The sequence below is a fragment of the Rhinoderma darwinii genome, chromosome 11 (genome assembly GCF_050947455.1).
Source record: "Rhinoderma darwinii isolate aRhiDar2 chromosome 11, aRhiDar2.hap1, whole genome shotgun sequence".
NCBI classification, from domain to species: domain Eukaryota; kingdom Metazoa; phylum Chordata; class Amphibia; order Anura; family Rhinodermatidae; genus Rhinoderma; species Rhinoderma darwinii.
The window spans coordinates 23,199,001-23,271,089 of NC_134697.1; the positions used below are offsets into that span (position 1 = coordinate 23,199,001).

Genomic DNA, 72,089 nt, shown 5'->3' on the forward strand with positions numbered 1-72,089 from the left:
TTTGTATTTAAAAAAATATATATGTCAGCCCTTCAGTAAAAATGTTAAAGTGATGTAGGATGTTTTGTGAGGTCTGTAGCAGAAGGTGAAGTATGATCTTTTTTTCAACATTGGTACAAATTTTTTAAACCAATCTCCACATAGAACTTAAAACATATAGGCGTGACTGCAGCTAAAGTGAAGGTTCAATGACATGAGAGAAGATGTTCTGGGTAAGAGTCTGTAAAACTGGCCATACACATTAAATAAAAATTATCCAAACCCGCCGATTATGACTGGGTGGGCCGACAATCAAAGGCTCTGTTCACATCTGGGTCAGAGGCTCCAGTAGGGGCCTCCGTCGCAGATTCAACCGAAATTACCGGAAACAATAGCGGAAGATTTGTATCTGGTAAAACCACGGACATGCCGATTAAAAACCGACGGATTGGTTCCATTGGCCACTGGTGGTGTCCTTATGCTTCCAATATTCCCTTGTTCTGCTTCTCTAACGGAACAGAACAATCGAATAACCCGACGCAAGTGTGAACCCAGCCTTAGGTATATGGGGGCCTCCTAACAATCCTCAGATGATGGGGGAAAGGAGGATTTCAATATGCCTGATCCTTTGTTCCTAGTAGAGATAAACCACTGCCAGATTGCAGTGCTGGGGTCCTGGGTTCAATTCCAACCAAGGACAACATCTGCATAGAGTTTGTATGTTCTTCCCCGTATTTGCATGGGTTCTATATTTAGACGTTTTTCGCGCATCACGCACCCATTGAAGTCAATGGGTGCGTGAAAATCACGCATGCCCCATGGAAGCACTTCCGTGGGACAAGCGTTATTCGCGCAACAACAGTAAAAGAATAAATGTAAACAGAAAAGCACCACGTGCTTTTCTGTTTACAAACATCCAAACGGAGTGTCATAATGATGGCGGCTGCGCGATAAGCACGCAGCCGCACATCCATATAAACAGGACACACGGAGCTGTCACGCGCGCAAAACGCCCTGAGAGAAATAGCTGTCAGTCAAACTAGATACCTCATGCGTCTGGCTAATTTTAGGTTGGGACCCCCACAATGTGTCCTTTCAGGTTATAGCTCAGAGATCTAAAATTAACTTACTAACTATTGTTTCAGTAGAGAATCCTAAAATAACTATAGAGGCAAGCTAAATTTTTGCCCTTTTTTTAAAACGGTTCATGATTTGCTGGCTATAGAATACAAGAGAAACAATTTGCGCTCTCAAACAGGGCATATGAATTCTAATAACCGATGAATCAGACAAAAATGTGCTCACCCCTACTATAAAAGTAAAATATACAGTATGTATACTTATTTCTTTATTTTGCCCTTTATTGCTGCTGAAACTTGTAGCAGCTGTTTTTAACCAAGTGCAAACCTAACGCGTTTCTGTCCGGTGCACAGCACATAAGAAGCCGCACTTCACATCCACTTCATCTTCTTATGTTTTCTTCTTATTCTTTTCAGACCATTGGGTTTAAATGTGAACTCTGCACAGAACGCTGATCCAGAACAGCCCCTGCTCTGTGTGAAGTAATGTGTTAGGTGGCAATTACAACCAGAGAGCAGAGCTCAGAAAAACTGCAGGTACTGATACGTCTCTAAGTGATTCAGGGCACTAGTCCAAAGTGTCCTGGACCAAGTGGCTCCAGCTGTAGACAGATGGAGAAGGCCTGGGCTCCGTCACCCTCAACTCTGCCCAGACAAGGGTCTATATATTAGTATAAAGAGTGCAGAGAAAGCAAGAAATGGTAGCCGTGTGGGAAGGTGAAAATTGACATGAGCACGAAGTACTGACAGTGCTTTTGATTGATGAAAGGATATTGTTAACAAGCCTTTAAAGTTTCTCATTAATGTAACTTTTTTTTAACTTTTTCGCATGGACAAAAAAAAAGCAACCAAAAAAAGCCAACCTTCTGGACAGTAATTAAGATTGATCCCCTACATGATATATAAATATCAGCGTTTGTTAACCGTTTCAGTCCCATACCACTTCTCTCACACAATACAAAACCTAAATCATTCCGGCCAGAGTTGGTTTCATAAATACGTTTGCATCTCCGAAAGGCTGAAAAAATAAAATAAAATTGAGAGGAAGGGGTTATAAAATACATCTGGTCCTAGTAATATGTTCTTTCACAGAATTTCACTCGATTAAAGTTCAACTGCCTTGGGATGGCTTCCCAGTGTGGTCAAAAAGCGATTGTGTTAATATACTGCAAGTACATTAACCCCCGTGGTGCTAGTGGAGCGTGCAAGACATTAAAGTAACAGCACCGTACTCCATAACTTATCACTCTACAACACTTTCTGCCATTTTTGTGACTTTTTTTCATCGATGGCTACTTGGAAGGAGTAACCTGCTTTGCAATAAGCAAGACTATCATTTAGAAATATGCCCTCAGAATCCTTTATTATTTATTTCACGGGCTCCGGGCTGCGGAATTTGTGTTTTATTGATTGAAAAAGTCCAGATAAAAAATAAGAAAGGTCTATGTTTTATGGTAAAGAGATTCTCAAGGATTTAGTAAATAACAGAACACGTCTACTTTCTAATCTCTAGTTTTTCCTAATGTACCGGGCCTCATTTATTAAAACTGTCTGACAAAAAAATTACCTTGTTGCCCAGAGCACCTCACCAATCATAGTGCAGCTGTCATTTTTTTTTTTTTTTAAAGTGCTGTGGTTAAAGGGGTTATCGAAAATAATATTATTGGCAGCCTATCCTGCCGATGGCTGTGCTTGGTACTGCAGCTCATGCCTTATTCAGACGGCCGTGTTCAGTCCGTGATATACGGACTTTTTGGTTCGGCTGTATTTCCCGGACTGACCGCAGGCAGGAAGACAGGCATGAAATGTAGACTCAGGACTGAAGTGTAGTCAGATAGAACCGGGCATCAGAGCCAGTAATGAGGAATCGGTGAAAAGCTTCAAGTTCCAGGTAAGGTCTCCAATATCCGGCTGGATGCTAGTTGTATCCCGCTCTCTAACCAGCGCTGGATTAAGGTTGCTGTAGGCCTCTTAGCAGAAGATTTTCCCGACTCCAGTGACCGAATCCCACCTGACCTTCACAGCCATGCACAGGTGTGGCGGACGCGTACGGAAGTTATGGAAACCGCTAAGCCAGTGACCTGAAAAGAGAACGCCACACTCATGGGTGGCCACATCTCTGCTAGATAGGATCAACGAAAGGCCATCACGGAGGGTGGCTGGTGGAGGTCCCATGCTTCATGTCCTCTTTATAATCTGATCCTTTCTTTAATTTATTTCATGAATTCTTCAAAGACACTTGAGTTCTCGACCCATGTAAGTTATTACATGTAAACAAAGCCACATGACCGGTTCCAAGTGTATAACGCGAGATCAGCATAAAGCGAGTCAGCTGTACCGGATCACACAGTCCTGTAGCGAGGAGGGAGGGTCGCGCTTGCTCTTTTGTACTGCAGAAGCCTCTCCGTATCACTGTAGCTGCCTGAGTATATTGAGATGAACAATTTGAAATAAGGGATCTTGCTAGATAGGGTGGCAGAGGCAGCCATGCATGTCAGGAGAACTTCACACTGTCGTCTGTGTCAAAGATGCACAAGGCCAGTTTTTATAGATTAATTCCTAGAAATCTTTATCCCTGACAGCGCCCTTGTTTTAGTATTGATCACTTGCACTGTACCTCAGCTCTGGTTTTCATAGCAGTGCGGTTTTTATGTTACAAGTTAAGATTCATTAGAGGCTGTAGATCAAGAATAAACAATTACATTGTAGCTATGTGCAGAGGACTTGTCTTTTTGACAGGGTTAGGGGGAGACATGTCATAGTTTATAGTATATGGCATGTATCTGCTCTGTAATGTTGGGTTTACACAAGATGTTTTTCGTTAGAAAATGTTCTGTTTCTTTAAGAAAACAAATGGCACCAAAAGAAATTATAAAACTAAAAACAAATAAAACTAAATAAATATTTAGGATTTTAGAGAAAGATATGCAAATCCCATTCACTCAATGTGATTTTTCTACAGCTTTAGAGCATGCTGTGATTTGTTATCTTACCTAGCGGTGCATTGTTTTCAGCAATTCCTAATTTTTTACTTCAGTGGGGAAAACCTCAAGGTAAAAAAATTTTTTTTTTTTTTACGTGGCACAGTAGATTTGTTTTTTTAAAGATACAGATTTGGGACCAATTGTATTTCTACATTACAATACCCAGAAAATTGCACCAAAAACTGAATATCAAGTATGATTTTTGCTGTGTATTTTTTTAAGAACTGCACCACAGCTCTGGTTTTCCCATGTCTTACATTGCAGTGGTTGTAGGAGATTAGGAAAAAAAACATCTGCTTCTTTTTTTCCCCAGAAACAGCACCACTCCTGTCCAATGGCTGTGTGTGGTATTGCAGCTCATCCGCTTTCAAGTCATAAGGGCTGAGATGCAATACCAGACATGGTAATATACCGTATGGATATGTGTGTATGTATGTATATATATATATATATATATATATATATATATATATACATATATATATATATATACACTACCGTTCAAAAGTTTAGGGTCACTTAGAAATCTCCTTATTTTTTAAAGAAAAGCACAGGTTTTTTTCAATGAAGATAACATTAAATTAATCAGAAATACACTCTATACATTGTTAATGTGCTAAATGACTATTCTAGCTGCAAACGTCTGTTTTTTAATGCATTATCTACATAGGTGTATAGAGGCCCATTTCCAGCAACCATCACTCCAGTGTTCTAATGGTACATTGTGTTTGCTAACTGTGTTAAAGGGAATGTGTTGCTAGCAAAAAATGTATATTTTTTTTTTTGTTAAACAATTAGTGTGTGGGTGATTAAACATTGTTCTAATTTATTTTTTTTTTTTCACGAGTCAGGAAATATTATAAATTAGATTCTAATTTATAATATTTCCCAGTGCTGGTCACTAGATGGAGCAATTCCCAAAATTGCAGCATTGCATGTGGTAAAGCAACCACATTGCTTTATGCTGCAAAATTGGGAAAAACTCACTCGCTCTAGTGAGCTCTCAGAATCCCCCCCTCCTTTATCCTGGCTAGTTTCGGGAGAAACGAGGGGATTGAACAGTCAAACCTCCTACACTGTGTGTCGCCATTTTTTGAGCTAACACACAGTGTAGAAGGTTTACATACAGTAGTAAACACACACTGAAACACGAACATACATAGAAATCACTTACCTGCTCCAGTCGCCGCCGCTCCCTCCGGTCCGTCCGCTCCGTCTGCTGCCGCTGCTCCATGTGCACAAGTTCGGAAGCCGCGACCGGAAGTAGTAATCTTACTGTCCGGCCGCGACTTCCGGTCCACAGGAAAATGGCGCCGGACGGCGCACAGTTCAACTTTGACTGTGTGGGAGCGGCGCATGCGCCATTCCCACACAGACGGCGTACACCATAGTGGATGGAACGGGCCCCATTCGCATTCACTATGGGACTGGAGCTGCCGTATTCCATGTCTGTATGTGTCGTTAATCGACACATACAGAAATGGAGTAAAAAATGGCAGCCCCCATAGGGAAGAAAAAGTGTAAAAATAAAAAAATGCAAAACACAAACACACAAATAAATATAAAAGTTTTTAATAAAAGACTAAAATCAAACTGATGTTACATTTTTTTTTTCGGGACACTATTCCTTTAAAAGGCTAATGGATGATTAGAAAACACTTGAAAACCCTTGTGCAATTATGTTAGCACCGCTGTAAACAGTTTTGCTGTTTAGAGGAGCTATAAAACAGACCTTCCTTTGAGCTAGTTGAGAATCTGGAGCATTACATTTGTGGGTTCGATTAAACTCAAAATGGCTAGAAAAAGAGAGCTTTCATGTGAAACTCGACAGTCTATTCTTGTTCTTAGAAATGTAGGCTATTCTATGCGAGAAATTGCCAAGAAACTGAAGATTTCCTACAACGGTGTGTACTACTCCCTTCAGAGGACAGCACAAACAGGCTCTAACCAGAGTAGAAAGAGAAGTGGGAGGCCTCGCTGCACAACTGAGCAACAAGACAAGTACATTAGAGTCTCTAGTTTGAGAAATAGACGCCTCACAGGTCCTCAACTGGCAGCTTCATTAAATAGTACCCGCAAAACGCCAGTGTCAACATCTACAGTGAAAAGGCGACTCCGGGATGCTGGCCTTCAGGGCAGAGTGGCAAAGAAAAATCCATATCTGAGACTGGCTAATAAGAGGAAAAGATTAATATGGGCAAAAGCACACAGACATTGAACAGAGGAAGATTGGAAAAAAGTGTTATGGACAGACGAATCGACGTTTGAGGTGTTTGGATCACACAGAAGAACATTTGTGAGACGCAGAACAACTGAAAAGATGCTGGAAGAGTGCCTGACGCCATTTGTCAAGCATGGTGGAGGTAATGTGATGGTCTGGGGTTGCTTTGGTGCTGGTAAAGTGGGAGATTTGTACAAGGTAAAAGGGATTTTGAATAAGGAAGGCTATCACTCCATTTTGCAACGCCATGCCATACCCTGTGGACAGCGCTTGATTGGAGCCAATTTCATCCTACAACAGGACAATGACCCAAAGCACACCTCCAAATGATGCACAAACTATTTAGGGAAGAAGCCGGCAGCTGGTATTCTATCTGTAATGGAGTGGCCAACGCAGTCACCAGATCTCAACCCCATAGAGCTGTTGTGGGAGCAGCTTGACCGTATGGTACGCAAGAAGTGCCCATCAAGCCAATCCAACTTGTGGGAGGGGCTTCTGGAAGCATGGGGTGAAATTTCTCCCGATTACCTGAGCAAATTAACAGCTAGAATGCCAAAGGTCTGCAATGCTGTAATTGCTGCAAATGGAGCATTCTTTGACGAAAGCAAAGTTTGAAGGAGAAAATTATTATTTCAAATAAAAATCATTATTTCTAACCTTGTTAATGTCTTGACTATATTTTCTAGTCATTTTGCAACTCATTTGATGAATATAAGTGTGAGTTTTCATGGAAAACACAAAATTGTCTGGGTGACCCCAAACTTTTGAACGGTAGTGCATATATATAATTTTTTTGAGTCTTTACATGAGTTGATGTTAATAGTGCCTGGAAATGATATTCAGTTTTTAGTAATTTTTCTATTCCACATTATTACAAATGGCAGCCATAATAACCCTATAACATAAACAGCAGGGCTCTCGTTTTACACAGCGCCGCTCAGGATAAAATGCCTAATAACATAAAACAGAAATATAATTATGTAGCTTGCATGCAGAATTAATGCCACCTTCTGAAGCTTCATGTAATAGGTTACAATAGAGTACAATGTCTGACTTAGGCCTCCTTCACACATTTCTTTTTAGAGGCCTTTTTGTTAATTTGTTTCATTTTGTACAAGTTATTTTAAGGCGTTTTTGAAGTTCTACTGAGAAGCCTATAAAGAAAAATGTCTAAAAAAAAATGCCATACCTAGAGCATGCTGCGTTTATAAAGAAAAAACTAACGCCACTCTTATGTACTATGCACCTCCGCACTCGCAATACTTTTGTCCATATAGTGTATGTCTTTGGCTCTTTCCCTCACATACTACACTTAATGCCTTGTATATAAAAACACCCACTCAGATCCACTTATCGTAAAAATTAGCTGCACATATGGTCATTCCAGAATGGGGCAGGGAAAGGAGAAAATGTCATTACTGGCCTTTTTAACACTGTGAGCACCGTGATCAGTACCGACCGCATTACTGACAAGGGGAGGGGGCTTCCTTTGCCCTGTGCCCATCAGCATGGCGATCATCTCACGATTTATTACAACAAACTGGCTAACAAAGGCCCCCAGGGTTGTCCAGTATCCGTGCCTGTTATGCTTCATCTATGCCCTAAAAGATGCCTGTGCATTAAACATACATAAAAAATAAAAAAAAAAATAGGATTTGCTTTTTCATGCATTCTACCATTATAAAACATTCATAACCATTAAATACTAACAAATACTTTACGTACACAAAAATGTGTGAGCATTTTTTTTAATATATGACTTCAAATGGTCAGGTAGCCTTAAAGGGGATTTCTTGAACTTTAAGGGTATGTTCAACAGGGCCCCAGGGAATTCCAAATTTTGGTGCAGATTTTCAGCCGGAATGTCCGCTGTAGAAAACTCAATGTAAAAATAAAAGTTTAATACTTACCCGTAGCCATGGTGACGTGTCTCTCTGCCGTCCTGCAGCGGTCACATGGGATGAAGCATTATCCCAGGAGACTGGCCTGGACGAGGAAGCACAGAATTCTGGGTAAGTATAAGATTATTATTTTTTGTGGTGTGGCATCCACTTCATTGTTTACCCAGGAACAGTGCCACACATATGGTTGAGGCTGTGCCTGGTAGTGCTTCCAAGTAAATGGGACTGAGCTACAGTGGCGGGCATAGCCTAAACCATGCGTACAGTGCAGTGTCTGAATAAACAATGATGGCCCCTTTAGGGTAAGGCCACATGGTGCGTCATTGACGCGGTTTTGTTGCGTTTGAAAACCACATGTGGTCAACTGCATTCGTTAGTTGTCTCTGTAATGCTGCTGTTCTGTTGCGTTTTTAAAGGAATTAATTGATGGACATAGTTTTCACCCGTGTTGAAGTTTTTTAGGTGCTTCCTGTATATACTTCATTACAAGGCATTGCAGAAATGTTAGCAAAAACGCAAGCAGTTCAGCAACAACATTGGCAGCGCGGTCATTAACTGCATGCCGTCAGACATTATGAAGATGCAGTTAACTGCACAAAAAACACATTGTAATATAATAGCAGCCGTCTGTCCATAACACAAATGTCACCATTGGCTTCTATTGAAAAATGACTTGCTGCAATTTAAAAACGCAACATAAACGCACCGTGTGGCCTTACCCTTATTCAGCTGATCAGCAAAGCATCAGACCCCCATCGATAATGGCTTATACTAAGCATCACTATTAAAGCTTCAGATACCACTTAAAAAAAATATATAGTAATGTCTGACTGACGGAATAGATGGAGGCAAAAAATAAATAAAAATCCCTTACTACTTAAAGGGGTTGTCCGAGATTTAATGACTTTGTGTTAATGCTTGTCATTTATAAATGTAAATACATTTGTAATATACTTACATTTTCCAAAGTGGCCCCGTTTCCAGATCCTGCCGTGGGGACTTGACTGGTGACGTCACTCTCTGCACTGGCTCTGCCACTGTGTTGATCTTCAATTATTTTGAGGGTATACGACACGTCACTTATGACGTGGTGTATATCGGCTTGTTCTGCTTCACAGCCCGTAACGCGCATGCGCTGTCGCTGCTGTTCTCGCAGTCCCTGCTGTTCTCGAGATAACAGCAGGGGCCGCGCATGCGCATTACAACAGAACAAGCCGATACACACCACGTCACAAGTGACGTGTCGTATACCCGGAAAAGAATTCAAGATCAACAAAGCAGCAGAGCCAGTGCAGAGAGTGACGTCACCCGTCAAGTTCCCCACGACAGGATCTGGAAACGGGGCCACTTTGGAAAATGTAAGTATATTACAAATATATTTACATTTATAAATGACAAGCATTAACACAAAGTCATTAAATCTCGGACAACCCCTTTAAGTTCAAAACTAGCACAGCCATTAGGGGGTTAAAAAAAAATACAGCTGTGCAAACAGAATAATTGGGCGGAATTTCTCTTTAAATCTGTCCATGTTTAGATCTAAAATAGTAAACCTACAAAAGACCTCTAAAAAGGGGGAAAAACAGGGAGTCCCCAACGACTATAGAGACAACCTAGAAGCACTGAAGCACAGGGGATAAAACACCCCAATAAATGGTATTATACATATAGCAGCCACGTATTGTAAAAGAATATATATATCTTTATTTATAAATAACAATACATGGTATCACATGAAATATAATAAACATACAAACAAACACATGGAGAGCAGCAGCACGGTAAACCGATAAGTATACCAAAGGGTTAGCAGACCTGACCCAACTCAGAGTCTAACGTCCAATATCAGATAGCACCAAAAATAAAAGATAAAGAGATAATTGAATATGTGTTGCACAAGTAAATATACCAAAAAACGCTACAGAGACTGCATAATGTGTATAGGACACTAATCTAAAAATCACTAAAGATAACCTAATGCTGGAAAAGTTAACACATACCTAAGGACATGGTGGAAGAGGAGGACAACTGAGATGGGACACCGGAACAAAGACGCCTCGACGCGCGTTTCGCCACGGACCGGCTTCGTCATTAGGTTATCTTTAGATGTTGCCGTTACTGCCATCACTTTGCCTGGTTAACTCTATAGGCTTTCTTACATATTTTTAGATTAGTGTCCTATACACATTATGCAGTCTCTGTAGCGTTTTTTGGTATATTTACTTGTGCAACACATATTCAATTATCTCTTTATCTTTTATTTTTGGTGCTATCTGATATTGGACGTTAGACTCTGAGTTGGGTCAGGTCTGCTAACCCTTTGGTATACTCATCGGTTTACCGTGCTGCTGCTCTCCATGTGTTTGTTTGTATGTTTATTATATTTCATGTGATACCATGTATTGTTATTTATAAATAAAGATATATATATTCTTTTACAATACGTGGCTGCTATATGTATAATACCATTTATTGGGGTGTTTTGTCCCCTGTGCTTCAGTGCTTCTAGGTTGTCTCATGTTTAGATCTAAAAGCCATTGTTTCCAACAACTGAGCTGATGAAGACGTAAACCCATGCAAATCATTGGAGAACACACGGCATGTGTGCTTTAATCTGCGGCATAAGTGATTGTTATAAGAATGGTTACACATTGGATTGGTCGTAAGAAGAGAAAAGCATTATTTATGGGCTTGAAGATTTTCAAAATGTTTTGCCCATTTAATGCTCAACAAAGATAAGTAAAAATATTCTTCAGACGTTCTTATCCTCTAACACATGCTCACAAGCAGCGGAAAACATCGGACTTTGCACACAGTTGTATATTACTTTATTTCCATAGATTAGTGGACCAAAAAAAATCAATCTAGCTTGTATCAATGAATATGGTCTTGTGAAGCATGGGAAGTGCCATTCATTTCATTAACTTTTTTCCTTATTCTCTCTTCCCCTTCAATCACTGATCTCCCTCTGTGTGTTTAAATAAGTATAGCATATTTAAGCTGGCACTTGCTCTCGGATGTTGTAAGACAAAGAGCACATAAAATAGATCCCCGCTGTTCTGTTCTACAAGAAGTTGAGGGACCCTTCGGCATTGAAGACATTAATGTGCTATATAGGAGAAAACAATACCTTGTTATATAGATCTATGTGTCTGTACTTACTCTCAGAAATGCAAACAATGCTGCTTACATTTATTTTTTCGAACATTTCACTTCACTTTTAAAAGTAAGAAAAAAAATAACGTAATTGAGTTGATATAATTTCTTTCTTTAAGACATCAGGCACAAATACTCAAAGGTGAACGTTTGCACCAAGGTAGCTCTATCCACTACAACTTGTTGACTTTTCAGATAACACATAATTGCACCTTCAGATAACTTGAATCTACTGGGACCCACGCCTATCCCTAGAACGGGGCACCCTAAACCCGTTCTTCCGATCTGTGATGCGGCTAACGCGTGTGATTTTCGACCATGAAGAAAAAAATAGCGTAGCTCGCTGAGCTATGCTGTTTCCGTAACTCCCATAGTAGGGAATAGCAGTTACGTAAGCAGCGTAGCATTCGAGCTACGCTGTTTCCCTAACTACCGTTCAGTTGTATGGGACTTACAGAAACAGCGTAGCTCAGCGAGATATGCTGTTTTTGTAACTCAAGACCATATAACCTTTTTTATGGTCGGAATTCACCTCATTCAGCCGCAACACAGAGCAGTAGAACGGAGTTTAGGGGGCCCCGTCCTAGAGATAGGTGCAGGTCCCAGATTTGGGACCTGCATCTATCTGACATTTATGACATATAATGTGGAGATGTCATAAATGTACCTGCTGGGAAAACCCTTTTAACCATTTATAGGATCATCAATAACTTCAAGAAGAGAGGTTCGATTGCTGTGAAGAAAGCTTCAGGGTGCCCAAGAAAGTCCAGCAAGTGCCAGGACTGTCTCCTAAAGAGGATTAAGCTACGGGATCGGTTCTACACCAGTGCAGAGTTTGCTCAGGAATGGCAGCAGGCAGGTGTCAGTGCATCTGCACGCACAGTGAGGTGAAGGCTGGCCTGGTGTTAAGGAGGGCAGCAAAGAAGCCACTTCTCTCCAAGAAAAACATTGAGGACAGTCCTCTGCAGGAAGTACCAGGATTGGACTGTAGAGGACTGGGGTAAAGTTATTTTCTCTGATGAAGCCCCCTTCAGACTGTTTGGGACATTTGGAAGAATGATTGTCCAGAGAAGAAAGGGTGGGCACTACCATGAGTTCTGCATCATGCCCACTCTAAAGCATCCTAAAAACAATTAATGTGTGGGGTTGCTTTTCATCCAAGGGAGTGGGCTCAAAACCTTGCCTAAGAACACTACCATGAATAAAGAATGGTATCTAAGCATCCTCCAAGAGCAACTTCTCCCAACCATCCAGGAGCAACTTCTCCCAAACATCCAGCAGCAACTTCTCCCAACCACCTAGGAGCAACTTCTCCCAACCATCCAGGAGCAACTTCTCCCAAACATCCAGCAGCAACTTCTCCCAACCATCCAGGAGCAATTTGGTGATGAACAATGCTATTTCCAGCATGAACACAGAAATTGTGATAGACTCCAAGCACTGATTAGGTAAGAATTGGTCATCAGTCAGGATTTGGCCCAGAAGCGGACATCCAGCATGGCAGAGTCTTGAAAAAGAAGGGTCAACACTGTAAATATTGAGTGTTTGCATAAACTTGATGTATTTGTCAATAAAAGTTTGAAAACTTATGAAATGTCTATAATTGTACTTCAGTAACCATAGAAACATCCTACTAAAAGATCTAAAAACCCTGAAGCAGGAAACTTTGTGAAAACCAAAATCTGTGTCAGTCGCAAAACTGTTCTCAGATGTGTTATCTATGGTGACCCGGCTCTAACAAGTGGTACAGAAAGTTGGTTTAGATGTAATCCGTTAAAGAGTTTTTCCACCTTCTGACAACTGACGACCTATCCACCGGATAAGTCATCGGTATATAATCAGTGCGGGTCCGGCAAACTGGACCCCACACCGTTAAACTGCTCCAGTGGCCTGCGGGCATCGGATGTTATGGCACATAATGCGATCTACGGAGCCAGAAGCCTCCATACATTGCATAGCAGCCGTGCTGTAGAAGCTCGGCCGCTATTCCGTGTCCGGAGCCAACTGCTTCCGGCATGTAAGTTCAGTGCACGGAGGCACCGGACCAGCTGATCTGTGGGGGGTCGAACCCCATAGGTCATGTACTGACCGGTGGATAGGTCATAAGTTGTCAGAAGGTGGAAAACCCCTTTAATGAACTACTCGGTTTCTCTAGATGTTACTGACACCTTTCTCTTGTATAATATTTGTGCAATATCAGTAGTAAGAATAAGAAGTATAAACGACTGTACAGTTTGGAGAAGAAGGGTTAATAAATGAAGGTGATGGGGGGACGGACAAGACCATATGCACTTTAAATGAGCTTTACTGCTCGGAGTTGGGCCTAAAATGATAATCTTGCCTCCTGTTGTTTGGCTTTCCTTCCATGTAAAAATAATAAAAAATGTTATTGCTTTATATTTGCTCTGTCAAGATCGTCTTTAAAAAGAAACAAATAAGTATTACGTCTTTGTAATTTCATTTATTTTTCTACTTGATTTATATTGAGGTTCCTACACCCCTTAAAGAAGCGCTCCTGTGGAGACATGATGTCTCCGTCTGCCATTCTTTAACAAGAAATATACGTTTTTTTAAAAAGCCCGTCAGTCCTGCGAATATCTTTCTCAGCTGCCGGCGATAAAGCGTTTTACTAATAAGGTGCTAGTGGCATTTACTTTTGTGTCTGAACACATAAGCTGCAGGACGACGGCTCCACCAGATCACATTTTTCACCTCATAAAAAAAAGCATGGACTTTTAACAGAAGTCACTTTTGACCACATCGTCTCACGAGAGCGCTAGGGCTTGGCGCTAAAGTGCTGAGTTCAGGAACACTACGGTGTTAGCCCATATACCTGGGTTTGGTGCATGCAACTTGTAGATGGCGGTCTCCTTACTTATACGAGTGAGCTGCTTGTGCTTAAAGATGACAACGTTTTCCTGACAATTTTGGCAAGCGGCTGGTGCTCAACAACGCAATGCATTTCTCTTTAAAATGAACACCTCGCCTTGTGAACCTGCACTGGTGAAGGGCTTTCTAGGAGGAGATCCTGGGAATAGAACCTGCATGTTCCTGACTCATCTAATTCATCAGCAAAGCACTTTACCAGTGTACTACCTGTGTTGGCAAGAGCCAGCTGCAAATTCTTCCAAAGATGACATGTTCTTATTCCTGCTGGTAGTGACTTTTAAATTTGGTCTTATGGAGACAATAAGAGGGATAAGAGACCAAACCAAGCACAATCCATGTGGTGTGGTGAGGTGATTAAGTGGTGTCTAAACAGTGAGTGTCTTCTGTGTTCAAATCCTGGTGTGTGGGCTTGTCTAAAAGGGAAATCTGCTGGGTGGTGTTTATAGTGGTGCGGAGGCAGCGCAGTGTCATTGTTGCTGCATAAGAAAGTTACTTATACAGCTGTCTCTTTTAAGGCAGGTGTGAGCGCGTGCGTAGATTATTGCAGATTTCAGCAATATACTCATCATTCAAACAAGTATCATAATCCATCACTCAATAGGTGATACTTTGGGAAAGGGGGGAGCTGCCCAAGGTCACCAGGAGGAGAACATGGGGGTTAGAACCCACATTGTACAAAAAACGATTCTTGCATACAACTCAGATCACAAAAGCTCCATGGGAACATATTTTTCACCTCTTAAAAAAAAAAAAATAAAGAAGGTGAACGGGCTTTCATGAAGAGAAACTTTAGATCAGATTGTGGCATGACCATGCAGTGGCTTGGGGCTTAAGTGCTTAGGCCTGGTTTGCTTTGGATTTTGCCCACATTCCTAGGTTCTAAGCTTTTGTGGTAGGTGGCGTTCTCCTTACTCATACGAGTTTTCCGCTTGTGCTTAAGTGTGACAATAATTTTGGCAAGCAGCTGACGCTCAACAGGGCACTGCATTTCTATTTTATAAGGATGCCTCGCCTTGTGAACCTGCACTGGTGAAAGGCCTTCAAGGAGGAGATCCCAGGGATAGAACCCACATACTCCTCACTCCTAATTTATTAGCAGAGAACTTTACCAGTGCATTACTTCTGGTGTTGAGAGCCAGCTGCAAATTCTTCCAAAGATGACATGTTTTTATTCATGCTGGAAGTGATGATTACATTTAGTCTTATGGGAACAATAATAAGAAAGTGCAGACTTCAACCTGAGCTGGTTGTCTGGTGCTTAAGTGGCACCCTAAACAGTGAGTTTCTTCTGTGCAGATCCTGGTGTGTGACCTTGTCTAAAAGGGAACTCTGCTGGTTGGTGTTTATAGTGGTGTGGAGGCAGTGCAGTGAGATTGCTACTTATATGAAGAAAGTTACTTATGCCGCTGCCTCTATTGAGACAGCTGCATTTATATAGTAGATTTCAGCAATATACTCATCACTCAAACAGATATCATAATCCATCAATCCATAGATGGTACTTTGGGAAAGGGGGAGCAGCCCAAGGTCACCAGGAGGACAACATGGGGATTAGAAGCCACATTGTACAGAAGTGATTCCTGCGCTCAACTTGGATCATGCAAGCTGTGAGCTAGCTGCACAGCAGCCTTACAAGGATGCATTTTTCGCCTTTTTAAAAAAAGGGTAATTGGACCTTCAACAAGTAAAACTTTAGATCACATTGGGGGAGGGCAGCAGTGTGGTGGCATGAGGCTTAAGTGCCTAGGCCTGGTTTGCTATGGAGTTAGCCCATGTCCCTAGGTTCAAAGCATCCTGTGTGCTGCTTGTGTGGTAGATGGTGGTCTCCTCACTTATATGAGTTTGTTGCTTGTGTTTGGTGAAGTTTTTCCAACAATTTTGGCAAGCAGCTGATGCTCACCAGGGCAAAGCATTTTTCCTTTAAAAGGATGCCTTGCCTTGTGAACCTGCACTGGTGAAAAACTTTCAAAACTGAGACACAAGGAGGAGAACCTGGGGATAGAACCAACACAGCCCTGACACTTATAGTTTATCAGCAGAGAACGTTACCAGTGCACTACTGCTGCTGCCAGGCGGCGGCGGCGGCGGCGGCGGCGGCCGCAGCAGCCGCAGCAGCAGCAGCAGCAGCAGCAGCAGCAGCAGCAGCAGCAGCAGCAGCAGCAGCAGCAGCAGCAGCAGCAGCAGCAGCAGCAGCAGCAGCAGCAGCAAACTCTTCCAAAGATTACATGTTCTTATTGCTGCCGGAAGTAATGAATACATTTGGTCTTATGGGGGACAATAAGAAAGCTAAGATGCCAACATGAGCTGGTGGTGTGGTGATTAAGTGGTGTCTAAATAATGAGTGTCTTCTGTGCAGTCCTTGGTTCAAATCCTGATGTGTGGGTTGTCCAAAATGGTATCTTTGCTGGGGAAGTGTAGTGAGATAGTTGCAGTGTAAAGAAAGTTACTTATGCAGCTGTCTCTTTTGAGACAGCTGTTTTTATATAGCAGATTTCAGCAATATACTCTTCACTCAAACAGGTATCATAATCCATCACTCCATAGATGGCACTTTGGGAAAGGGGGAGCAGCACAAGTTCATCAGGAGGACAATATGGGGATTAGAACCCACATTGTACAGAAGTGATGCCTGCACTCAACTCAGATCACGCAAGCTGTGAGCTAGCTGCACAGCAGCTTTACAAGGAGACATTTTTCGCCTCTTTTAAAAAATGGTAATCGGACCTTCAACAAGAAAAACTTTAGATCACATTAGGGAGGGGGGTGGCAGTATGACAGTGTGGTGGCTTGGGGCTTAAGTGCCTAGGCTTGGTTTGCTATGGATTTAGTCCATGTTCCTAGGTTCAAAGTGTTCTGCATGCTGGTTGTGTGGTAGATGGTGGTCTCTTTGCTTGTGCTTGCTGATGTTTTTCCAACAATTTTGGCTAGCGGTTGTTGCGCAAGAGGGCAATACATTTCTCCTTTAAAAGGATACCTTGCCTTGTGAACCTGCACTGGTGAAAGACTTTCAAAACCAAGACACAAGGAGGAGATACTGGGGATAGAACCAACACGTCCCTGACACTTATAGTTTATCAGCAGAGAACTTTACCAGTGCACTACCTCTGCTGTCGAGCGCCAGCTGCAAACTCTTCCAAAGATGACATGTTCTTATTGCTGCTGGAAGTAATGAATACATTTGGTCTTATGGGGACAATAAGAAAGCTAAGATGCCAATGTGAGCTGGTGGTGTGGTGGTTAAAGTGGTGTCTAAACAGTGAGTGTCTTCTGTGCAGTCCTTAGTTAAAATTCTGATGTATGGGTTGTCCAAAATGGTACTTTGCTGGCTGGTGTGTAGGAAGTGCAGTGAGATTGTTGCTGCATAAGATAGTTAATTATGTAAAGAAAGTTACTTATGCAGCTGTCTCTTTTGAGACAGCTGTGTTTATATAGTAGATTATTGCAGATTTCAGCAATATACTCTTCACTCAAACAGGTATCATAATCCATCAATGGCACTTTGGGAAAGGGGGAGCAGCCCAAAGTCACCAGGAGGACAACATGGGGATTAGAACCCACATTGTACAGAAGTGATCCCTGCACTCAACTTGGATCACACAAGCTGTGAGCTAGCCGTACGGCAGCTTTACATGGACACATTTTTCGCCTCTTTTAAAAAAGTGTAATCAGACCTTCAACAAGAAAAACTTTAGATCACATTGGTGAGGGAGAAGGGGGGGGGGCTTAAGTGCCTAGGCCTGGTTTGCTAGGGAGTTAGCCCATGTTCTTAGGTTCAAAGCATCCTGCATGCTGCTTGTGTGGTAGATGGTGGTCTCTTCGCTTATAGGAGTTTGTGGCTTGTGCTTGCTGATGTTTTTCCAACAATTTTGGCTAGCGGTTGTTGCGCAACAGGGCAATACATTTCTCATATAAAAGGATGCCTCGCCTTGTGAACCTGCACTGGTGAAAGACTTTCAAAATTGAGACACAACGGGGAGATCCTGGGGATAGAACCAACACATCCCTGACACTTATAGTTTGTCAGCAGAGAACGTTACCAGTGTGCTATCTCTGCTGTCGAGAGCCAACTGCAAACTCTTCCAAAGATGACATGTTCTTATTCCTGCTGGAAGTAATGATTACATTTGGTCTTATGGGGACGCTAAGAAAGCCAACGTGCCAACATGTGGTGATTAAGTGGTGTCTAAACAGTGAGTGTCTTCAGTGCAGTTCTTGGTTCAAATCCTGATGTGTGGGTTGTCTAAAATGGTACTTTGCTGGGTGGTGTTTATAGCGGTGTGGAGGCAGCGCAGTGAGATTGTTGCTGCGTAGGGCTGTTAATCATGTAAAGAAATTTTATTATGCAGCTGTCTCTTTTGAGACAGCTATATTTATATAGTAGATTATTACAGATTTCAGCAATATACTCATTACTCAAACAGGTATCATAATCCATCCTTCCGTAGGTGGCACTTTGGGAAAGGGGGAGCTGCCCAAGTTCACCAGGAGGACAACGTGGGTGTTAGAACCCACATCGTACAGAAGTGATTCCTATGCTCAAAACAGATAGAGATAGCTGCACGGCAGCTTTACAAGGACACATTTTTCACCTCTTTTAAAAACGGGTAATCGGATCTTCAACAAGATAAAAGTTTGGATCACATTGGGACATGAAAGCACGGTGGCTTGAGGGTTAACTGCTTTTAAGGCTGGAGATCTTTGAGATAGAACTCACATGGTCCTCACACCTCAAATTTATTAGCAGAGATCTTTACCAGTGCACTACCTCTGCTATCAACTGTTGGCAACAAATTCTTCCAAAAATGACATGTTCTTATTCCTGCTGGAAGTGACGTTTACATTTGGTCTTATGGGGACAATAAAAAAGCTCAGAGCCTGAGCTGGTGGTCTGGTGCTTAAGCAGTGTCTTCTGTGTGGACACTGGTTCAAATCCTGATGTGGCCTTGTCTGAGAGGAGACCTCACGTGGTGAAGTAAGGAGGTTCGCCCAGCTTCTGCCAGATCACGCTGTGACGTCACTCACAGGTCCTGCATCGTGTCAGACGAGCGAGGACACCGGCACCAGAGGCTACAGTTGATTCTGCAGCAGCATCAGCGTTTGCAGGTAAGTAGCTAAATCGACTTACCTGCTAACGCCGATGCTGCTGCAGAATCAACTGAAGCCTCTGGTGCCAGTGTCCTCGCTCGTCTGACACGATGCAGGACCTGTGAGTGACGTCACAGCGTGATCTCTCGAGAACACGCTGTGTCTGCACTGCCAGAAGCTGGGCGTTCTGAAGAGAAGTGGATGATACTTCTCATCAGAGCGCCCAGCTAGTAAAAGTATTAAAAATGCCCCGATGTACGCACCTAATACACGCCCACTTGGACTTTTACTTTTAAACACACCCACTTGGACTTTTGCAAGCCTTATTTGCATAACTACAAAAATGGTCATAACTTGGCCAAAAATGCTCGTTTTTTAAAAATAAAAACGTTACTGTAATCTACATTGCAGCGCCTATCTGCTGCAATAGCAGATAGGGGTTGCAAAATCTGGTGACAGAGCCTCTTTAAAGAGAGAGACTGCACCTTCTGATAACTTGGATTTAGTGACTAGTATATTCTAAACTTAAAGTGAAAGACTGCACCTTCTGATAGCTTGGATTTAGTGACTAGTGCATGCCAACCTTAAATCGAGAGATTGCACCTTCTGACAACTTGAATTTAGGGACTAGTACATTCCAAGCCTAAAGAGGGAGACTGCACCTTCTGAAACTTGGATTTAGTGACTAGTGCATTCCAACCTTATAAGGTCCTGATGACAGATGTATATTTAGCTCATGATGTGATATAGATGTAGGGGTAAAAAAAATAGGATTTAGAATACTTTTGCCTTATAACTTCAAGGTGTTCTGGCAATAGACATTGATGTCATATTGATTTGATATTTCATCGATGTGGGCAGTGTTACAGTGCTGGCACAACATTAGGTCGGGAGTAGGGCTTTTTTTGGAATAAAACCGAAGGGGCCACTGCACATTACTGAGCATAGCAACCCCGTTATTCTTGGCTTCTATTAGGGACCCAGCAGTCAGACTCCCAGTTATGGGACAATGATGTCCATTAACATTTTTTACACTGTTTATCATTGGAAAACTTTAGCAGGGAAGTAAAAAGTCCCTTGCAATATAAATGTAGCAAAAAAATACTTATCTGGACATCCCCAATCCAGCCCTGTCTCCTAGCCACTCTTTAAATCTGCCTGGCAGCTGAGACTAAAGGTGCTGGGTGTGTATATAAATATGTACTACCAACAATTCTACTGAATGTGGAGGTCCAGTGATGTCACCCGTCAGCGCAGCTTCTTTTGCTAAGTAGCGACCAAAACATATTCAGCAAGCAGTGCAGCTATAATATTATACATTAGGGAATCAAAAAGACTTTCCATGTATAATTACAATGTGGGACTTTTTCTTTTTTTATTTAGGATTTCATTTTCCTTTCGTTTCTCTTTGCCTTTCAGTTTTGCAGTAATTTCATCAGGGAATGTTTTCCAGCACATTGAATACAGCATTTTCCCGAAAGCATAGAGTTGTCTACACATTGTATATCAAATCTAGAATCGAGCAGAAAACTGTCAATGGAAAGAAGATTTTAGAAAATAATTTTTGGAAAATTCTCAATATTTTACAAAAAGAAGAAAAACATTTACAGTGAGCAGCTCTGCTCCTGCCAGGAGCAAAAACTTTCAATAGAAATTATTTGGGAAATTCTATAGAACGGAAGCAATTGGTTGAATGAAGGACAAGCGTGATCCAGGTTGAATATATTTTGGCTCTATTTAGTTGGAAACTGTGGTCCAACCTTTGATACAGCTACATTCTAATGATTCGCAGATTGCATAACTATGTCCGGCCTGTATCTGAATAACTAGAGACCATGAACTTCGAAGTCATTCACATGAAATTCAATCTCTGGAAATGCCAACGTGCATGAAATCCTATTCATAACTTTTTCTTCTACTGCAAATGTATTTCAACATATCAATTCAGAAGCGTGAGGTCTTTTTTATATCTAGGTCATGAGACAGTTTTACATTTTCTTTGTCTGCCTTTCCACTTACATTCCTAGTCTTGGTTAATGTCAGTGGCTTTTTTTTCTAAACGACGTTCCTAAGATCAGTACTTCGCTAGCTGATAGAACTATCTTTGAACGGCTGAAGGAATGGGAAAGGTCTACAGTAATTGAGAGCTGAAACATTTTCTAAAGGTGTCGACGTCTAGAAGTCCTACTATTTTCACTGTTCTTATATATGAAAAAAGTTTAAATTGACTGAAACGTGGCCTAATGTTGCTCTAAGCAAAGAACTGAAGGTTTAACTTGGTTGCCATTTAGGTATCATAAATGGTCATCACAAAAATAGATCTAAAACTAAGATTCTTTTTCCCATATTCTTGTAATTTTTGCATTTCTAGAAAAAAAATTATTTGTCTAAAAATATAATTTCTCCTACATACTCACTCGCTTTTTACTTTTATGAGACTAAGGCCTCATGCACAAGAGTGTATTATGGCTCTGCACTACTTTTGGAGCCATAATACACCACCCATTAACTTTTATGTGGCTTTACCGTACCTCTGTATGCTTCCAATATCATAGGGAGACACGCAGAGGTTTTTTTCTGTTGGCTGTATGAATCTGGCTGTATGACTCCACCATCGGGTCTCATATGATGGAGATATTCTCCCATAGAAACATTGCTTCAAGGAGAGAATAGCTCTGTAATATGGCTCCTTATGGAGGCACATAGCGTTTTCAGCCACAGGGACTATGTGTAACTCCATAAGTTCTACCCAGATTGATTGCCTGGTGTTTTCAAGAAGACCAGGATGAATGATCAGAATAGCGGTATTCTAGATCTTGGGTAATTCGTAGTATTATGCGACCTGGAAAAAAAATTCTCAAAAATCTTGTGATCTGACCAGTTGGAATGCGTAATTTTCCACCATATTGTATAGGACTTCAGTCACTTTAGACTAGGGTTGCTCAATCTTTTTCTACAAGGGTTTTACCAGCCAGACCATGGTGTTATCAGAATGATCTTAAAATGTGTTTTCCGAACACAGTAGAATATTAAAATAAGCAGAAACAAAGTCACTTGTGTTACTTGACCAGAGATTAGTGCATCCATAGAAATGCCTGTGCAACGTATGATCACTTTGCCAAAACTGCCTCCCCAACTGGATCTCACCAGCTCACTGTTTGAGAAGCACTGTTTTAGACTACAAATCCTAGATCTGGTAAATCTTCATTATTCTGGAGGCAGATGGTCAAGATTTGATGTTGATTTGGGATCCAGCAAAAGTAGCTCTCTTTCAATATTACCAGGAAAGTCCATGTTCAGGGTTCAAATTCATGCTTAACACCTAAAGTATGTATTGGCAGACTAATAAGCCATGTGAAAGTAACTTTTCCCTTTAGTATCATGAGTAGGTAAAAAATCCTTCATTACAAGGACTTGTAAAAAAAAATATTAAAAAATAGATCCATCAACAAATCCGGTTCATCTCAATGGGTTCAAATCTCATTTTTATTTTGTTGGGATGTGATTTGGATCCTGTAAAAAGAGAAAAGAATGTTTTATTCTCTTTTTTTTTTTTTTACATCAGATTTAAAGGAACAACAAAAGCAGATTGAACAACTGATGCAAAAAGAAACAAAACATTTATCAGTCTGTTTTACATATTTTTATATTAGTTATCCAATGCATTTGGGTTCATTCTAAATGTACCCATAAATGCACTTTTCAAATGGTTCTATATATTTGGGGGTGATATATTAATTATCTGATTGGCTGCAAGACTATCCAAATCCTTTTTAAAAATATTGTACTCGAAAAAACAAATTGAAAACAAAAAGGTGTTCAGACCTTATTCAGACACATCCTGGAAACAGTAACAACACCATTCTCTACTGGAGAGGCCTCAGGAGGGATATTTCTTGGAGAAATGTTAACTTTATTACGTATATGATATCCATATGGAATTACCCTTAAATATAGAAGAATGTACATTCACCTGGCGCACTATACCCAAGCTGCACATAATACTTGGAGCTGAGCTTTTCTTGCCGAGTTACAGACCAGTATCCCGATACCTGACATTATGATCTGGTAATTGTAGAACAAAGAACTAATTTAATCAATTCCAAGCTGCAGACCTGTAGCAGAAAACCTTGTTAAATGAAATCTGTGCTGATTGAACTTACGTTCCAGTCTACTTTTTTTTTTTTATGGCACAAGCCACTTAATAGACTTAGTCTTATGTAGTTGTTTGTAGTCTGCAAACACTGTTAAGTATAGTTCAACAGAAAATACCCTTATTTTTTCACACAGTGCTGTAAAGCACTACAGCAAATGTTGGCGCTACATAAAAAAAAAAGGTTATTATTATCTGTACAGTGATATAGTCCACATTATGTTGTGTGAGAACTTCCTTTAGGTTTTAAGCTACATCATGTTTACTCTATAAGGTATGCATAGGTTGAAGTCACATCCGGGCAGTGGTGCCAAATAGCACCACTTCCAAATAGGTGGACCATTGTCAATGCCGGGTTATAGTTTAGCACAGATGTTGCATTGAAGCCCATGAGCTCTAAAAAGGCACCAGACCCTTAACAAACTTTGCATAAATCAATACTATAAGCGCATATAACAAACTTTGTTATATATCACAGAGAAAATTGCCTCTTTCTCCACTTATCATGCTCCTTTTCTTCCCCATCTCCCGCCTAACTGTTCACTTACTCGGAATTTACTGCTTTCTTCGTCTTGTCTTGGAGAAGATGGACTATCACTGAGGGATCAGGCTACAGCTGCCTATAGAAATGTATGGAGAGGGGAGGAATAAGCACAAGCAGAGTGAGAGAGGCAGAGAAATACACTGCTACAGCTTCTAGTAAGTGTTATATCTCACACTAGTGCTCAGTGACGGACTGGAATTCCTCCGGCACACCAGAGGAAATGAATCTGAGGGCCCACCGTCCATCTATATAGAACATGTACATGTCCACTTTTAACCCGTTAGTGACCGCCAATACGCCTTTTAACGGCGGCCACTAACGGGCTTTATTTTGATGCATATGCCTTTTTACGGCACTGCATCAGGATAAGTATACAGAGCAGGGAGCCGTCAAATCTCCCTGCTCTCAGCTGCTAGACGTAGCTGAGGGCTGGGGGCGTCCCTGCTCTGCCGTGTGAGATCGATATAAGTATCGATCTCACATGTTTAACCCCTCAGATGCGGTGCGCAATAGCGAGCACCGCATCTGAATGGTTTTGGAGAGAGGGACGGAGCTCCCTCTCTCTCCCACCGACACCCGGCGATAAGAGCGCCGAGTGTCTGTGTCTTCTATGGCAGCCAGGGGCCTAATAAAGGCCACCAGGTCTGCCTGTCATGAATGCCTGCCTCATGAATGCCTCTGGCATGATCAGCAGATGCCTGTCCGTTTTAAACGGACAGGCAGTAATACACTGCAATACAAAAGTATTGCAGTGTATTATAAATGTAATCGGACAATCGCATAGTGAAGTCCCCTAGTGGGACTAGTAAAAAAGTAAAAAAAAAGTTTAATAAAGTTAATTTTTAAAAAAAAATTGAAAAAAAATGAAAAACCCAGCTTTTCCCCTTACAAAATGCTTTACTATTAAAAAACCAAAATAAATTAAAAAAAGATACGTATATTTGGTATCGCCGCGTCCGTAACGACCCCGACTACAAATCTATTACATTATTTAACCCGCACGGTGAACGCCGTAAAAAATGTAATAAAAAACTATGGAAAAATTGCTGTTTTCTGTGAATCCTGACTTAAAATTTTTTAATAAAAAGTGATCAAAAAGTCGCATCTACTCCAAAATGGTACCAATAAAAACGACAAGTCTTCCCGCAAAAAAAAAAGCCCTCATACAACTGCATCGGCGGAACAATAAAAACGTTACGGCCATTCAAACATGTAGACACAAAAACAAATAATTTTGAAAAAAAAGTGTTTTTCCTGTGTAAAAGTAGTAAAACATACAAAAACTATACAAATTTGGTATCATTGCAATCGTAACAACCCGCTGAATAAAGTTATTGTGTTATTTATATCACACGGTAAACGGCGTAGATTTAAGACGCGAAAAAGCGTGGCAAACTTTTCAGGTTTTTTTCTATTCCCCCCCAAAAAAAGTTAATAAAAGTTAATCAATAAATAATATGTACCTCAAAATGGTGCTATTAAAAAATACAACTTGTCCCGCAAAAAACAAGACCTTATACAGCTATGTTGACGCAAAAATAAAAGAGTTATAGCTCTTGGAATGCGACGATGGAAAAACGTAAAAAATTGCTTGGTCATTAAGGTTTAAAATAGGCTGGTCATTAAGGGGTTAATCGCATCATAGTCCTTGTTGTTATCATTGTACACATAGGATATTTAATCAATAAAGTCTTATAGGTAATGTGTGAATAATCCCATAAGAAATAGACCCTAGTGGCAATTGATTGACTCCAAAGATCTTCAAATGGGGTTGTCTTCTGCAGGACATTTAAGGCCCATTATTGTGTTAATACTTGGGCCCACCGGAGGATCCTCTGGTTCTTTGGTGTGCCAGTCCGACCCTACTAGTGATGGATTCACAGCTACACTGCTTATTACTGCTGTATAACCCCTCCATGTTCCTGCTTCTATATATGTGATAGATAGAGACTGGAGAGCAGGATTTTCCTCTTCTCGGTGTGCAGTGTATAGAAGACATCACCACCTGTAATACTGTATTTATAGTTGGATACCCATTAAATAATATGTAATCGCTCTGAAGGTACAGTTGATTATTAGAAAAGACGTATCCTACGTATATCTTAAAAACAATATTAGTACAAAGTAAACTAAACAAGAACTCTGCCAGGTAGATGTGAAGCCCAATGCCAAGCCTCTACATACTCATCTTCAAAGGCACATTATATCTATCTATTTAAAAAAAATAGTAAGCAAGCGCCTACTTTATTATGATAAGCAGGTACCTACTTAGTTGTTAAACTTATATGACAGTTTGCAGTCAATGTCGGGCAGTATGTTGATAAATCCAGTCCAATCCTCCATCTTTTTCAATTTGGAGATGATAGGCACCATTTCACTTTTTGGCTCCTGCAGCAAATACTTAGAAGAACCCTTGATTGGTATCATGGCTTCACCACTAGGGTGCAGTGGCCATTTTGCTTACTCTCTGGTCCTGGGGGGGAAATGATGGTTGCTTAATTCCACACAAAGCCCCTTCTAGTGAATGTGATGTCCCTCAAATTCCGGTCTTCTTAGGACTGTGGTCATCTGGAGGTTTGACCCAAATGGCTGCTTATTCTGAAGGACTCTCTAATGAATAATGACAATGGGATACTCTAATTTCTACTGGAGGTCTCCTTTATTTCAAGTTTTATTTTAGAAGTCACCTTGAACCTCTAGTAAATCCTAACTTAGACAAATAAAGGCTAATACAGGGACAAAGCTATAGGGGTTGCGGAGGTAGCAGTCGCACGCCGGCCCTGGTGCTTGTGGGGCCCAAAGACCGTTCTGCCACATAAAAAACTAGTATTATAAATGGCACTTAGGTGGTGGGGCCCTGTTACAGAATTTACCTTGGGGCCTGGGAACTTCAATTTTTGCCTCTGGGTACATACACAGTGATGATAACTCCAGATCCCCTGCATTCGATTAGAAGGCACTTCCCTCACAGATACAAGAATAGAAATTAAACTTATTTTTGTACTTTTGTCCTTTGTCTGACAATTGTATTTAAATATTTAAGAGCTCTGGAACAACTTTTAAGGAAGTAGAGAAGACAAACAAAGAAATAAAATAACAATTAACCATTTTCTTCCTAGATCGTCCATAGAAGTACACAAACAAGGTGATTTGCCTGAGGGCTCGAAAAGCTACCTGAGATTGACGTACATTATCTGGTGGGAAAGGCCGAGCGCCGTGCACCTCAATGCACTTGGGGCCCTTCACATCAAAGTGGATATATGTGTTTGTGGATTCTGAAATAAATCATTTAGCATTTGATCCACTTACATAGAAACTTTACTTCACATATCCTGTAGACAATCACTAATTCTTTCCTATGGTGTGAGGGTATGACAGTATGCAGGAAGGCTTGGAGGTCTATATATATATATTCTTTAAAAATGTAAAACTTTATTAAGATAGTTTGAAAAACACCAACAGGACTTGAAATATCACTTTCAAGTAGTAGGTGGCATTAAATAAGATGTACTATGTAAGGGCCCTTTTACAAGGATCAATGATCGGGAGAATTAGTGTAAACAGGGCAGTTAGTGAGTCGGCTGATCGGATCATTTATGTGGCCAAAAAAATTGTCGCTAATCAGTAGCAAATCTCTTTGTGTAAACCGGGGATGCAAAATGTATGAGGACGTAGAATCAAATCAACGATTATTCGTCCCCATACTGTCAATGAAGCAAACTAGCGCCAATCGACATGCTGTATTGTTGAGCTCTATTTCGATCCACTGTCCTGAGAGAATTGTTAGATCAACCAATTTCCTTGGAGGAAATACAAAACGGCTATTTCGATAAACAAGTCACCTGGTATTGATGGGATCCCTTTGGAAGTGTATAGGGAATATAAGATGTATTTCTTCAGATATTGCAGATGTGCAGCTTTTGCCTTGTTAAGAGGGCCCTATTGGAATCTATGAAGGAGGCATTGATTGGGCTTATGTTAAAGCCTGATGAGAATCCGCTTCTGGCAAAGTCCTGAAGACCTATTACCTTGATCAATTGTGATCGTAAATTATTGGCCAAGGTCCTTCTCGACAAGACTTAATAAAGTTATTGCTTGACTGGTCCATTATGACAAATGTGGTTTTATGTCAGGTGAATTGGGTTAATCAATGCGTCAAAACAGTTTAACTCTATTGAATGGAAATTGTTTTGGGTTCTGTTAGGGAAATTCAGCTTTGGTCATAATTTTATTTCTTGAATAAAGTTTTAGTATGCAGATCCAAAGACCATGGTGATTATTAATTGGGAAATATCCCTTCTTTTTGGTCTATCCAGAGGGACATAGCAGGTGTAAAGGGTTTGCCTGACACAGGTTCTGTGTCGACGCCCGGGGTTAATCAGCCTTCATCAGCTCCAAGGTCTGCTAGAGTGACGCGATCTGTTACCACTCAGGCTTGCAGGCTGAGGAGAGGGAGAACCTATCACAGCTTGGCCTAACGGTTCTAGCTCCCGCCCTTGGTCTATTTATACCCTCACTTGCAGCATTTTCCTTGCCTGTGATTCTCTTGTTTCCTGGCTCTGCTATTCCTGCTATTTACCTGATTGACCGCTGTAACTTTTTGACCCTGGCTTGCCTGACTAGTCTACTGCTCTGTTTTGCTACTACGTACTCTCCTGGTTTGATTCGGCTCGTTCACCACTGCCTGTTGCTCACGGTTTTCCGTGGACAACTGCCCCTACTCCCCTTTGCTTCTGTGTGCCCTTGTCTTGTGTTGTCTGTCTTGCACTTATTGAGCCAGTTGTACGCCGTCACTTAGGACGGGCCGTGCAAGTAGGCAGGGACTGAGTTGCGGGTAGATTAGGGCTAACCTGTCGTCTCCCTACCCCGATTCATTACAGCAGGGTTGTTCCCTATCCCCCCTTCTTTTTGCGCTGGCTATCGAGCCTTTTGCATTCATTATTAAAACGAAGAGAGATAGAGGGATTTAGGCAATATTACAAAAGCTATTCTGATTAGTATGAATATCTGTAAAGGATCTGCCAGACACAGCTTCTGTGTCGACGCCCGTGGTTAATCAGTCTGCATCTGCTCTGAGGTCTGATAGAGTGACTCGATCTGCTACCACTCAGGCTGGTAGGCTGAGGAGTGGGAGAACCTATTACAGCCTGGCTAGATGGAGCTAGCTCCCGCCCTCGGTGTATTTATACCTTCATTTCCTGCTATTCCTTTGCCTGTGATTCTGTCTGGTTTCCTGGCTCTGCTGTTCCTGCTAGTACTATTGACCTCTGCTTCTAATTGACCTTGGCTTTACTGACTACTCTCCTGCTCTGCGTTTGGTACCTCATACACTCCTGGTTTGACTCGGCTCGTTCACTACTCTTGTTGCTCACGGTGTTGCCGTGGGCAACTGTACCATTTCCCTTAGCTTCTGTGTACCCTTGTCTGTTTGTCTGTCGTTCACTTATTGAGCGTAGGGACCGTCGCCCAATTGTACGCCGTCGCCTAGGATGGGCCGTGCAAGTAGGCAGGGACTGAGTGGCGGGTAGATTAGGGCTCCCCTGTCTGTCTCCCTACCCCGACATTGCAATATCTTTGATAAATTTGGTTATTTTGCTTTTTAATAAATTGGCAGTAGTCTCTTCTGTTTCCAATTGACCCAGTTGCATATTCTTTGGATACTCCACTTCAGGATATTGAGTATAATTCATCCTTCAAATATTTGGAAGTCATGGTCTCTAGAAGGGTCCTAGTCTATATTTAAATGTAATCCCTCTTATTCATAGACTAGGAGTCAAAGTTTAACGTTGAAGCGTCTTCCAATATCAATGACATCAATGGTGTGGCACCCAGCGTCGTGTCTCTCCTTTACTCCGCTCTGCTCGCGGTCTCCCATTCCTCTGGTGCTCTCTTCCTGGCTCTCTCTGCTGCCTTTAGGGAACACGTGCACTGACCTCTCTGCTCTTAAAGGGCTAGCGCATGCCAAATTATACCCATCTTTCCTTTGTATAACAGGGTACCTCCCGCATTACTCCATTCCTGAGCAATTAGGTTCCATACTCTACCTTGTTAGTGGTATTAACATGAGGCTTGGATTTGGATTTTCTGTTATCGACCCTGCCTGAACGTGACCTCACCTGTTTGCTGCCTGCCATCACCTCTGACTTTACTAACCGCGAGTAAACGTCTATCGCCTGCCCTATGCTAGTATCAGACCCTACTAAATCTTGCCTGATGAACCTTTCCTGTCCACGTCGACTGTTGACAACAGAGACTACTCTGGAAGTAGCAACCAGGGGAAGGGTAAAGGGTGAACACCTAGCTATTCCTTAGACTTCGCTCACTAGTTTAGCTCTATGCCAAAACCGTTGGCAACATAATGGGTTCATACCATCCTCTGTAGGCCCTGTAATAGTCATTCATTTTACGGACCCTTTGACAGTTATTATTCCTATAGTAATATATAATCTACATTTGGATCCATTTCCTCTCACAATCTCACATGCCAATAATCATTCATTCTAAGCCTCTGCTTATTTTTCTGTTGATCTATGCAAAGATATCATCCGATCCTCATTCTTAAAATCCTAATCTTCCACATCATGCATGGGAAACTAATTTCCTCCCCGTTCTTAAGGATTGGTAAAGAATATTTTGAGAAATTGACACCAAGCTTAACATTCAATTATATAACCAAACAGATTAACAGTATTTCTAAAATAAAAAATATTATAAATTATCCTCTAATCAGGATAATGTCTGTTTCCAAAAGATAAGTACAGAAAATGCTATTTTTTTTTTATAACATATAATTATATACTGTCTCAGAATATTGCAAATATATAGCAGAGCTATACATGACCCTTATTGCAATTAACTGTCAATATAATGATAATGTAATGAATGCAGCATGAAAGACTATCTATCTATCTATCTCAAAAATCTATATATCTAATACAATAAGTAAAAAAAATAATACTAATAGATACAAATAAAGGAAATCAGAGCATCACCAAATAATAATAGTCAATGGTAGGTGCAGAACCCACGATTTGTAGCCTGCAATCCTTAGGTAAGCATTAATAAGAAAATAGGCAGCACTCAAAAAAATCAGTAAAAAAAAGTTTGGAATTAAGTTTGACCTTTTTCAAGCCTTTCCTGGGCACAAGGACTGAGCACTTGCTCACACGTAACGTTATTGCTTCAGAAAATTTCTGCAGCATTTCCGCTAAAACTAGCAGACACTCCTGTGGTTTTTACTGCAGAAAATGGTGCGGATTTTGCTGCGTTATTTTCAAGTCTGTGTGTAAAGGATCTGCCAGGCACAGCTTCTGTGTAAACGCCCATAGGTAATCAGTCTGCACCTGCTTCTATGTCTGTGAGACTGACTCCATCTTCCACCACTCAGGATGGCAGGCTTAGGAGTGGGAGAGCCTATCGCAGCCTGGCCAGACGGAGCTAGCTCCCGCCCTTTTTATACCTGCCTTTCCTGTTCCTCCTTGCTTGTGATTCTTCTCGTTTGGTTTCCTGGCCCTGCTGCAGCTTCTGAACTATTTGACCCTGCTTCATACTGACCCTGGCTTACTGACTACTCTCCTGCTCTGCGTTTGGTACCTCGTACACTCCTGGTTTGACTCGACTTGTTCACTACTCTCCTGCTCTGCGTTTGGTACCTCGTACACTCCTGTTTTGACTCGGCTCGTTCACCACTCTTGTAGCTCACGGTGTTGCCGTGGGCAACTGCCCCATTTCACTTAGCTTCTGTGTACCCTTGTCTGTTTGTCTGTCATGCACTTACTGAGCGTAGGGACCGTCGCCCAGTTGTACCCCATCGCCTAGGGCGGTTCGTTGCAAGTAGGCAGGGACTGAGTGGCGGATAGATTAGGGCTCACTTGTCTGTTTCCCTACCCCCATCATTACACTGTGAGATGGTGACATTTCCTCTGAAAAATGCAGCAATTCCATCCACTTTCTGCAGCAGGAATTGACATGCTGCGAAACAAAAACAAAAAAGAACTGCAGGTGAATTTCTGGACGGAAATTTTACACAGCGTGTGGATGAGATTTGTTAAATCTCACCCTCTACCCTGCTACTGTATTCCGCTGCATATTTTCCGTCCTCAATTCCGGACAGAATATACGCAGCAATTCTGTTACGTGCGGACAAGCCCTAATACGTCCTTAGTTCTTGTGTCCAGGAAAGGCTTGAAAAAGGTCCTCAACACAAGGACTGAAACGTTGCACGTGGGCTAATAAAGTCCAGACTTTTTTTTACTTATTTTTTGGATCGCTGCCTATTTTCTTATTAATGCATACCTAAGGATTGCAGGCTACAAGTCGTGGGTTCTGCACCTACCATTGACTATTATTATTTGGTGCTGCTCTTATTTCCTTTATTTCTATCTATCTATCTGCCTCATATTTATCTATCACTATGAATAAAAATAACACAAAATATAGTTTTTTAGATCATTCCAAAATGTTCAGCCTCATACCATGATAAAAAGTTTTTCATAAACAACACCTACAAAGTTCTAAACCTATTAACACCTAAAGTCCTTTTCAGATGGATACCAGGCGCAAAATACAGTGTCAAGTTCTGTACATTGAGGGCTTAATAGCCACTAGTTTAACCCTTTGTGCTCTTATAGATGCCCTTGTTTTATTTCTACTATACTTTTGAACCAACATCTCTGTGTCTACTCTATGCAGGGGAATCCAGAAGTCCCTTCGAGACAACCACTGTCTATTCAGATTGTTTTTTCCTGTTGAGCTGTAAACTAAACTATGAAAACTAGGGCAGATAAAATGTATTACAAATGATTAGAAGAATTGTGATTAGAAGAACACAATTTTTATATTATTACCCCCAATTTGTTTAACCCCTTCCTGACAGTTGACGTATCAATACGTCATAGCCAGGTAGGGGAAATACGGAGCGGGCTCCTGGGCTGAGCCAGCTCCATACAATGCGGGTGTTGGCTGCATGTCACAGCCGACACTTCACAGTAACGAGCGGGATTGCGCTTGAAAGCGATTACGCTCGTTTAACCCATTAAATGTGACTGCAGCATTTAAATAGTTGGAAAGAGGGGGCGACCCCCTCTAGCAGCTCATCGCGCCCCCTCTTCCGCAATGCACTGGGGTGGCGATGGTTGCTATGGCAGCCTGGCGGCCTAATGAAGGCCCCCAGGTCTGATCTTTGTGTTCTGGCAGAGCTTAAAAAAAAGCCTTTCAGAAAGACGATATACTGCAATACATTAGTGCAGTATACAGTGCAAGCGATCAAACAATCGCTGGTTGAAGTCCCCTAGGGGGACTAATAAAAAAAATAAAAATCAGTGAAATAAAGTTATTTTTTTATGTCCAAAAAAAAAATATTGATAGTTCAAAAAAAAACCCTTTTGCAATTTTCCCCTTAGAACATTGTAAAAAAAATAATAAATAAACATAATTGGTATCGCCGCATCCGTAAAAGTCTGTATTATTACAATCATTATTTAACCCGCACGGTGAACGCCATAAAAAAAATTAAATGCCAGTATCGCTATTTTTTGGTCACCTCATCTCCCACAAAAAATGAAATAAAAAATGATAAAAACCAGATATGTACCCCAAAATAAGCCCTCATACCACTTAATCAATAGAAAAATAAAAAAGTTATGACTACATTTTATTTTTCACAGTTTTTTCTGTGTAAAAGTAGTAAAATATAAAAAAAACTAATATAAATTTGGTATCGCCGTGATCGTATTAACCCACAGAATAAATATTAACATGTTGTTTTAATTGCAGGGGAGATTCCGTAAAAACGAAGTGCAAAAAACAAGAGGGAATCGTAGTTTTTTTTATTTTCTACCCCAAAAATACTTTTTTGTCCTGTTTCCTAGTACATTATATGGTACAATAAATGGTGCTACAAAAAACTACAACTCGCCCTGCAAAAATCAAACCCTCATAGGACTATATCGACGGAAAAATGAAAAAGTTATGGCTTTTGGAAGGTGGGGAGGAAAAAGTGAAAATCTGAAAAATGGCTGCAAGGGGTTAAAATTTGTATACCTCCCCAATAATAATAATCAAAAAACTGCATCACATCTCACAATGTCGAAAGTCTGGATGTGGGTAACATGCCGAAATTGAATGTAATCCTATATAACCTGTGTAGTATATTATACAAGCCAACTCTACAGATCTCTGGTGGTTACTCATGACTTAACGTTAAGCTTTCTATTGCATATATGGAGCAAGTGAAATTTGGAAGACAAGTTGTAGGGAGTGACATGTATGAGGCTCACTTTACGTGACATCATCTCGTAGTGTGCCAAACCAAGTTCTTTCTTACATAGAGACAGATCTCACACCCATGTCACAGGTTCACCCTGACAATTCTGCCCATGCATATTAGGACAGACATAAAATCAGTCACACGACCTCCCCACCCCCCACCAGGACAATAATCAAAGAAAAATGACTATCATGCTTAGCCGTACCAACAAAAAATGTAATATCCTAAGATAAACTTCTATGTAGTTATGTCATGCTGAAGGGGACAAGATCTTCGGAACAATGACAAAGGGTCTTTAGATGAATAAACAATGATTTCTGTGGATGGGTTCATAGGGGCTACTTAGATCTGGAGGGGTTTTCTGTCTTCTTAGCAGCCCCAGGCACAGTCCTGCTATTTTGGTCTATAGTATGTGTAGCCAATATGCAATCATTTTCAGCTGTGGATCATTTTAGAGAGTGGCAGGTGAAGCTACAGTCATCTGTCAAGTGACAATAACAGAGTGTCTCACATAATTTCAGAAGGCCACCGTGCATCACTTTGATAAATACATTTATTTCCTCCCCCTCAATGAAGAAAAATAAGACTGTTGTGAAGTCTGAAGTAGCTTTCGAGTTCAGGTATTGGATTTAGGCTTGTCTAACTATTGCTAATCTTTGTAGTCTGCATTTACATAATTGGAGAAGATAGACGGGTTCCAGCTGGAGTTTGATATGCCGGAGCGCTTAGAGAACAATAGGAGAGAATTAAAAAAGAAGCATTGGATTCTTTCCTTGGAATTACTAAAAAAAGTTGCTCCAGAATTATGTGGACTAGGAGTGTAGCTAGGAGTGGGAGGCAGGGCGTGTGGGGTTCCAGGATGGGGTGCCAACAAGCCACACTGCCTTGCCCAGCGTATTTAGATACAGGGCAGCAAGACAAATCTCTGACCCAGGTAAAGGAAAAGAACACTCCAGGTAATACTAATGCTCTGCATTATGCCTAGTGCAGGGATTTAGGGGGCGGAGCATGACACAAGAATTCTCTTTTTGGTGTTCCCTGTATCATGCCCTACCCTTTTAGGTCCAGTACTAGGCATAACGCAGGGTATCTGTTTTGCCCAGAGTGTTCCTTTAACAGTTGTGAGTGGCAGTCTGGAATGACTTCACTTTATTACTTTTATGATGATATATACTACTGCCCTATCCTCCTCTACCTTATTCTATCATATTATTTGATGATATGTCCTGCTACCAGACCCTCTATTACCATGGGATAGGTCCTACTACCTATTATTTTCCTGCAATTATGTTATGGTGATGTCCTTCCGCCCTACACTCCTCCTCTATGGATGTCCTTCTATCTTATACTTCTCCACTATTGCTATGGTCAGAAGTCCTATCACCCCAAACACCCCCTCTATTATCATTATGGTGAAAACTCCTTCTACCCTATACATGACAACCATCTTTATCATAGTGATCTCATACTACTCTACATTCCGACTCCATTATGGATTTGGTCATGCATTCCCTAGCTGCCCCCAACACTATGCGCCGTAAACATGTGTCTAGTTTACTTATAAGTACATAGTTGTTAATATTTTTCATTTAGTTTGCTAATTGTTATAGTATTTTTTACACACACACACACACACACACACACACACACATATATATATATATATATATATATATATATATATATATATATATATATATATATATATATATATATATATATATATATATACTAAAATAAATGATGTTCTTTTTCATTCATATTGCATGGTCTTATCTATCGGTAAGTAAAACTACTGGCGGAATATAATTTACCATCTTAATTTTATAAAGGCATTCAGGAATTCTGTTATAAAACATGGACACCCAAAAATAAAAGACTTTAAATTAGCTTTTTACCTAGAAGAATAAGTAGAGAAGCAACAGCTTAGCCATAATGTATTGCTGTAAGTAATGCTCCAGACCCAGGAGAGAAGGAATTATACTCCTATTAGGAAGTGACCTTTTAGACAGGTAGAAACGCTAATCCAATCAATTAGTCCCAAATACACAATACTTTCTTGTTAACCCCCTTCCAAAAATAGATAATTTGTTTTATTACTGAAATCAGTAGTACGGGAAATTCATCCCTCTCTTGTTGTGGCACCTCTGAAACTTGGCAGTGATCAAAGTGTGCCTTGTTTAATGAGGGCATGAGAGATTGAAAAGCGGAGATCCTCTTCTGCTATCATCAGTGCAGGCTCCAAGGTTATTCTGCTCCGAAGGAAAGTTTGCAACACAAACGTACATGTATTTGCTTACTTTACGTATTTGTTTTATTTCTGTGCTAGTTTGATTTAAAGGTTGTGTGAGATAAGAAAACAAGGGGCTTTTTTACAGTTTTGTCTATGGCTTGTGTCTGGTATTGCAGCTCATCAAGGGAATAGGACTGACCTGCAATACCAGTCGCAACCTATGTTCAAGTGTGGAGCTATTTCTAGAAAAAAGAAACAGACACTTTTTCATACAACCCCTTTAAGACTCGGGCTACTCTGCAACTATAGACAGATAGTAATGCACCTCATGCAAAGTTTAATGAGGACTACATTCATTGGCATATCACTCAACACAATGTAAGCGTCCCAATGCCAATGCTTATGGATGGCAAGTGGCAACAGTTCCAGTTCCAGTGACTGCAGCATTTTTGCATCCAGATAATTAATTAGGTGATCATAGTGCTGTGGGGGTGAGAGGAGTACATTCAGGGTGGTCTAAGGGCCAGTCTCCAGAGGGTACCGGATGTTGTGAGGAGCGCACCACAATCTTCTGTTTTATTTTGTAATGGCGGACAAACATTTTAAAGGCATACATGTTGTAAGGTGTGGTCTGCTAAATGGACAGAGACTAAAATTATAGACAAATTTACTATTCAAAATGTGCCAGAATTCTAGCTTAAATTTTGGCAAAAAAAATATGGCACAAAGTAATCCAACGTGTAGGTGGTATAATGAAGGGAAAATTTCTAGCCTGTCGAAATGCGATAAATTTATCATACATGCATGAACCACTTTGAGACATTTGACACATCTTCTGTCTGACTGGCCTAAGGGTCCTATTACACCTGCCAATATGGGCCATAACAATAAGCTCCGATCAATGAGACAACTCGTTGATCGGTGCTCGTTTGGTCCTTTCACAAGGAGCTATGGTCAGTAATGTATGGAAACGAGCGATCATTACTACGATCGCTCGTCCCATGCATTTCCATCAATAATAATTACAACAATAATATTTCTTGCAGCATAAACAATACGATCAGCCGATCATCGGCTGATTACTGCCCTGTTGACACAGGGCAATGATCGGGAATGAGCGATTATATGAACGCTCGTTTGCCCGATCATTGGCCCGTGTAAAAGGGCCTTAAGCTTATACCCTCTAAAACTCAGACAGTATTAGTAAATCAGCCTCATTGTGCACCTATTGACTCCTAAAAGGTAAATCCAGTAGTAGTGGTGATGGGCTGGATCTGGGTTATATTCTTAGGGCTCATGCCTACAGGAAAGTCTCGTGTATGGACCCTGTATGGTTGCACATGGAATCCTTATGGATATGTAGGCACCCAATGTTTCTAATTGAGAAAACCTTCATGAATCTGTGAGGAAAAAATCTCTGTATTCCTCCATATAAAATTTGGAGGTACTGTACGGGCTCATAGAATTTTATGGGAGCCGCATTACGTAACTCTACCAGACAGATCCATAATATACCCATGTGTATCAGGATTAGGAGTGATCAAAATCTATGGCCATAAAGTAACGTATTGTCATGATGCATTCTATTTGGGAAGTACTGTTTTTTTTTCCCTTCTTCGTGGTCCTTGGTTATTGATCTTTTAATAAAAAAGAAAAAAAAAGGTGGAGTTTAAATATTTTAATGAGTCCGATCGAAAGACTAAGAATCAAAGCCATTGATTCATTTACTCAATCATTGCCTTGAAACTTCAGTTAGGAAATAGATTGGAAAGCCATTAATTGAACATTTTGCTTATAGTCACAACTTCAGCTTCTCCTCTTCTCCATCCTGGAGTCATATATTTTTTATTTTTTTCTCCCCCCTCCCCTCCGTTCTCTATGAGCTGTTTTCTTTCTCAATTTTTTATAAAATGGGAATAAATATTTAATGAAAATATGCTTTCTCTTTGCAAAGCACCAGAATAATAGGAGCTGGACATACAGTACAAATGATTTTTACCTTGTGAGTGTTTACACAGCGAAGGAAGATGTTTTAAGGTAATCTTCCACTATAATAATGCATGACCACTGGAAAAAAAGCGTAGCCATGAAAAATGTAATCTGATATTGCAACGTTAAGAGAAACATGTATTTTATAGTAGTGTTGGTTCAGCTAAATGAATGGCAAAGAGATGCCGCAGTTGTCTTGCAAAAACAGAAAAATAATGCTTAGAGATGGGAAAATACTGACTGAACTGGTGGGAAACCAAGAATTATTATTACGTAACTGGGATGTTGAGAATGTTTTTATGACCTTTTTGGTATATCAGCTGAAATGCCTTGAATAGCGGCCGTAGTGTATTTTATTTTTATGTTTCCCAATTTGACTACTTGAATGTGGGTCTGTACTTACAAGGGTTGTATAATTTTAACAGCATAATTTTATATTTTAGGTATCTTTTCGATATACAGATCAAAAAGGGTCTTGCTACTGGAAGGCATCTTACTCAGCAAGAAACGAGACCCTCATTTATCAAAACTGTCTAACAGGAAAACTGGTCTTTTTGTCCAAAGCAACCAATCATAGCGCAGCTTTTATTTTTCAAGGATAGTTTAGGAAATAGAAATTGAGCTTTGGTTGGTATGAGCAACAAGGACAGTTTTTCTATTAGACAATTTTGACAAATGAGGCCAATTATATTTTGTATGCTTGTTTTTACTACATCAGCACTGCATGAGCAACAAACCATCTCAAGATTCCCATTAAGATCAGTAGGAAGCCGTCCACTGATTGCAATGGGAAAAGTTGACCCTCGGCCATTGGCTAACCATGAACTCAAAAAGTATTTATATAGGGGATGTAGAAGAAAACTATTCATCCCCTAGTAATAATGCTATCACCTTTACTTTGAAAGAGAAAAATAGATGATTGAGCTAAGTCTATAAAACATAAAATCAACAAAAACAAGTACCGTGCACAATTTAGACGTAAGCATAAACTTTTTCTTTAACAGTTCAGTGATAGTAAATTTTAATTTAATACTGTGCACTGGTATTGATTCTAATTCAGCATTCGGAAACCGCTGTCCCAATTCTAGGTTGGTAGGAAATTGCCCTATGGTTGGGCACTTTTATCTTCCAACCCTGTATAAAATATGTGGATGTCATGTTAAAGTCAGGGGTGGTGCAGTTAAGCAATGGAAGGAATCAGAAACATCTCTTCAAGTCCTAAAGACAAAACGGGAAGCAGGGTTGGTCGAAGTGACCATGGTGCCCTATAGCAAAACTTGGAATGGAGAGCCACTCCACCATAACCTCTATCATCTGTGAGTTCACAAAATGGAAAACATGATTATTCTAGTCTTCTTTTTTTAAATTATTATTATTGTAATGATGCAATACACGAAAAACAAAGAATATTAATTAATTAATACACATTTTTCCACCTATAAAAACGTATCCCCCAACCCCCAGGAGCATCCCAAACACACTAAATAAATAATCAAGTTTCTTTTCAATTTCCTCAATCTCCTCTACTGAGTACCATATTTTTTTCCCTATCTGAGAGTGTAGTACTCCATGGATCCCATATCATTTTACATTTATACCTTCTAAACTACTTCTCAATTCATAATTTATAGTCTTCAATATAGTACTTTTCCATTCAAAGATGTCAGGTCCCTCCACTGCCATCCAATGCCTTGCAAATATCAGACGGGCCACAAAGAATAACTTTTCCACCAGTTCTTTAATTGTGACCATGTTATGAATCCTATCACATATACCCAGCAACCATATGGCCGGAGATCTAGGGATACTAACCTCCAATACCATCTCTATATTATGGATCACCTCAAACCAAAATGTAATCACCCTTGGATACCAAAATATTAGGTGTATAAATCCCGCCTTCTCCCTATCATATTTTGGACAATTGGTATTCCTATCACCTTAAATTTTCCTCGTTTCTTACGCGTAAAATATAATCTATTAATTATGAAAAATTGTGTTATCTTATATTATTGTTGTTAAGAGATAATTTCGGAGATCTTCTTCCAACGTCTACCCATTCTTCCTTTTCAATTTCACCCAGTTCACTCACCCACTTATCCCTATTCTTTTCTCTATCTACTTTGTCACTTTGTGCTTTTAATAATATATAACACTTAGACATAAACCCTTTTTCTCCTTGACTTGTATATACATATTCCAAAATTGGACACTCATTTACTTGAAACATCCCCTTATCCTGTGAATCTCTTACTGCGTGTTTTAATTGCCAGTATCTAAATACTGCCCCTCCTGAAACCTCCTCTTCTCGCCATATAGTTTCCAACTCTTTTAAATTACCCTCGTGAAAAAAATTATTTATATAATATAATTCTCTCCTGTGCCAACATTTTTGGTGATCTATTTTATTTATTTATTTCAAATTTTCATTATTAAATAGTGGAGCAAATTTTAATGATCCCCTAATCTTACTCCTCTTACGTGTCTTTTCCTATACCTTACTCATCCCTTTAATAATTTTCGAATCTCTTACTATATCTCTTAACATCTTGGCTTCCAATATTTCACACATATTAAAAGGAAACCTATCCCTATCCTCAACTATCTTCCTCAAGTACGAAAATTTCTTCCATCTAGTGATATGCCAAATTTGTCCCGCCAAGTAGTACCCTCTAACTTCTAACATAAGTAAACTAAGCTTAGCCCTAGGTCTTCTTCCACACCATATAAGGTTCCTTACCAAGCTCTCTATAAATTTGAACCATTTTTCCTCCACCCAGATTGGACAGTTATTAAGGACATAGAGTATCTGAGGCAGTGCTATAATTTTAAACAAGGCAAGCCTATCCACCATTGACAATGGGAGCTTTTTCCGAAATTTTACCCCTCAGTTTTTTTAATAATGGGACTAAATTCAAATCCAGATAGCTGGCTATATCCTGTGATACCATCACTCCCAAGTATTTAAATGCCTCCCCTTTACCTACTACCTTCAATTCCTCTTCCTCTAAAGGCATTATTGTTGCTTTTTCCAAATTAATCTGAAGTCCTGACATATCTCCAAATTTTTCAATCCACTGCATTATTCTCCCTAAAGTGCAGGAAAGTCTATTCACATAAATTAATATGTCATCCACATAAAGCAATATCTTATCCCCTCTCCCCCACCTCCAAAACCCTCTTCTCCCTTATCCTGGCGAATCTTACCGCCAAGGGTTCAACCACTAAGGCAAAGATGAGTGGGGAGAGAGGACAACCTTGTCTTACCTTGAGATAAACAAAAGGACTCAGTTGGAATCCCATTCACCAAAACCCTGGCTACAGGACCGCTGTATAGCGCTTTTAACCAACCAATAAACCCCCTTCCAAAACCATATTTACCTAACACTTCCCATAGGAAGGTCCACTCCACCCTGTCAAATGCTTTTGCAGCATCTAATGACAGGATGGAGCGGCTTCCCCTAGTCTCGCCTCCCCCCGTCTCCATGTTCCCAAACAATCTACGGATATTAGTTGCAGTCGACTCCCCTGGTATAAAGCCACACTGATCCTCCTTAATCAATGATGATATTACTCTCTTCAGATGGAGCGACAAAATCTTGGCCAGGATCTTGGCGTCCGCATTGAACAATGAAATCGGACGATAAGATCCAGGACCCAAAACATCCTTTTCCGGTTTTGGAATTAATATAATGAAATCCTTCCTCATAGAAACAGGGAGATCGTGACCCTCCCGTATTCCATTGAAAATCTCCACCAAAAGTGGAGCAACTAACTATCAATATTTTTGATATGTCTCATATGGAAGACCATCAGGGCCTACTGACTTCGATTTTGGGGATTTCCTGATCACGTCCAACACTTTCGTAGTAATACTGCCTCATATACCCGACATGCCCCTGTCCAGTCTTCCTTTGAGCTTGTATCTCTCCTCCTTTGATATTCCCTCTCAGTGTTCTTTACCACTACATTTACTTATTCATTCTCTTTTCTAAATCCTCTTTTAACTCGAGCGATGTATCCCTTCAGTAACCACCCCATTATCGTCTGTCCCCTGATTAAAGTCTAAAAATTCCTTCAACTGTCTCTCTATGTCATGTGTTGATAGAATAGCCACCCACTGGTTATGTATACTCTTCCGAGGTACCCTAGTCATCTGTTCTCCCACCTTTAACTATAACAATAGGGGGGAATGATCGGATACTGATCTGGGTTCATATAATATAGAATGTATTAATGAATAAGCACTGGGGGACCCTAGGACCATATCTATCCATGATAAAGAACCTCTAGACTTATAATAACAAGAATATTGTTCTAACTCAGGGTACATCTGTCTCCAAAAATTCATCGATTTCTATAACATACTTTTTAAGCTATTACTTAGCTATTGCTTAAAACTTGCCAGTTCTCATCCTATCTAGTTCTTCATTAATAACGCAATTGTAATTCTCTGCTACTAATAATGGAGCCCCACTTCTGTCTTCCATAAATTTACATAATATATTTAGCACCTGCAGTGAAAAAGGGGGCGGGATATTAATAATTGCTAATATCAATTCCTGGTTTGCCACCTTCATATGTAGGAAGATATATCTTCCTTCACCATCCACTTTTTTTTATCCAGGATTTCATATTGCAATGATTTATGGATCAATATACTCACCCTCTTGAGTATCCTGTATGGGTTGAGTGAATCTCAGTACCAAACCATTTGCGTGTAAGGGAAGATCGTCTGTCCTGTGTTAGATGGGTCTCCAATAAACATACAATCCCTGGCATATGATTTCTCATTACCTGAAATACAGAAAGCCTTTTATACCTTTCTCCCAGACCTCTAACATTCCACACTAACACCCGTATGTTCATTACTTATACTTTCCAATAATTTATCCTCCTGAAAGGAAAGAGTACACACATTTATACATACGTCTTGAAGAGGAAACAAACTTAATATATTAATAACCCTATTGTGCTCCTTTTTTCTGTTATATTTCTTGTATCGTCTCCCGTCATGCTTATATTCCGAATTTGTATCGGGTTTTCTCTATTAGACAAATAATAAAATACACACTGACACATTTATATATATCTCTAGAAATAAACATACATTTTGCTTTATGATAAATTTAATATAAAACAGATATCTTACAAGATACGAAAACGCAAAAATTCTTATGTATAGATTTGGTATTATTATACACATTCTGTTTCATTTACTTTGTGCCTCCCAGTTCCGGTAGACAAAGGCGTGTCAGAGACTTAATTAAACCAAACAAACAGAATATAAACACCGGGTCAGACGTGAATATCAACATATGCCATGATGAAGGACACTGAACGTGTCTGAAACGCGTAGGTGAAATATAATTGCGATACATCCTCCAGCACTTTAAATTCATAGTTTTAACCCGATTTACAATAAAATTGGAACTCTGATTCCTTTTATTCACGTACAAGCGCTGGATCACAGCCTCTGTCTCCCCCTCCCTAGCCCCTCCCACCCCTCTCCCCCAGCGGCCTATCACATCATCCCACACCTGCGAGATGTTGACAAGTCCTCTTCACATTGCGCTCCCTCGCTCTGTCTCCATCACCACCTCTTTTTTTTATTATGGATTAATTTGATAAATTTTTGGAGTCCATCCAATCTATAACCTCCCTAGGGCTCTGAAACAAAAATGTCTTATCTATAAAAATGACCCGTAATTTAGCGGCAAAAAGCAAGGAATACTTTATTTCCTTTGTTCTCAGCCTTTTCTTAAACTCAATGAATTTGCTTCTGGTTTCTTGAGTATCTCTTGAGTAATCTGAGAACAACAATATCCTATTTCCATCGATCGTATTCCATGGGGGGGGTAATCTGGATTTCTGCAAAATGTGATCTCTATCGCTAGAGGAAATTATTTTAATCAGAATTGACCATGGATTACTGCCTGGTGGGAGAGCTTTCCATGGAACTCTATGAGCTCATTCCACTCCAAAGATACTTGAAAGATCAGTATCTACAAAGGGTTGTCTTAACTATTCCGATATAAACGTAACATAATCATCTCCTTCCGCCTTCTCAGGAAATCCAACCGCCCTGATATTATACCTCCTCGACCTGTCATCTAGGTCAACAATCTTACGGTTTAGCGCTTTATTTGAAGTGGTTAATTGACTAACTTCTTTAATCATGGCACTCATCTGGTCTTCCAGCTCTCCCACCCTTTTTTCCACTTCTTTTGTTCTACCATTAATTTTACTCATATCCCTCCTAAGATGCAAAATGTCTTCTCTCATTCCTCCAATTTGAGTTTTCAATTCCTCCATTGATTGACTATTCTTCAATACAGTGCCCAAAATTTGCTGTAGGACTGGATTTTCCAGTTCCTCCTTTCCTCTTTCTCCAAGGATGGGAATCTCTTCCGTACCTCCTTGTTCCTCTTGGCCCACTTTTTCAGCAGCAATACCAGGAGACTGTAAGAACTTGTCTATTTTCCCCAATCCTGTAACATTTTCTTTTCCTTGTATTTTTACTGGGGTTTTCTTCATGACTTGTTGAGCCCCAGAGGGGGTACCTGCTCCTGACCGCCTATTTTTTACTACTAGAGTCTCCTCCTTACTTGGGGCATTCCTTATTACCATCATATCCTTCTCTTTATCGTTTTGCCACTTAAACTGTTATAGTTTTTTCGCAGAAACAGAGGACCAAGAGAGGAGAGTTTCTAGTCACTTTTACGGCTTATTATAAGAGTGAGAACAAGATTATCCACTCCCTATAATGCCCGGGAAGGGATGCGTCACCTTTTATTCAATCTTCCAGTTTATTTAGGCTGAGGATAGGGAGTATAATCCCCTTAATGTTACTACTTACTTAGGTCAGTCAGAGGATAATCTCTTTTATAGAGAGTCGTATGTCTTACTCCATGCGATAAAATCAAGCCTTTTATTTTGACTTCAAGCATTTTATCGAAGCTCCTTAGTCCTTAGAGCTCATATGTTATAACATAGCACCTGTACTGCAATATATAGATATATCTTATTTTTTTTTTTAAATATCTTAGTCCTTTAACCCCATATGATATAACATAGTATCCAGAAAAAAGATAACGAGTTGCGTTTCATATCATCTTCAAACAACATCAAAATCCTCCTTTCTAATGCTGTCTGAAATTATATCCCTGAAAGGGGGATAGTCCACTCTGTACTGATACCTGTGGTATTCCTCTCCTTCCCCTCTTTCGTTACTTAGCCACTGTATCTCTACCCTCTGTACCTGAGTCCTCTGGCCTGCTGAAGGAACCACTTATCTCCCGGCAATCTCCCCAGGATGTCTGCCTTTCTGGGCCGTTCAGACGCTTCCAGGATCTAGTTAATGGCGTTGCATCAGTGTTCCTCCTAACGCACGACTCCTGACCGGCACTAATACGAGCAGCCTCTCCTCCCCTCGGTACATCACAAACAGCCCACAAACTGGTACAGATACGTGGATTGTATGAACAGGTCACCTGTACACTCTGAAACATTTCCTCCTCCTGTCTGGACTACACTTCTTCCAGAGGTGGGCGGAGCTAGGAGCGGCGTGCGTCCACTACGCACTACCCATTCTCTGGTTATTCTAGTCTTCAATGTGTCTCCTGTGTCTTTTTTCATTGGCCATAAATTCCTTAAATTGCAGATGCCAGCACTATTCGCTGATGAGCACCATAGTAGTTGTCAGGTTTGATACTCAACTAGTCATGCCCATACTAGGAAGAACATGACTAAGTGGTTAAACAATGAAAGATAACTTTTTGTGGGCCTTGATTCCCAATAATCCAGTTTTGCTTGTTTGGTTATTGGAATATTGGTTATTTTTGTAATATTGCAATGTGATATTTTGTGGTGTAAATAATAATACATTTCAGATTTTGATACACTCGTGTAGTTTTCTCCTTCGTTCCAAATCACTAAGAAGGAGAATATTGAATTCATAGATAAATTAGCTCCACAATGTAAACATTATAAGACATTTCTTTATTCCATTCCCATAAATCTCCATATTTGTGCCCATAAAGGACAATATTGCCAGGATTGTACCTCTGCCCCACAGAGTTATGATCTCTATAAGAAACATGTTTATACAATATGAAGAAATATCAGTAAAAGTGTGTGGCTGGAATTAATTAGGGAACAAATAAATGGCAGATGTCCCGTCTCATTCTTGGTAGTCTCATTGTTGAGTGGCGAGTGTGGTTACGAAATCTGCATTGTAAAGTCACCCATTGTTTATTTCCCTTGTAACTATGTGAAAGGAATAGCTGTACTTACCATGTCTGCGTCTGCATTATGACTCAAGCTGACACCTTTGACAGCCGCATAGCACTAGCCAGATGGCAGGGTTCTGTGATTCTGAAATAGGGGCTTGACAAAAAGCCAAATGATTGGGAAAATATCTAGAAACAGTTAAGTACAAAAAAAAATACAAATCCACTTCATCAGGATCTACAGCTTGGGTGGCCATTTTTTTTTATTTTTGCATTTCACCTATTTACGGTAACTAATTCAACCTGAGATTCTATTGAATATTTTTTATTTTAATTATTCATAAATAGGTTAAAAATTATTTTTGCAATCAATTTGAATTGTGGAGATTAAAAAATAGCTCTGATGGGTTCTCTAATGTTTGGTTAGTCTGGTAATGCTCTTGTCATGTTACTAAGGCCTCTAACTATTATAGGGCTCAGCTCAGGTTGGCCTGATCCTCCATCTCCATGGGTGGTGTGAATCACGCAGTGCAGTACCCCCACAGGCACAGTCCTAACGTTACCAAACTAAAATGCCACTAAAATAGAACTGACCTGAAGGTCACACTGGCTGTTTTACCCTCAAGTGATGGGAAGGTGGGCACTGGACCATCCTGTCCATTTGTGGAGGAGAATGCTGGACCAAGCACCTCTACGTATCCTTCAGCTGAGGTTGACTTTTATCTCCGGTGCTGTCCTAATAGAGACAAAATAAATCCTTTACTTTTACATAGAACAACATTCATGGAAAAAAAATCTTCTTTATTGAGGAAATAGCCCCAAAGTGACCTATAACAAAAGCAGATATGGTCCTTTTACCACCCCACAACCATTTTGTGTCAATTGCTTTGCTTATCCAAAATCACCTCCTATTTTCAATGTTTGGTAGTTTTTGCTTCATAATTATCATTATTCAAATTTCTTCTTTTTTTTTTTTGCTACATATCATTGGTTTTACTGCTTTATCAAAAAATTCAAACATGATACAAACTCCCAGGTTTAATATAAGAAGAAAATAGCCAACCCCCCCTCCCAACATTTGATTATTGATCAAGACTTTTCTTCTGACACTATTGTCACAAATATGATGGGATGCTGGATGCGGGTATTATAGTTATGTTGTAGTTAGATGAGTATAATAAATTACTGTAAATCCACTCCGCTGACTCTGTATTCTCATGTATCCCATTAAAAAGACAAACTTGGGAAAATCAGGAAACCTCTTAAGACCTTTAACTGAGAGCTGGATGCATTTGTGCCAACATTGGTGGCAACCGCATTTGTACTTTGAGAATTAATTCTTTACCTTTTGGAAAATGTTCATTACTGTTCATCTAAGGGGCTATAGAAACAAATAGTGTGTTGTAAAAGATTTATCCGCTTTGGACAACCCCTTTTCGTTTGAAGGGTCACCCAACGATAAGCTGATCAGAGATTTTCCTGCTCCTGAAACTCTCAGCAATCAGCTGTGATCTGTGGGAGAAACCGGCAGCAAGTGTTCAATTCCCCTGTAGTGCCACCGCAGCTAAAATTAAGCATTACGCAGTTTCCATGTAATGCCCAGATATGTCGGATCCTCCAGAGAGAGAGAGACACTCTTTGCAGCCACTCACTGCTCTGGCCAATAGATGAGCTTGCTGAATAGGGGACCACCCTCTTTTATCTCCCTGATAGGGTAATAGAAAATGGAGTTTCTAAACCAGACAACCCCTTTAAATCAAATGTTGGTTTTACTGGTTAATTTCCGATGTTTCGTATGAAATGGTGCAGAACTAAATTACTCAGGCTGTAGAGAATTCAGAATTAGTAATGTTTTCAAAGTTACGTGTTTGGGTGCGTTCTGCAAGATAATGCTAAGACAGTTCTCCAGAAAAAATACAGCTGCACCTACAGCTGGCTGGAAGGAAACGTAGTTATTTTATTGACACACTATTTCAAAGTGCGCAAGGGCCAGATCTTTTCTGACATGTCTCCTAAAAGCTGATGGGCCACTTCAGAAAGCCCTGCTATGAAATCCCCTGAGTGTCCTCTATCAGTCTATTTAGCCGCCTGGAATAGATTGACCAAAAAAATGCCAGACACATTTGGAGAACTTGCAACATGATACCAAGCAGCAAGGGTAAAGGGAGAGGCTTAATTAATATCAGGCTTGTCTCTATCTGATGCTGCTCAAACTAATTCTATCAGTGCTAGGACTGTATTTTTGTTTTATTTAGATAACACCAACATATTCCACAGCGCTGTACAATGGTTGTCATTACTCATACTATCTATGTGTTTTTGGAGTGTGGCAGGAAACCGAAGTACCCAGAGGAAGCTGACGCAAACATACAAACTCCATGTAAATGTTGCCCTTGGTTGGAATTGAACCCAGAACTCCATTGCTGCACAGCAACTGTGCCACCTTGCTGCCCATTCTCTGTGCCACTATAATGTTATGAAATATCCAGATATTATACTGTCATATGCTGCAAAAATGTACTCTTGTGTTCAATATTGACTTATTGACAGAAATATTTTTACGGTAAATCTATCATCTATCTATCTATCTATCTATCTATCTATCTATCTATCTATCTATCTATCTATCTATCTCATCTATTTATCATCTATCTATCTATCTCATATCTATCTATCTATCTATCTATCTATCTATCTATCTATCTATCTATCTATCTATCTATCTATCTATCTATCTATCTATCTATCTATCTTAAAGCTGTCAAATATCTATCTTAGGTGCATAGCTTGGGAGAGGGGCAACACAATTTTTGGGGTCTAGTATGGGGTTCAAAATTATTGTGGGGTCTGGTATAGCGGTACTATTTATGTGTGCGATATTACACCACTATTTATATATTACTGTCAACCCAAATTGTAACAGTACTTGTGCCTCTGTTAATGGGAACCTAGTTTAACATTTTATTTTAATGTAATTATCTTTCTCATGTCTATATATTTATTTATTCCATCTCTATCTGCCTATTTATTCCATGTCTATCTATCTATCCATCCATCCTCCATCCATCTATCCATCCATCCATCCATCCATTCATCCATCTATTTATCTATCTATCTATCCATCCTCTATCCATCTATCCATCCATCCATCCATCCATCCATTCATCCATCTATTTATCTATCTAAATAAATATGAATTACTGCTGAATCTACTTACAATAGTGAGGTTCTTAGAGCACATTATGATCAAATTGTGTGAGTCCACCTGCCACGACACAGCGTCTTCTATCTATCTATCTATCTCATATCTATCTATCTATCTATCTATCTATCTATCTATCTATCTATCTATCTATCTATCTATCTCATATCTATCTATCTCATATCTATCTATCTATCTATCTATCTATCTATCTATCTATCTATCTATCTATCTATCTATCTATCTATCTATCTATCTATCTATCTATCTATCTATCTCATATCTATCTATCTCATATCTATCTATCTATCTATCTATCTATCTATCTATCTATCTATCTATCTATCTATCTATCTATCTATCTATCTATCTATCTATCTATCTATCTATCTATCCATCTATCTATCTATCTAATAGCTATCTATCTATCTCTATCTATCTATCTATCTATCTATCTATCTATCTATCTATCTATCTATCTATCTATCTATCTATCTATCTATCTATCTATCTATCTATCTATCTATCTATCTATCTACCTATTTATTCCATCTCTATCTACCTATGTATTCCACATCTATCTACCTATTCACTCATTCCCTATCTATCTATCTTCACTACTTGGATTCATCTATTTCCAACAGATACCAAAAAATCAAGTCAGTATTCCTCGATCATCATAATGGCATTATCATGGGCTTCAGCCGTTCCAACAAGTCACTTTATCACCTTTATCAAAAATATCTTCATTTGAAAAGTCATAAAAGCCAGGACTGAGCGCTGAAACCTTCTAACCTGAGTGTGGAGACTGTTGTACAAGTAAAAGGGGGACCACCTCAATATTAATGCATGCAATTTGAAAATGACATTTTCAATTAGCCCATAGAGATGTAATGCATCACAAAATGCATTCTGTAATCGCAAAATTTAAGAACGGAATACATTTATTTTAACATTTTACAAAACTGAAGTTACTATGCCACGAAATACAAGTTTCTGCCACAAAATCCTTGACATAATAATATAATTTGTCACAAGGTTTTATTCCGTGACATAATGAGGTTTTTTGTTAGAGCCATTTTGTCACATTTTTGTCTCCGCCTAGTAGTGATTCTGTCATGCCTCCTATGCGTTCCTACCGCATTGATTTATAAGCTGCTTCATTGGCAGATTTGAGAAGATTGACTAGGGCATGACACAACAGGGCATGATGGTCTTTTGTGTTTGATATTGGTAGCATGACAGCCTTTAACCACAAATTGACGCTGCCCCAGGCATCTTGAATATAAGCCTTAAATTAGAGATTGTGCACGGAGGATTAAATTTAACATGGTATATTTGTTGCCAAACCGCATCTCCTCATCGGGCATCTGATTAAGTGTCTTAGAATTGTAATCTACCTGCATTAAGGCATTAAATGGTGGTATATGTATGTAGCTTTTAAGACGGTCTAATTATGGCGAGCTGGAGGGTCCTGATTTACTTCTTTCCTAGGACTTAATTTTTTATAGAATCGGTTCTGTGTACGAACCTTTAAGACATATAAGAAAGCAATTTTTGTGGATTTTTCTTTTAACGGACCAACTGGACTAATACTGAGGGCGCATTAGTATATTATTAGTTACAGACATATAGTAGGTATGTAACCCAGTTATACGCACAGATGGCTTGTGGAATTTAACAGCAAACCACTGAGTGAATGGAAGAAGATTAAACAATGAAGTCTACGCCTGTCACTGTGTTTATAATGGCACACGGTATTCTTTATAATGCCATAACCATTTTATTAAATATGACATCACATTACGTAATACATTGGCACAAGGTTCCATAGAAACATCACAGTGATGGGTTGGTGTTACTCTGTGAAGCTACTGAGTCATTAAAGTGGGTTTTCCCATCAGAGACATTTATTACATATCCACAGGATATGTCCTAAATGTCAGATAGATGCGGGTCTCACCTCTGGGACCCGCACCTATCTTTATAACGGGGCCCCCTAAACCCCTATTCTTTTGCTCTGTGTTGTGGCTGAAGCGTGTGATTCCCGACCATGAATTGTGGAAATAGCGTAACTCGCTGTAAGTCCCGTACTAATGAATGGCAGTTATGGAAGCAGCGTAGCGTGCGGGCTACGCTGTTTCCGTAACTAAGATTCAGTTCTATGGGACTCACGTCCTTAAAGAAATAATTGGGTCTGTCCGGGTCCTGTATGTTTTTCAGGAGGAAGAATAGCGCTGTAGACTGTGCTATTATCTGTGTCAAACAACGAAAGGACTATGCAACTCCGCAAGAAAGTGTGAGCAGAGCCTTAAATGCAGGGGTGTAATTATGGGGGGGGTCTTTGGCCTCATAAAAAAACACCAGAATTCTAAATGATGGCACATGGTAGGTGGGAGCCCTGTTACAGAGTTTGCATTGGGGTCCAGGAGCTTTAGATTCACCTCTCCTTAGATAAGTGAAGGTCACATATACATATGTTGTATAAATGCTGCATAATCCTTATCATTAATTTTTCCTCCTGCATTCGCCCCCTCTTGACCTTGCTTTGAAGTTACATATGTCCTAGCTCAGGCTCGGGGTCCCTGGTAGTAACATGCAAACCGAGAACCCTGCAGAGTCTACATATCACTGTGAGATTGTACGCTGTGTACAACGCTCTGTCTTTCGTAAGTGGTCGGGTGATTAATTAGATCTTAAATGCTTTATTTATATACCTTTCTTGTGGAAAATCAACTCAATTTATTTCTACAATATTCACAATATAATTAACACAGGGTTTCCCAATGATGAATTGCATCCTCTGATAGTTACTGTAAACACCACCGGCGAATGGGAGAGAAAAAAAGCCCAGAGCTTTCATCGCTGAAAAATATTGGTGTGTTAATGTCTCGCTGTCGTAAGTCCGTGGTCAGTAAAATGAAATCTATTGACTGCTGACACTGTGCTGCTGCTGCTGCCGCCGCCGCGTGTTCCGTGATGGAGATGAAATCAGTAAGTAATAATTTCGACAACAATAAAAATGATATCTATATATTAGCAAAATGTCACTAAGTGAATAAAAATTATATATCATATTATCTTGTCTTATTGTAAAAATCATTCAGTTTTATTTGACAAGTGGAAATAGCTTTGCTCATAATCTAGTGAATGGTGGGGAAATAGTCTGGGAGCTTAGTTTGAAAGATGGTGAAGACCGTCATCCTACTCAGCTGTGGTAATAACCTTTATAACACCGACATCTGGTGTGGAACTACAAAACCCAGCATGTTGTAATACTCTCATCCTGAAGGATATAGATCCTTAGCACAAGGCTGTCTGGAGAATGCTCCTCAGTTACTGTTGTCTTCAGAGGCGTAAATTGAACTCCAGAACCCCAATGCAAAACTGGTAATGGGGCCCCCCAACTAGGATATGTCAGTAAAAGTGCAGATGTCCTCTTATAGTGTGGGAAATTGGGCCCCTGAGGCACCAGGGTCAACCTTTGCACCCCTATAGATACGCTCCTGGTTGTCATCTGCAGTTAAAAAGGTCATAGATAGTCATGGCCACAGGGGCGTAACTATAGGGGTGCAGTAGTTGCAGTCGCAGCTAGAGCCTGAGGGGGGTCTAAAAGGCCCACTGCTCTATAAGAAGACACCAGTACTATAAATGGTAGGTGGGGGGCCCTTTTACAAATTTTAAATTTGGGCCCAGGAGCTTCAAGTTACACCACTGCATAGTCATGTGACCATCTTAGACTCTTTACCAGTAGAATATATATATACATGAATGTCATCAAGACCTGTATATAAATACTGCATTAGGGCTTTCACAGATGGACATACTGCACCCTTAGCTAATTGTCCAAACTATGGATGAAACCTTTGACCTTTGTGGTCCTATTGTTTCGAACTTATGGTTCTATGATGATCTACGTTTAGCCCAGTAGAACCACTTGGAGTCTAAGTGTTACGTCTATGATATAGATAGTCAAATACGGGTGAGGCACTCCCTGTCTGTGGTAGCCCTTAGAGGCAATAACATTTTTTGAATGTTAGTCTTTGAATGTTATTTTCAGGTTTCCAGATAGAGGTCCATTTGTGGGAACAAGAATTATTTTGGCAAAGTGTGAAATTCAAACAAGTTCTAGTCTGGTGACATTTTTTGTCTCGCTAGGAGATCCCCCCACTCTATTTACTCCTGTATGGGTGAATATATAGGGTTGGACTAGACAACTAGTTTTATTGATAAGATGGAAATGCAATGGTAACAGTTGCGTATATAATATATTTAAAAGTGTATATGTAGGGTCCTATTACACGGCCCGACGTGGGCCGTATAAACCAGGGCCGCTCAACGAGACCGCTCGTTGATCGGAACTCATTTGCTACTTTCACGGGTCGCAATGATTGTTTATATATAGGAACGAGCGATTGTTACACAGACCATTTGTCCCCACACATTTTCATTATGTCGGTTACACAGGGAAATGTGCTGCCGACAACGATGATTTTTAATGCTACATAAAAGAGCAGATCAGCCAATGAACGAGCGACGTTCTTCGGCTGATTGTTTCCCTGTTTACACAGTGCAATGATCGGGAACGATCATTCATATGAATGCTCGTTTGCCCGATCATTGGCCTGTGTAATAGGGCCTCAAGTCTGACATGGGAAGGGAAGTGACAGTTGCTATGGGCACCATAAATTAATATTAAGAACAATTTTATATTATCAAAATGTCTGAATATTTTTATTGAGCAACAATTCTAATATTATTGATATTTTCTTTGTTGAGCAGCCACATATAAAGCATGCTCACAGGACGTTTTGTGGAGCAGACTCTATTATTCCTGAAAAAAATAAAAATAAAAAATACTATCTTATACCTGAATAAAGAAGTTTTCTTCTGGGCCATTGGCCAATACTGTTACGGGACCCTATAATGGCCACATATGTATTTAGCAGTTGCTGTATATCTTATACGTGTAGATGTCTGCTAGTGAAATAATATATTTTCCACATATATGAAGCCCTGGGTAGCTTCTGTTCACCATCAGGATTACCAACATTATCCAAAAAATCATAGACAGACTAAATCTTTTTTTAATTATGCTAAACTGTCTTAATATACAGGCTGCTCTCAACCCTTCACCCCATGCCATCCAGAAGAACGGGGCCTCAATTATCAAAACTGATATAGAAAAAGTTCTTATAGGTACCAGTTGAAAGTAAAAGATCTTCCCTGGTAACATCCAGTTAAAATCAATGGGATTAAATAAATTAAATACAAAATGTAGTACAAAAATTTTGGTTTAGAACTTCGGGGGAAATCCTTGCAGCTATTAACCAATCTGCCCACTTTATATTTGGCATCCACTGTGTTAGCCCTTGTTGTTGGTTCCTTTTTATTTTCGCTGTGAAATATTACATTTTTGACATTTAGTGCAAACTTGCACATTATAATTGTGCCTTTGATTTTGTGCATTGAGTGGCCACTGGTTTATCTTGGGTGACTACAGAAAATCGGCTGTAATCTGTGCCAAGGACCTTATTTGATCTCCATCTTTGCTTAAACTAATTATGTGCTACCAACAAAGTTTTCGGGCATTAAATAGGGGATACCAGAAAAAAGTAAGGGCCAGAATAGGTCCTGATGAGTTTGCGTTATATATTCCCTGCTCGTTGTGAGCCCATATGAATTGATTAAGCCCTCTTGCACATGACCGAGTGCCACTCGGGCCGTTTTTCACCGCATCCGAGTGGCACCCAATAGTTTTCACGCACCCATTAACTTTAGTGGGTGATTCGGGTCTGTGAAAATGGACCTGACTCTGATCCGTGGAAAGATCAAACATGTCCTATCTTTCGCCGGGACTCGAGCAGCACACAGTCGTCTGCATTATTAGAAGGTTCTAGAGCAGACATGGGCAAACTACGGCCCGCGGGCCACATACGGCCCGTTAGGCTTTTTAATCCGGCCCGCCGAACTTGTCCAAGATATATCCGTCCTCAGCAGCTGCTAGTTCGCGCAGGAGGACGGATATATCCGTCCTGTGATCGCGCGGGTACTGACAGTTTACCCACGCGATCAGCGGCAGGAGCACGGCTGTTATACACAGCCTGGCTCCTGCTGCAACTGCCGGAATCGAAGCACGCGCCGATTCCGGCAGTTTAACCCATTAAATGCCGCTGTCAACAGTGACAGCGGCATTTAATGTGTTTGCCAGAGGGGGGAACTCCCTCTGTCTCCCGATCGGCGCCCCCGCAAACAAATCGCGGGTCGCCGTCGGGTTTCCATGACAGCCGGGGGTCTAACAAAGACCCCCAGGTCTGTCTTCAGCATCTGCCTGTTAGGCGATGCCAGAGGCATGACCTAATAGGTTGCCTGTCAGTTTCACACTGACAGGCAATAATGCTTTGGTATACGAAGTATACCAAAGCATTATATATGCGATCGGCATATCGCATAGTGAAGTCCCCTGGTGGGACTAAAAAAAAAAGAAGTAAAACCGTTAAATAAAGTTTGTGAAAAAAAAAATAAAAAAAATTACAGTCAAAGTCAGATAAAACTACTTTTTTGCCCCAAAAAGTGGTTTTATTTAATAAAACGGTCAAAACAAATCACACATACACATATATGGTATCCCCGCGATCGTAACAACTTGACCAATAAAATGAACACATTAATTAAACCGCCGGATGAACGGCGTCCAAAGAAAACGCAAAAAACAACGGCAAAATTCTCTCTTTTCTCCCATTCCCCCCATAAAAAATAAAATAAAAGTTCATCTATAAGTCCTATGTACCCCAAAATAGTACTAATGAAAACTACACATTGTCCCGCAAAAATCAATCCCACGTACGGCCACATCGACGGAAAAATAAAAAAATTACGCCTCTTGGAACGCGGCGATGCAAAAACAAGTAATTTTTTTCTAAAAGGGTTTTTATTGTGCAAACGTAGAAAAAACATATAAAACCTTTACACATTTGGTATCCCTGTAATCGTGCCGACCCATAGAATAAAGGTAACATGTTATTTACGCTGCATAGTAAACGGCGTAAATTTATAACGTGAAAATTAATGCTGGAATAGCTGCTTATTTTCAATTCTCTCCTAAAATAAAGTTAATAAAAGTTAATCAATATGTTATAAGCATCTAAAAATGGTACAATTACAAAATACAACTCGTCCCGGAAAAAACAAGCCCTTATACGGCTATGTCGACGGAATAAAAAAAGAGTTACGACTCTTGGAATGCGACCGTGGAAAAACAAAAAATAATCCTTGGTCATTAACGTGCAAAATGGCCCGGTCATTAAGGGGTTAATGTGGCGCGTATTTCTCTTTATTTCACTTTAATTTTCACTTCGTTTCACGTCACCATTAAGCCCTTCGGTTTTCAAAGAGTACAATATCAGCCGTCACTTTGCCACGAAGCATGCAAACTATGCTAGCAAGCAGTCAACACAAGAACGGGCGGCTACTGCTCAGAGGTTGGCAGCTAATTTACAGAGTCAACAGAACTTTTTTCTTGATAAATCACAGTGCGTATGTTATTTTAATCTATTTACATTTCCTCCTCCCAGTATCTGCGAAATAGTATGTAAATGCCATATCTTGTATATTCCTTGAGACAAATTTATTAACTGATAAGGGCTATTTTTCACATTTGAAAGACAGTTAATAAATTGGGTTGTAGTGTTCTTACTGTGCTATGAGGTTTGCACACACTACATTTAATGCTTTAGTATATCCGGCCCAAACACTCCCTCCAAATGCTCCTGGCCCGGCCCCTCTGTCAAATTTTAGAACCCATTGTGGCCCGCGAGTCAAAAAGTTTGCCCACCCCTGTTCTAGAGTGACATTAACTTTCCCTAGTTTTTTAATGTAAGTTAATTAATTAAAGTTACATTTTATTGTAAGCTAAGAGGGTGATTTTCTTTGGTTTATTTATACACTTTGCTAGTGGTATCTGGGTCTCTGAGATCCCTACGTTGCTCAGTACAGTGAGGGCACCAAACCCACTTGCAGATGCAGATTTTAGTTCCAGGGATCCTAGCTTGTGGATAAACAACAGCCAGACCATCCAAAGTGAGCCAGTATAATTTTGGGGTCCTGTATTCTGGTTTGAGTGCACTCGACCAATTTTGATACCAATTTCAAGGACTTCCTGCCGTGACAAGGGCAGACTAAACAGACAACCCCCACATCAACACAAAAACAACACAAGTTACCTCAGCAAACTCAAAAACAGGGTTAGAGGGTTATATTGCTCCCACCGCCGTTCAGGGATTACTGGGTCACTCCCGTCAACTTGCTCCACCTCTTCCGGTTTACTGTTCGACCTTCCTGTATCTGTTGTGAATTTTTCTTAGCTGTTTTGTACATTTAAAGACTGTTATGTGATACAGTCAAAATAACTCTAACAAAAATTTAAAGGAGATTGGTCTTCATCGATTGTTTTCTCTACGGTAGATCTTTACAGTTGGATCGGTAATAAAACTGTTCCTATGGTGGCCGCCACCAATACAACATTAATTTACTCTTTATTTGTAACAAATGATTACAAAGCATCCATTCCACAATGTACGGTAAATGCCTTTATTGGGAATAACCTAAAAATGGAACGTCTTGTTGGAACGAGGTTTAACAAAAACACGAAGAAGCAGGAAAGTAGGAAAACAAATACAATTAAAATGCCTCTAAAGTCTGTTTATTCTGTAATTGCTTGGCGTGCATTACATATCTCTGTTCCACCACTGAGAACAGTCAACAAAGTATACTTGTTTAGCACCTGAAAGTTAATTGAAGGGACCCTTGACCTATAAACTGTCACATGACTATTGATTTTCAATGTGGCAAGGTTCTTTGTTACCCTAGGCGTGTAGCTCAGCACATTTAGAGCAGTTTTTTCCCTTATCAGTTCAGTCCCTAAGTACTTGTACATTAAGACAGCAAATATCCACAGTTAACGGTGTGTCACATGGTAGTCAAGTGGACGTGCCAAATTTCTAATGAAGTTGGGTTGTTGGCAAACACACCAGTCATCATACATTGAGAGAGGTCTCCCTTTGTGTATCTCCAACACACTCGAGTGCATCTAAAGATACCAGTTACATAATTGTCTAATGGCCAAGCAATTGGGAGGATAGTCAGGAAGATATAGTGAGGGAGAAATGGGAGGAAATGTATCCAGTGGCAGATTTTTTTTTTTACATTGAGCAATCTCTACGGTATAGACTGAGAAGAAGAGAGAAGATATCTTCTTTATATCCAAAATTAAATACATTTTAGTGGCTTGGGATAGAAGATATTTATGTGAAATGTATGCATATTTGTCGTTGTTCCCTTATACTAGAATATTATCATGTAATATTCTCAACTTTTTATTTTGATTTTTTTTACTTTTGCAGGTTATCAGAGATATAGTTAATAGCATCTTTGTAAAAACGCAGTTTTAAAGTGGTCCTGTCCCCTCTCCTAGCATGTCTGTCTAGTAAATAATTGTATTCCCCATGAAATAACAATTCTTGGGCATCTTTTCTTAGAACTGTATGTTGTGCCATTCTTCTGTTATTCTTCCTAGAAATGCATGAATAAATTGACAACTGGGTGTTACCAGTTGGGGGTGTGTCCCTACCCAGACTGACACTGTCCGATCAGAGCTGACAGGGTGAGACTGTGTAGGGACACGCCCCTTTGACAAGGAGAATGGTAACACCCAACAGTCAATTTATTCATACATTTCTAGGAGGAATAATAGAGGAATTGCACAACACACAGTTCTAAGAAAATATGTTCCAGAATTGTTGTTTCATGGGGAATATATATTTATTTACTATAATAGACATATCAGGAGAGGTGATAGGTCCTCTTTAAATGTGTTGTATCATGACGACAATAACAACCTCTTTATATATGTCCTGTTAAGGCATACTGACATATATGGGTAACTGCTTGCCCAGCCCTTCTATGTATTACATGGTTTGCCAATCACTTGAATGATCTGTAAGCAATACAACATTTTCCCTGCAGGGGGCACTGCAGGGGAAATGTATGGCTGGCTGCAGCTTCCCCCAGTGATACCAGCGGAACATCCTGGGCTTCTGAAGCTGAACTCATGGTGATCGACTGATCACTGGGTCGGGTCCACTTTTAAATGGGAATGTCCTGATGAGATGACCCCTTTAATAGTAATATAAAATATGATAAAAAAAATATATTTTATAATCTGAATTCGTATCAAGATTTAATGTGCAGAAATATTTATTAGCTTGGATGGGTCTTAATTATGGTATAGAAGATGTCTGTTTTATGTCATTGACATATAAGGAAAATAATTAAATAGCACAACAAAACTGGTTCCCTCGGTGGTTATTACTTTTTTACCTCCCCCTCCAGACCATTACTTATAAGAGACCCAGCTAGGTATTGATATTGCACAATCTCCACCAGCTTACAGCAGATCGTCATGATGCGAGTACAATGTCTCTTCAAGAGCAGAAAAGAGAATTTGAAGATTTAAAGGAAACTCGTCATTACTTTTTAGCTCGCCACCACGTGCATAGGTTTATAAAGAGGACCCTGTATATACTGGCTGCTGCAGCTTAACCTAGAAAATCAACTTATAAGGCCAGGGCGACAGCTAGACTTTTTGTAGTGCTATAGATTGATTTAAACTATTGAGCTACAGAAGCAGTCCAAATCAATACATTGGGTTGCATGAATACAATCTTGTGGACCGCAGCTGTAACTAAATAGTTAAAATCAATCAGTAGCGCTACAAAAACTCTCATTGTAGCCCTGGCCTAAAACAGCGCGCACTATATACAAACTTAAGCCCCTATTACACCGGCCGATTTTGGCCGGTGCAGCGAGCGCCGATCAACCAGACATCAGCAACGAGCGTTCTATGAACGCTTGTCTGCTCGATAATCGCCCTGTGTAAAACCCCCTCAAGAGTCATGTCAAGAGTCATGTCAAGAGTCATGTCAAGAGTCATGTTAAGAATCATGCGGGCTCAGAGTCAGGCAGTCCCATCCCTAAACACTGGGGACTGCCTGACTCTTTCGCATCACGGCTACGCCTGCATGACTATTCACAGGTAATTTGCATACAGTTTATAGTTTTCTCTTTGAGTTTATGCTGCATCTGTCCGTATATACAGGGGTCTCTTTATAAACCTATACTCATCAGGTATGATCATGACAGGTTCCTTCTAACTGAAAAATAAAGAAATAAAAAGAGCTTGCCAGAAAAAAGGTGCTGCCGAGGATGAAGAGAAAATACATTTTACTATTCCATTCGCTAGTCATACAATATCTATGTATCCGTAAGAATTAATCTTTCAACATCTATTTACATATATTTACATATGTCATAACAGTTGTCATTTAACCTAAATCATTGTGATACCAAAATTTATTATCTGGGATTATTTATTTCTCAAAATGTGCAAATGAAACCGTTCCATGACCAATTCAGCTCTGTTGCATAACTATCTTATCTATCTATCTATCTATCTATCTATCTATCTATCTATCTATCTATCTATCTATCTATCTATCTATCTATCTATCTATCTATCTCTCTATCTATCATCTATCTCTCTTATATCTATCTATCTATCTATCTATCTATCTATCTATCTATCTATCTATCTATCTATCTATCTATCTATCTATCTATCTATCTATCTATCTATCTATCTATCTCATATCTATCTATCTATCTATCTATCTATCTATCTATCTATCTATCTATCTATCTATCTATCTATCTATCTATCTATCTATCTATCTATCTATCCTCATATCTATCTATCTATCTATCTATCTATCTATCTATCTATCTATCTATCTATCTATCTATCTATCTATCTATCTATCTATCTATCTATCTATCTATCTATCTATCTCATATCTACCTATCTATCTCTCTATCTATCATCTATCTCTCTTATATCTATCTATCTATCTATCTATCTATCTATCTATCTATCTATCTATCTATCTATCTATCTATCTATCTATCTATCTCATATCTATCTATCTATCTATCTATCTATCTATCTATCTATCTATCTATCTATCTATCTATCTATCTATCTATCTATCTATCTATCTATCTATCTATCTATCTATCTATCCTCATATCTATCTATCTATCTATCTATCTATCTATCTATCTATCTATCTATCTATCTATCTATCTATCTATCTATCTATCTATCTATCTATCTATCTATCTATCTATCTATCTATCTATCTATCTATCTATCTCCTATATCTATCTATCTATCTATCTATCTATCTATCTATCTATCTATCTATCTATCTATCTATCTATCTATCTATCTATCTATCTATCTATCTATCTATCTATCTATCTATCTATCTATCTATCTACATACGCATACATAGGCACAGTCTTAATACTTTACATTCTACCTGGCAATTGAATTCACTTAACATTCTTCCTTTCTCGATCAACTAAGCGTTACGTATTGCTCGGATGGAAAGTCCGATGCTGCTATCTAAACAGACATAACATTGTATTTTCATTTATTGATTATCAGTGCCGCTATGTCTTCTGTAATAAAATGACATTTCTTCAGATACAGACGTTTCCGTCAGGCTGGAAGTTGTTTTTCACCTTGGCATGTGTGATAATATTTTTAGAGGGAAGGATTGGAAAATATATTAAATAAGAAAAAAAAATCAATGCTGAGTTAGTTGAGACAAACAAGTTTTACTCAGGTCAGGTAAAGAGTTTAAGACCAGACACGGCTTTTCTTGAACCTTGAGCTAGACCGGAGAATTATGTAATGAAATTCAACAAGGAATCTGGAAGACCAGCCAAATTGGTGCGGCAAAGTGGTTAATAGGATCATTAGCCTACTTGCTGTATTTTTTTGGACATTGTAAGCCTGCACCACAGCGCTTGAGAGCAGATTGTACGAACAGGCTGACAGTTACTAGCTAACTCAGCAGTGCTGGGTGCAAACTGCCATCTTCCTGCGGATTTACAGCTGCCACTTCTGCTAGTTCAATTAGTTCTATAGCACACAGATGTTGCTTAAATGTTGCTGCTAATGATACTGCAATAAGCGTAAGATTCATGCCATATTTTGAGGCACGTAAATTTCTCAAGTGGCACAATTAAAGTGAAAATATTAGGTGGGGAGAACTTGGCAGTCTATAGAAGTTGGAAAGCGCACCCGCTATGCAATAATGGGTCAAAAATTCATTCAAGTTTTACTGCTGTTCAGAGTTTTAAAAGACTTTTTTCACAGTTGAATGCAAAGTGGAAGAAAAAAAAAAGAGTATTAGGAAATTAGAATGTTGTTGTGTTATTCAGAAATTAATTCTCAATTCAAATTAAATTTGCAAGATGACATTTGTAGGTTTTTTGGAGGGTGGGGGGTGCAGATTTGCATATGTGTGTATGGAGGAGAATTAATATTACAAGCTCAAGGGAAATTTTGGCTAGAATTTTTTTTATTTAATATTTTTACATTTCTATTTCTGGAATCCTGCATAGTGCTGTCTTTCAAATCTAATGTTGTGATTGATATTTGAAGGGTTAAACCCAAGAACTCTCACTATACAAATTCCAGAACCAGTCTTTGGAGGTGGAGGAGGGTTTACTGTGCCTGGCATCCAGCTGAAAAGGACATGTGGAAGCAACAACCTAAGCTTCTGTGTGTCACTCTACGGTTCTCTTACAGTCAGCATCACCGGAAATATTTTAAGCAATACTGATTGGCTGAGAACTGCTTACAGATAGGGCTCTCCTTACAAATATTCCCTTCAGCGGGCTGCCCCTGTATACAGTTCCCTTCCCGACGAAAAAACTTTGATACCAGCTGCTGTATAATTGGACATATAAGCCTCCTCTAGTCTAGCCCTTTGACAGAGGTGCATAAGTAAATTAATTTGGATATTTGAACTTAAAAAACACCTCTTAGTCGATTTAGTGGTACTTTTATGTAATATAACAGATAAGGTGCACAGTTATTAAGCAACGTTTTGGGTGTATTGAAACCCTTCTTCAGGCTTCGGCAGTACAGGAAGGGCTTGTAGCAGCATCAAAAAATCCCTCTAGTATTGTCTCTACTTCTCGATTACGACATTAGGACCCACGGTAGAGGACTCCCTTGAAACGTGCACAGATAGATCATTAAGACGTGCTGTTGTCCACCCTTGGAGTATTGGAAATCTTAAAAGGTAACTCTGGCTGGAAGGAATCAAGTATTTCCTGGCCTCCTCAGCCGTCTCAGTGGAAGTTCTGGTGGGATGTATCAATACGTGATATTGATTCTATATCCAGATCTGCATATGTCACCTGCAGCTATGCAGCTGCTAACTGTATATGGGTCAATGCTTAGCAATTGAGAGGGCAAAATATTTATTCTGAACGACTTCTTAATGAATAATTACAATGGAACTCCATGCGTATTCGATATAACATATCGGTGCTCCATGTTTCCTGATCTAATGGAGCTTCCAATCTATGTGCGACAAATTTTGGCATACACTGTGCTACTAAAATGTTACAAATGACATTTTAGCAGTCAAATTTGGCGAGTTTCAAGAAAAGTGGGTGTGGTCTCCTAAGGAGACGCAGGTAAGGCCACAATTATTACGTGAAACCGAAGGAAATTGTGAACATTTTGGTGCATATTATAGCAGGCCTCGATTTCCTCACTGTCCGATTTTAAAAAGCACAATTTTTTTCAAAAAATCACTTGAACGGTTTATTTTACTAAAACTAATGTAAAAAATACCAGTCTTAGTAAATGTGGACAATTATTCTAAGGAGACAATTCCTTTAATTATACCAGAGGAGAATCCTCAGGTGGGCCCAGGCTCTGACATAATAATGGACCCCAAGGGTCCAGTAGAAGATAAGCCCAATTGGAATTGACTTGTTTTATAAAGATAGAGGGTGGGACCATAGAATTATTTCCTCTAGTGTGCCCAACAAACCCCAGTCCGACACTGTCTCCAAACATCATTCGTCGATTTATAATAAGATTTTAGTATTTTTGTCATGAATGGAAGAAAAAAAAATCACTTGTGTAAAAATGACTTCATTTTTAAGTTCTAGAAAGGTAATTTTTATTGGCAGTATGAAAAATTATGATGTTATTTTATTTTTTCTATCCTGTTACTTTAATTTATTACAGAGTTTCAGCTACCAAGCACTTTTATGAAATGCTATATAATTCACATATGGAGCAGATGGTATTAAAACAAGTTCATTCACCTGTCCGTGGTTATGCCACCTGAAGATATGATCTCATCATACGCACATAACGTAATATTTTCCAATGTAACTTTAGTGTAGGAATAAAAATGAAACATTAATTTCTCTGACTATAATTTTATTTTAACATTTCTGCTATATGTTTCTGTTTTATGGGAGAAAAAAATAAAATATATATATATATTATATATACAGTAAAATTATTTTAATCCACCATCTATGGGACCTGATAGTTTCCAGAGTATTGGATATTCTGGATTATCATATATAGTTATAGAAAACTATATAGAACACATTTATAAGACTAGTAAAAATTCAAAAAGGCAGCCTAAAATAAATTCTGCTAATATTTTGATGTTTTGAAATCAGTGGAATTTCTTTTTTGGTTGTCTCTGATTTATTTTTACTTCTGGTCTTTTGAAATTCCACATTAAGTTGAAGTTGAAGTACAGTAAACATGTGCTGGGTTATCAGACTTTTTAGATTATCAGACAACAGATTAATGGAATTTCATATACATACATACGTACGTACGTACGTACGTACGTACGTACGTACGTACGTACGTACGTGTTACTGAGAAATACATTAAAGGGTTTCTCCGCTTTGAACAATCCCAACTTGTTAGAAGAGTCCATTGAGAATAAGCTGATCACAAAATGTCCACCTGATAGGATCTTAGCGATCAGCTGTAATCTGTGGGGAAATGTAGTAAATGTTCAACTTCCCTGCAGCGCCACCACAGCAAAAATTAAGTATTACACAGTGCTCATTCAAATCATTGGGTTGTGTGTGTATTGCAGGACAGGGCAGTTCCTCCAAAGCGACAGATGCTTTTTGTAACTGTTTCCTCTACTATAGTCAAAAAGTTGAGGATCCTGTAGAAGAGATATTTAAAATTGTGGTTAAAAAAACATTTTTTAACTTAAATTCTACAAAAATAACACCACGTGTGGGAATAAATTTGCACATTATTCAGGTACCAGCTATTGGGCAGGAAAAGTGGTCATCTAGCTCGACCCTCATTATCCTCCGTCTATTGTACCACAAACAAACATTTCCATGTCACTTTGGTAACCATTGGGTTGTTTCAAACAATTTGGTATTTCTAGAATCTCTGATTATTAGGTCCAATGTACATTGATGTTGATCACTCGTGAACACTGTGGCAATCTAGATAATGCTGACATTCAATTCCTAGTGTTTCTTATGAGTATTTGGCATGCTGAGACTTTACGGTGAATGTCCGCCCTTTAACAACACTTTGTTTTTTGTTTTTTACTTAAATAGATCCAAAATTATGTGCTGACAATTTTTTTTTTATATATCTTTATACCAATCGGAGCTCAGTTTTTTTTCTTATTTAACTCTGCTTATTCAAAGGCTTTGGAGCTCGGTATCAGAAAATCAGAGTTTTGACCGCTAAAAAATTTATCAAGAAATTATTCAGTATAAGATGTAGGAACTAAAAAGGACATGATGATAAAAGGTGGAGATTCACTTTTAGCTCCCCAAGAACTGGAATACACATATTTTTATAGTTGTAGATACGGTATAACATTACTTCTGGTGTGGAGTTTGATTTCACATATTGGGTTGTTTATCAGTGTCTTGTATATGCCAAAAGCAATTTATATATATATTGTCAGTTTTTGTGTTTTTTTAACATTTATTTTTTTCCCCTGCAGAATGTATTTATATCCGACCTTATTGACCCAGTTATCGTTTTATTCTACCATTGAGCTGTTCTGTGATATTACGCAATTACGCAAGGTAGATGTTAGTGACTGGTTTACTGTCTTCCCCTTGATAAATGATCCTACATAAATCTCTGCCAAAAAGAGTTTCTAGTGTCATTTGGTACCTGGGGCACAGAAAGATGAGATTGGCACCACACCAAGATCTCTTGGTTCACAGCAAGGGAGAGATGGATTTATGCACAGCCTTCCAGCACAGAATCCATTTTATTTCTTGGGGAGATGATGCCTTTTAGTAACATATATGATTTGCAGTAAACATGTAAAAATATTTTCCCGATTTAAAAAATAATAATTCTGCTTTAAATATTCCATCAGAAGCAGATCATTTTTTTTTAATATTGAACAAATCCTGCCTTTATTATTATGTTAGAAGTAGGCTTTTGCATTCGAGACAAGCAAAGTCACAAAAAAAGTGCCCCCTCATATGAATGGTAAGATATTTATTTAAGATTGGAGCATTTTGTCCCTAAACAACATACACGTAAAGATATTTTGCTATGATCAGAAGGATTTTCCAGCGTAGGACATTGTCGGCCAATTATCATTAAACACTGGGTGAGAAGCAATAGAGATCAGTGACCGTGAAGAATCTTGAAGCATATCCAATACATTTTTCTGACTGATGGAACAGATTTTGTTATCAGAGATGTTCAGATATTTGGCTGGGGTTCCTGTTAGCAGTTGTATTGGTCACATTATTCATGTGTCTATGGCCGGCTTTAGCTCGGTGCCTGAGGGTCTTCCTTCTTTTGTGCTGGACTTTGCCTGCCCTTTATAAGTCTCTGCCTATTAAGAAATCTTAGCAGTGTGCCACTTTCTATTATTTTTTTATTGACCTTACTTTACGTTAGAGACTTTAAATCTACGTCCAATAAAAAAGACTAATAAAAATCCAGGTTTTATCCAGCATTCCAGCCCCAAAACTCTTACTTACTTACCCCAATTCCCAAAACGTGATATCAAAATGGCCAACAATAGAATAAATTTGGTGTAGCATCTATAGTCATATTTGATATTGAAATATTTGGGCTTTTTCCTGCTTTGCTAACTCCAGATCATAACTACCTCTGCACTTTCATAGATTGGTGCCATGAGCCCCCTAGTTCAAAGAAATGCTTACTCCACTAGATATTACAACATCTAGCAAAGAAAGGATGCTGGTCATACACATGTGATAGCTGTTGGCCAAATGCTTGTTCAGCCAACAGCTATCTCCCCGACTTTCTTATAAACATGTATGCTCAAATCGGAAGAGCATGCATATTTATTTCAATACGGCCAGAGGAATTAGCCACTCAAGACACCCTTAGCAATGGTTACCGGGGATTTAAAGCATTACGCATATAAAAATCCAACATTGTATAAACCAAAAAAGAAATGTCTCAGAAAATACACAATTTTTTCAAAAAATATATATCATTTTATTAGTAAACATATGAACAAACATAACCCCCCTTCAAACAAAGTGAAAAAAACAAATATATATATTAAAAAAACAGCCAGGTTTAATACCATGAAGGTCATATTTCACAGTTGATCCACAGATAACAATAGTTACACGCTCGGGCAGTATATCTAAATTTGTAACCCTGCCTACAAAACACACTAAATAAGTGTGGCTCTCAAAGGTTCGAGCTAATACTCAATGAAAGTCAGTTTACCTGTGGAGGACACGATGGCAGTTGGACCGTACACCTGGAGAACACACCTCGACGCGCGTTTCGCAACCTTCGTCAGAGAAATCTAACATTGGTCTGATTCGTTTTTCCCCCAATGCTAGAAGTTACAGTTTTGTCGGGATGCCCCCATACACATTTAGAACTATTCACACTGCGTTCTAAGTCGGAAAATCCTCCAACGTAAGCCCCAGATGTATGCCACTGTTAAAGTTAGTTTCTTGCCACAGTTTATATGAGTCAAGTTAAAGATTGCTACATTTGTACATCGCCCATGGCCTCACATGTTAAATATATATATATATACTGTCCAGTATACGTCTTATACTGGATGTCTCTGTATGGAATAGCATAGTCGAGTACGCTATTCTATACAGTTGAAATAAAGGCATACCGGCCAGGCACAAGCCAAAAGGACACTCTTTAAGATCCGCCGGGTGATGGGGCCTTTCCCAGCATATACGCCAAATGTACAGTTTAAATAGACCCTTAGATAGTCACTAATCCCACCAGGCCAGCCATACAGTCTTTACATAGATTATTTGGTAGTTGAAGACAAGGAACTATAGGTCACCTGATCCAGAGGAAGCAGGCAAGTAGAATCTTTATGTCACATGTAATTCTAGATTCCATAACAGAAATGTTGAAGCCCTCACTAATTTAGAGAACCTATTTTATTCTTGACAAATTTGTAATAAAATTGAAATATATGGCTTCTGGAAATGTGTGTATTTGAAAGCCCAGACCTTCATCCCCTGACATAATAAAGCTGTGCGAGATATTGTGTATAGTGTGTTAGTCACACTATACACACTATGCTGGGAATTCCCATATTTACAGCACATCTTTGCCGTCATAATTTTTCTTTATTAACACTGCACATTTGTGTGGGTCTCATACTTTTTTTTTTGCAAAATATATGAATACAGTACAGCAAACCACATTCCTATATAGATAAAGTATCATGGCCATTAGAAACAAACAAAACAATAGAAAACATATTCTAACTTAGCAGATCCTCCCCCAGCAAGAAGGACTTTGTCAGGATTTGAACCTTGAAACTTCCAGGCAGTAGCTCTTCCCGTTGAATTACTGGTGCTGCTGGACTCTAAGGCCAGGTTCCCAAGGGTCAGATACGCTGCGTAAAAATCACGCAACGGATCCGACCCGGAACCCACATCACCTTCCGTCCGAAAGATCAGACCACATTGTGATGCGTTTTTTTGGATGGAATTTCCGCTGCAGAAAGCAGCACTTGGAAAAAAATAAAAAAGTCAATACTTACCCCCTCGGTCTTCTTTGCGCGTAGTCCAGCTTCCTACGATGACATTGCCGGCCATGTGACGCTACAGCCTGTGATTGGCTGCAGCATTCACATATGATGAAACGTCATCCCAGGAAGGGAGACCGCAGGAAGGGTAAGTATGTTTTTGTTTTTTTCCCGCAGCTGCGACTTTTGCGGTGTAATCGCTTCAATTATGCCGCAAAAGTAGCAACTCTGTTTTCTGTTGCGGGTATTGCATCACCATTGAATTCAATCGGGAAAATCCGTAACGGAAAATAAACAAACACGCAGCATAAATTGACATACTGTGGAATTAAATTCCGCACCGCAGGTCAATATATAAACGTTTACACTGCGTTTTTTTCCCGCAGTGTGGGCATGAAATTTTCTAAAACTCATCCACAATTCTGTTGCGGAAATTCCGCAGCACTTACGCTACGTGGGAACCTGGCCTAATGCTGACTCTATTGTCTAGGTTCTCTTAATTGCTTCCTCTTAAGATTCCTTTTCTTGATTACCTAATTAGTCTCACCCTTTTGTCTTCCTATATAAGCCTGGCCTCTTTGCACCTGCTCCTTGCCAGACTATTAGGCTGGATTCACACGAGCATGTTCGGTCCGTAAGGACGGAACGTATTTTGTCCGCAAGTCCCGGACCGAACGCACTGCAGTGAGCCGGGCTCCTAGCATCATAGTTATGTACGACGCTAGGAGTCCCTGCCTCGCTGCCGGACAACTGTCCCGTACTGTAATCATGTATGAGCCAATAACTTTAAAAAAAAAATTATTTGACAATGGTCAATTTATAAAATAAGACTCTATTAGGGGCTACTTGTCATGGTGCCGGTATGCAGATACACTTTTGTTGGGATATATTCAATATATGAACAACTAGTTGAATATGGCTAATAGCAATAATACCACCATATACTTCAAAGTAACAGTATTGTACTATCATAAACTCATATAACGGTGCTATATAGTGCTCACAATACCATTAACAGCATACAACTCCTAAATACTATCATAGCCAGTGTCAAGAAGTAAATCGTTTAGAGCCTTGTGTAGGTTTTGGGGTATTTTGCCCGTGCTCTAATTCAATTCAATGAATATATTCTCTTTAAAGAGGCGTTAGTAATAAACAGTAACAATATACTGTATGTTTCTATATACATATACATCTTTTATACTGTGTTTTACATATTTAATTAAAATGTTCAATGCTTTAAACATGACTTAAATGATCAATTACTCATATAGACAAAATTATTCAGAAATACGATATCTGTTCTGTATGTATACACAATTTATACATTATTACAGTCTACTTTATGACCATGACCCAGGCCTGCAGATCAAACCCAACATGGTGTATAGTCGATATCTTTCCATGTATTTTTTTTCCGAACCCCCCACTAATACAGCATTTTCTTTTCTTCTTTATTACTTTGTATTACTCTGTACATGCCCTGCTTTGTATTATTTAACAGCAAATCTTACAGATGTCAGTTTTGTCTTGTTCCGAAGCAGCAGGGACAATAAGTTCCAGCTGACCTCAGTACAATGAATCTTGCAGAAGCACAATATGTATTTTGCACTGGCAGTGAAAAGCCTACGTGTAATTGAGAGAGAGAGAGAAATGTCACTATAGCATATCTGTTGACACTGCACTATCTGCTCATGAAAGGAAACCACAGTCTGTCAGATACAGTCACAAGCAGCGGGGCGTATGAGCCAATAACTTAAAAATGTTTTTTTATATGACAATGGTCAATTTATAAAATAAGACTCTATTAGGGGCTACCGGTCATGGTGCCGGTATGCAGATACACTTTTGTTGAGATATATTCAATATATGAACCACTAGTTGAATTCGCTCTTGTATGTTTTTGTTTTTTACATGTTTGGCTTTACATTATGAATTCTACCTGCCCATTTAGGCCTCATGCACACAACCGTGCTTTTGCGGGCCGCCATTTATGCACATTTTTGCAGGTAAATTACAGATCCATTCTTTTCCATGGCTCCAAACACACAACCGTGATTTACACGAATTGGTGCAGGGGCCGCAAATCCGGACCGCAAAAACGGATATGTAATTTTACGGTCCATATTTGCGGATTCACCAATACTGGTGAAGTGTTGTGAATCCGTGAGTCCTGATGACGGCAACAGACCCGTGCAGGAGGCCTTAGGAT

At 39.5% G+C, this 72,089-nt stretch overlaps 1 long non-coding RNA gene across 1 annotated transcript; it reads right to left on the bottom strand.

The window, feature by feature from the left end:
- Window positions 1–23,994: 23,994 nt before the first annotated feature.
- Window positions 23,995–55,905, bottom strand: LOC142664082 (uncharacterized). Its single transcript, XR_012851184.1, has 4 exons — window positions 55,682–55,905; window positions 47,306–47,447; window positions 43,147–43,277; window positions 23,995–24,067 (listed from the first exon to the last, which is right to left on the bottom strand). It is a non-coding gene; the product is annotated as an uncharacterized LOC142664082 (long non-coding RNA).
- Between the last annotated feature and the right edge of the window lie 16,184 nt (window positions 55,906–72,089).